Source organism: Aquarana catesbeiana, linkage group LG10 (assembly GCF_042186555.1).
Source record: "Aquarana catesbeiana isolate 2022-GZ linkage group LG10, ASM4218655v1, whole genome shotgun sequence".
Lineage (NCBI taxonomy): Eukaryota > Metazoa > Chordata > Amphibia > Anura > Ranidae > Aquarana > Aquarana catesbeiana.
In genome coordinates this window covers 108,349,333-108,421,421 of record NC_133333.1, presented here as the reverse complement: position 1 = coordinate 108,421,421, position 72,089 = coordinate 108,349,333, and the positions used below count along the sequence as shown (strand labels likewise).

At 41.9% G+C, this 72,089-nt stretch overlaps 1 protein-coding gene across 1 annotated transcript; it reads left to right on the top strand.

The window, feature by feature from the left end:
* Positions 1-12,034: 12,034 nt before the first annotated feature.
* On the top strand, positions 12,035-41,471 carry LOC141109852 (zona pellucida-like domain-containing protein 1). Its single transcript, XM_073601110.1, has 10 exons — positions 12,035-12,146; positions 24,769-24,995; positions 30,026-30,213; positions 31,863-31,935; positions 33,029-33,126; positions 33,781-33,861; positions 36,997-37,168; positions 38,037-38,163; positions 38,953-38,985; positions 41,290-41,471. The coding sequence occupies exons 1-10, from the start codon at positions 12,035-12,037 to the stop codon at positions 41,469-41,471; spliced, it is 1,293 nt and encodes a 430-aa protein (XP_073457211.1).
* Positions 41,472-72,089: the final 30,618 nt, after the last annotated feature.

The window sequence follows — 72,089 nt, the reverse complement described above, 5'->3', positions numbered from 1 at the left end:
GAAACAAAAGCAAAACTTTTATTTTTTTCTAAATTTTCTGTCTTTTTTTATTTGTTTAGCAAAAAATAAAACCGCAGAGGTGAACAAATACCACCAAAAGAAAGCTCTATTTGTGGGAACAAAATTATAAAAATTTAGTTTGGGTACAGTGTTGGATGACCGCGCAATTGTCATTCAAACTGCGACAGCGCTGAAAGCTGAAAATTGGTCTGGGCAGGAAGGTGTATAAGTGCCCTGTATTAAAGTGGTTAATTTCCAAAACAGAACATGTAAACACTTTAAACCAGTGCCAGTCACAGTTGTACTGTGAGCATACTTTAACATTACCTATTCAAATTCTATTCAAGTGCTAAACAGACAGCCTAGTTCCAATTTTCAATCAAGGGCAAAGCCCATTACAGCGACTTTAAATGCTGGCAAAGTCAAAAAACGCTGCTAAAGCTGTGACAGACCATCCAAAAAGGGGCAGGAGGGTGGGCAACTCTTCCAGCCACGTGTTCTTCAAAAGGCCCAGATTTCTCTGAGGGCAGTACTTTTACTGAGCTCTGGCCCAACCCCATAACCCCATCCAATCATATTTGACCGCTTGCATAATGTTTACTCCCAGCTCCTGGTCATGCCCTCATCAGTCAAGGCTCTCTTTCCTAAAGGGGTTCAAGAGGTCTTCATGACTGCTGAGGCGCCCCCCTGTATAAGAAACCACACTTACAACCATTTGGAGTAGGAGTTGGAAGAGGGCAAGGTTACAGCTTTATTTAATTTCCGACACAGAACATGTAAACACTTTAAACCAGTGACAGTCATAGTTGTACTGTGAGCACGCTTTAACATTAACTAGTTGAATTCCAAGGGGGGCCTGTCCTTAGTATAAGTCCAATTTCCAATCAAGGGCATAGCCAATTACAGCAACTTTAAACACTGGCAAAGTAAAAAAAAAATGTTACCCCATGTCATTCCCCTCAGCATGAAGTATCAAAACAATGGGGCCTGAAACATAGGAATGAAATTGTAAACACTCTGGTAGGGCCTGCGACCAGTGTAAACCACACAGCCCAAACCATCTAAAGACTCCCCAACCTATACCTGAGGGCTTTACGATAGCTCATATAGCTCTTATCCCCAAACCGGCTAAAGATCCCACAGATTGTGTTAGCTACAGGCCAATTTCTTTACTTAATCTAGATTTAAAGATCTTGGCAAAAATCTTGGCCACTAGACTGTCGGCCATCCTACTCAATCTCATTGGTCTCAAGCAGGTGAGGTTTATGTCAGGGCGTGAAGCTCATGATAATGTCAAAAGGTCCCCGAACCTGATTCATTGTGCTCACACGGGGGAATTCGAAGGCCTTCTCCTGTCCACTGATGCGGAAAAGGCGTTTGATCGTGTGGCCTGGGACTACCTATTTGCCACCTGCAAACACATAGGCCTGGAGACGCATATGCTGTCTTAACTTGTAGCCTTATACCATAAGCCACAGGCCCAACTTAAAATAAACTATACCCTCTCTGAAGCGGTACATGTAATTAACGGTACAAGGCAAGGCTGTACCCTATCTCCTCTCCTGTTCATACTATCCTTAGAACCCTTTATCCGCACTAATTTATTCTAATCCAGACATAGGGGGTTTCCAGTTAGCTCCCAACACATACAAAATAGCCGCCTATGTGGATGATCTCCTCTTTTTCCTTACCCAGCCACATACTTCCATCCCAAATCTGATTAAAGCTTTTCCGCTTTTTGGATACATATCCAATATGAAAATTAATTACACTAAATCAGAAGCCCTTAACCTCACCCTGTCCCCTAATTCATCATCTAGGGCATGATCCTCTTGCTCGTTTAAATGGGAAACTTTGGCGCATACTTAGTATACTAGGAACTAGACTTACAGCCAAACTTGCAGACATCTACCACCCCAATTTGCAACCCCGGTTACATAATATACAAGACTTGAAAAGATCCACTCCCCCATAAATTTTTCAAACAACTTTGAGCAATCATTTGCACCTTTATTTGGATGGGTCGAAAACCACGTATTAGGCTTAACATTCCTACCAAACCAAAAGAGTGGGGGGGCATCGGCCTTCCAGATTTTAAACTTTACCTCTACGGGTAACACCTAGCTAGATTCCTAGACTGGAACTGTCACAGCAAGCAGAAAGACTGGGTCTCCCTGGAAGGGGTCCTATTGAACCTGCCCCTTAGATCCCTCCTATGGATCCTTTGGAAGAAATTGCCACGCAGTATACAACAGTATCCATTACTGGGAGTGACTCTGGGAGCATTTCATAAGGTGATTACACGTTGTGACCTATCCTCGTCCCCCAGTCCACTCACTCCTATTACCCAAAATCTGGATACTCTCCCCGGTATGGATATCCCCCTTGTTAGGGTTCAGGTGGTCTAGGGATAGGTAGACCCTCGATATATCTGCATAGAGTGTCCTTTCAAACCCAACAGGAATTCCTGGAGACCCCCTTTAAGAAACTTATTTCACCCACAGACCAATGCTCGCCCCTCTTAATGACACACTGTATCGCCAACAACAAGCCGAAATGTTTTGACTCCTTAAAGTTGGACCCGGGTCCTCAGCAACCCCCTTCCTTCTGGACTTACCGCCAGCTGCACAATTATGTGTATACCTCTCTCAATAAACGCAAGTTTTTCAGACCTATGACTCCCTTTGACACCATCTGCCTTTCGGGAACCCCAATAATCAAATCTACTTCATTCCTGGCTTCAGGGGGCAAGATGTGAAGAACCCCACCAAGCCCAAACAAAATGAGGAAAAACACTCCAAACAAGTTTTACCGATGTAGGATGCAAGCTTCAGTCTTTGCTCACAAATGTTCAATCGGTACAAGAATACAGGAAATGTCCTACAAACTTCTAACCCACTGGTACGGCACTCAAGAGATGTGAACAGGTACAGGGTACTATATTGCACATACAGTGGGATTGCCCTCAACTAGTGCCTTTCTGGAACAAAGTGCTCAAACTAATTTTCACATATCACAGAAACAAAAATTTCTCTTACTCCTGCTTGCTGTATCCTGCACATTGCAGATTGTTCCATGAAACACCACAAGAGGTCCCTAACTAGACATCTGCTAAACGCAGCAAAAATTCTGATCCCTAGACACTGGAAATCGAAAAATGCCCCTACAGTCCCTGAATGGTTATGCTCCATAGAGGATAGCTACAATATGGAGGAGACGGTGGCCATTGCTAGGGAATCCTCAGAAAAATTCCATAAACTGTGGTCTCCCTGGATGGTGTTCCGGTGTTCTGACTATTATCTACAATTAGACACAGGGTAAAACCCCATTGCTCTGATTGCCGTTTCTTCCCATTTTCTTCATATATATATATATATATATATATATATATATATATATATATATATATATATATATATATATATACACACACACACACAATATGGTCATTGCTGTGAGCATAATACATCAGGGACAATGTAAGTATGGTGAATAAGTTGGTATAACCAGAGGGCTACCCTGCAGGAGGGTCACCCTCCTTTTTATACCCACACATACACACAGGTATGTAAGCAAAATCCATGGTGCCATTTGGCATTAGATTAGTGGGCATGCTTAGGGGCTAGTGCAGATCCTGTGGCATGAATTTCCAGCTCCTCATTCAAGCCTCCGAGGGACAAAACATCCAAGGCCTATATCCAGTAGGTCTCCCTCTGGCAGAGCTTACGGAATCCCTTGGCCTGAGGGAGGTCCCAAGGAGTGGCCTCAATGACCCAAACTTTTAAATCTTTGGTGGATTTATGGTGGTGTTCCTAGAAATGTCTGGGTAGACTATGATGGTCTTTGCCTTTTGAAATGAAGCAGCGGTGTTCACCGAATCACTCGACCAGAGGGAGGTCCTAAGGGGCGGCCTCAATGACCCAAACTTTTAAATCTTTGGTGGATTTATAGTGGTGTTCCAAGTAATGTTTGGGTACACTATGATGGTCCTTGACTTTTGAAATGAAGCAGCGGTGTTCACCGAAGCACTTGCGCAGTGTTCAAATTTTTCTACCCACACAAAGGAGACCACATGGGCAGGATAAGCAATAGATCACATATTCAGAGGAACAGGTGTAAAATTCCCTAATGGGGTAGGTTTTACCCTTGGCATGGAACTCCTTTTGCCCATGTTGCACAAAGCTGCAAGTTTGGCAAAGAGGCCTGCGGCATTGGTACATCCCAGTGATAGCCATGAAGATTGGTATGGAGTGGCCAAGTGGCTTTGGTTTATTTTTAAGCTTACTGGGGGCCAATGCGCTCTTAATACTATATGCAAACTTGGGTTTATCTGGTAACAGGGACTGGAGATGTTGATCCTGTCTCAGAAGTGGCCAGTGTTTTCTGACGATGTGTTCCATCTGCCTATGATGGGAGTGAAATTGGGTGATAAAACGTATTTCGGAGGTATGAGGATCAGTGGAATGACGTGATTTTGGGACATTGCCCTTGTATAAGTTGCAAGCTGTGTCAATGATGTGCATGGGGTATCCTTTCTCAAGGAATTTGGTTTTAAGGACCTCACTCTGGCTGTCGTAGTCTGAGGCTCTGGTGCAGTTGTTCTTCATTCTGCAGAACTGACTCTTTGGAAAAATTTTTAGCCATTGTGGATGGTGGCAGCTGTCCTAATGAAGCAATGAGTTCCCAGCTGTAGGCTTTGTGTAATTCTTGGAATTAATCTGGTTGTCAATGTGATACATCTCTAGGTCTAGGAATGCAAGTTTATCCTGGTCGATGACCGAGGTGAAGAAGAATCTCATATTGTTATTGTTGCAGAAGGTGACAAATTCATTGAATTGTGTGGTACTACCATCCTAGATGATGATGATTCTATATATCTTCCATAGTATACTATGTGGGAAGAAAAAGGGTTATTGTGCCAGATGTGTTTATGTTCTCAGAAGCCCATAGTGAGGTTCGCATATGAGGGTGCAAAGTTGGCACCCATGGCTGTTCCAGTTACTTGCAAGAAGAACTCTCCATCTGCCAGAAACCATGAAATCAGACTGAGACAGAAGTACAGTTAAATCACACTTGTTTAATAATAAAAGTAAAAAGAACAAAAACATAGTCAAAACATAGCCAAAGTTCAGTTACCTGGAACAGATAGTCAGCCAAGCCAGAAGTCAGGGATTAATGTAGTGGAACAGTAAGTAGGATCTGGAGCCAGAAAGGATGTAAAAAAAAAACAGTCTTAAAACAGGAACGCAGGAGATTCTTGTGATGTTGACCAAGGCGAAGGCAGAGATCCACTGGGCTGAACGGCTTAAGTAGGCAGGACTGATGAGCAGCATATCATCAACAGCTGAGTAACTGTGGAGAGATAGGAGCTGGTTATTAGTTGACAGCTGAGCGGCCAGCTCTGAGAAGGAAGGGCAAAATGAGGTTGCATCCAGGATGAATAAGGCCTGTCTGGGATTGAGCACTGGGTCCTCACACAGAAAAATTTGCAAGGCACAATGAACGACATTGTGTTGAATGGAAGTATATAAGGCTTGAACATGCAACAAGGTGTGATCTGTCTCTAATATAGGATTGCTGAGCCTGTGCCAGTGGTTGGAGGTATTGGTCGACATACTGGGAGAACCCACTGCTTATACTGTCCATTGTGGCAACAATGGGTCGACCTGGGGGCTGGTAAGGCTCTTGTGTACCTTTGGGAGGTGGTAGAAAAAGTCTAGGACCATCATAGTGTACCCAGACATTTCTTGGAGCACCACCATAAATCCACTAAAGATTTAAAAGTTTGGGTCATTGAGCCTGCTGCTTGGGACCTCTCTCTGGCTGAGCGATTCTGTAAGCTCTGCCAGAGGGAGACCCACTGTATATACGCCTTGGATGTTTTTGTCACCCGGAGGCTTTAACGAGGAGCTGGAAATTCATAATCTATTATAGTTTTATAAAGTGGCATCATGCCACTGCATCTGCACTAGCCCCTAAGCATGCCCCACTTATGCCAAATGGCACCATGGATTTTGCGTACGTACCTCTGTGTATGTGTGGGTAAAAAAAGGAGGGAGACCCTCCTGCACACTTACATTGTCCCAGATGTATCATGTTCATATACTCACAGCAATGATCATATTGTATTGCATTTTTTTAAATACTTTTTTATATATTGTTTTCCTTACTTGTGACTTGCTGTCCCCTGCTGCACAGTATTTTATCTGTCCAGTTACCGTCATTATACTTGTTGTCACATTTCCCCCATTTATGGTGTTGCTGACACTTGTAGTCCCATGCTGCACACCTTGCATTCCATATGAGTGCCTACACTCTGTCTAAATATTGGAATTTAATTTATCTATGTTCTACTTGTTGCAATCCTGTCCCAGTCAGTGTTTATGTCTTGTGTATCTTTACCATTACTGCAGTTTTTTTACTTTATTTTACTGTATTTTACTTCATTTTATTCCATTGCATACTGCCATCTAATGATATGGCAGCCGTTATCAATCTTGCCCACCCTCTGCTCATTTGTCCCGCCCCTGACTCTCATAAAAACCCCTTCCCCTTGCATTACTCAATTGGTTTGAAGAAGGAGCGACTAGGCATGCTCCGAAAGATGTACCTATACCCCCTTCCAGTGTTCATGTAATTTTTTTGGGGGAGGAGCGGGCACCCTGTTTTTACGGGCACCCAGCCCCCACTTTCTGCCCTGGCTCTGCGAGGTAGTTCACCTCTCCCCCTCCCTCCCTGTGTCACAGGTCCCAGAAGATTGCCCGGCCATTCACAGCGCGCAGCACGGCTTGCGCATGTGCAGTGCACGCTCAGCTGTGAAGCCACAGCTGGGTGCCCACAGTTAGAATGCCGGCGCCTCAGAGAGAAGGGGGAGAGCAGTGATGCTTCCTGCACCCGCATCGCTGGACCGTGGGACAGGTGAGTGTCTGATTATTAAAAGTCAACAGCTACACTTTTTGTAGCTGCTGTTTTTTTGAAGAATCAAATGTGTCATGAAATGATGTAATGTTATATCTTTAGTTCTTGTCAATCCAAACCTATGAAATAAAAAGTACGTTTTCCTTTTCTTTGTTTCTATTGGTTCTCTTCCCTCCTCTCTTTCCTCTATATCAGTTACACTTCTTTTGTTTTGCCTCCTCTCCATCCTAAAAAACAATCTCCCCTTTATTCTCTCCAACCTAAAAAAACAATCTTGCCTTTATTTTCTTGTGATTGGTATGAAGTTGAGGGTTGTGGTTGACAATAACCACTAGGACCCCTATTATTTTGTCCATAGTGTCACCTTTGGTCCTCCAATCCAACTCTTCTGAAGAAATTCCTCCTCTGTGTTGGTTGTTGTCCTCTTTGTGGGGAGGGGGGGGGGTTATAGTTATTTCTACCTCCAGTTTGGTAATAACCCCATTGAGGGGGAGGGGGTGGGGGTGGTTATAATTATTTCCACCTTAGTATAATAGTTATTGTAATGACCCCGTTGTGGATGCCAATCTATACAGTTGTGCTGATAAGTTTACATACCCTGACAGAATTTATGATTTCTTGGCCATTTTTTCAGAGAATATGATTGATAACACAAAAACTCTTCTTTCACTCATGGTTAGCGTTTAGTGTTTAGTATGGTTAGTGTTGATCAATAGCCATTTAGATTAGACGAAGAAGCAGATGCTTTAAAAGGTTATCTCTATGTCCTGATGTCACTTCCAATGCGACTCCAAGTGTGTTCCATGCTGGTTCTGAGACAACAAGACAGATGTCTGGCCGGTTGTTCCTCTTCTCTCATGTTAACATCTACACACCACCATGCACCTGGGACCCGCTGAGTGACCGCAGTATTATACTGTTGTCTGCCTATTGATCTTTATATTAGTGTGAGTAGCCATTTGACTAATTTTAATTAAATATACCATTTGTTGTATCTTCTGCTGCACTTTGTTTTTTTTTTTGAGCAACTTGTTTTTCTCCCACTTGGTACCACGGCACAGATTAGACATTTGTATTCAGCTAATTGTTGTTCTTTAACTGGCCGAAGCTTCCAAGACTTTATATTCACACCCCATGTTTCTCACCTATCTCCACAAAGATTCACAAATGAAATATCACTTTTGTAGGGATAAAGAGAGTTTACTAAAACAGAAAATACAATGTTCTGTTGTGTTATTCATGTTCTGATTAATAAATGCTCATATTACAGTCTTTTTTGGTATTGTCCTTAAGGGAGAATTAACATTTACTTTGTCATTTCAACTATTTGTTTATAACAATGTCTGTACATAACTGATGCATAAAACAAATGTATAGCGTGGTATATCTGTGTTTTCTTAGTCCATGAAGAAATCCATCCAAGTGCTCAGAGCCATGTTCCCATTTAAATAACATTACATTGCAGCAATGCCTATTGTGATGGCTCCAATATGGAAACTAATCTGTTTTCTTCTTATTGTGCATGTGAAGGTTGAGCTGTTGAGACTGAAATCTCAGAATTCCCACAGCCCCCTAGTTAGAATATGAGCTGATGCTTGAAAAAATCACATTCCCATCTTCACAGTATAAAAAGCTATGAGGACTTATATCCATATCCAACTTAAGATCCACAGCCACCAAAATGTCCCTGGCAGGTAAGGAATATTTTTACGCTACTGGATTTTGCACAGTCTTCTGAGATACTGTAAACAGTTAATAATTAAATTGTATGTTTTTATTATTGCATTCATATATATAGACACAACTGTAAATACTATGGTAAATAAACAGTAAATCTTAAATCTTGGATAAATCTTCCACCTGGCTATTGATTCGATTGTAGCCGTATTAGTGCAATTGTGACAGAGAAAATTGAGTACTGTCCGTGAGACTTTTTTTATTTGCACTAACATACAATTTTTCTGGACAAGCTTTCGGGGTATGTCCCCTTCTTCAAGGTCCAAGCAGTACTGATTCACAAATTTTTAAGCAGAATGTTAAAGAAGAAGAAAAAAAAAAAAAAAACAAACACATACAAATCAATGGTAATAAAGATAGCAGCAGAGTGTCCTGGCTATTGCAAATTTCTATACTCTAACAGCAAGATTATTAAATGTTCAGTCCATCTGCGTTGTCACTTATAGGGAATTTTTACACCCTTTACTGGCTTTTCAGTATTTTACCTTACAGTAAAAAGAGCAGTAAAAGCAAGACTCACCTGTCTGACTTGGTAAAATCTGTAATTATGTGGAACTTGAATGTCTGACAGGAGGATCTTGTTGTTGCTGGTCATAAACTTAGCAATTTTCAAGCTATTTCTATGAACACTGTGAAATAATCAAAACTATTGGTTACAGATCACTTTCTTTTTAATTTTTTTGCAGGTAAAAGGTGGGTGACATTGTTTGAATTCCTTGAATTTGACATGTATATGGGCAGTATTACAGCATAAATTGCTAAGAGCTGTGAGAAGCCAGTAAGGGACTGAACCCACCTGCATACACTTATCACAGATAAAGGAATAGCAGACTTAGGATCTAGCTTTTTTGTTACCATAAACGTCCTTTTAAATAGGAACTCTGATCCCCCCAAAAATATTTTTTTTAGTTTATAATGGTAGCATGTTTTTAATGTCTGTGTGAATACTGGCAGACACTGAAAATATGGTACTTTGACTATTGATTTGCTGCATATCCAAACCTTCATTAAGTGATAGCACGCAGAATGGGGTACATAGATATGTATACTGACAGCTGTATTTGGTTAATTTGCAATTATGTAGTATATACATTCCTTTTGTTATTTTACATGACTTTATTTACATTACAATAAAAAAATGTTTGTTACCCTATCATCACACCTTGAGCTTGTTGGACATCCCATTCTAATGCTATGGACGCTAGTATGGAATTACGCCCCTCTCTTCCCGTTGTTGCTATAACATCCTCCACTTATTTGTAAAGACTTTTCCCAAGATTTTGGAGTTTGTCTTTGCAAATTTGTACCTATTTAGTCAAAAGATCATTTGTGAGGTCAGGTACTGATGTTGGACAAGAAGATCTGTCTCACACGTGTTCTAACTCATCCCAATGGTATTCAATAGAGTTGAGGTCATGGCTCTGTGTAGGCCACAAAATTTTAAGCATAGAATGTTTGTATATGTTGTAGCCTTAACAGTACCCTTCACTGGAAATTCCTGAATTGTCACTTGGTTTAGGAATGGCATGTCCAACAATTTCATATAGATGCAATATCAAGGTGGCCATATATAGTGTATATTATTCTCCACAACTACTTACAGACCAAGCTGATTAGCAAAAGTGATAGTGACAGGAACCTGGAAAAGCAGAAACACTAACATTTGAACTGTATGAAACAGGTATTTAATGTTGTCAAAATTTTCTTTTTTAAATGGGCCCCTTGCAGTGTAATGTTGTAATGTGTTAGTATGCAACTCCTACTAGCACATTAAGGCAGACTTCCTGTTAATCGGAGACCTCCAGCACTGTACTGTCACAGCTTGAGGCACTTCCATCTTTGCCTAGTCTTCTTCCTGGGTTCTGTCTCTTCGCTTGAATGGATTGGCCATGATTACATTAATCACGATTATGTGCACAGGAGTCATATCATTCTGCTACACAGCGGGTTCAGTAAATGGGGTCTGAGCTGCGCATGCATGCAACGATAATGGTAAAAAGGACAAATAGAGAGAGTGAATCTCCTTAATGGGGACACAGACAACAATGAAAACTGACAAGTGTTGAAATCCCTTTTCAAAGCTACAAAGTTTTGCCTTTTGTTATACCATTTGAAAATATTCTCTTAGGCTGGGTTCACACTGCTGCGGTGGCAGACATCGCATGTGATTCGCAGCGCACTGCTGTTCACATCACATGCGATGTCTGTGCTGTGCGATATCAGCCATACAGAAAGTATGGCTGATATCGCACCGCATTCGGTCCAAACTCGCACAGGACCCTTTTTTTTGTTCGGACCAAAATCGGATCGCATGGGTGTTCACACCTATGCGATCCAAAAATGTCCGAATTGTCAGTTCGCATTGCGATATGCGGGCTGAACTGGGGGTGTCATTAACATTGTATGACACTCCCCAGCAGTTCGCATATGGTAGTGTGAACTGCCGTGCGAGTTGGTGCGATGCGGGAACCCGCAGTAAATTCGCTGCGTTCCCGCACCGCAGCAGTGTGAACCCAGCCTGAGGTCCAGCTCCTTGATTATGATTTATATGAGGCTGAACTATAATATGTAACATGGGACTTTACCTGACAATGAATATCATGTGTTAATTGAGATGATGAATATGAGAGCCCTGATAGACATGAAAACAATTCCAGCTGGCTCTTAAACACACAGCTTGTGGCATTGTTTTTTTTTTTAAAGTCAACAGTATACAGTACATAGTTCAACAGTTACCTGATTCTGCCAATTGTTCTGCCCAAAATAAGTTAACTATAGACAGCCAGAGTGTGTACCCCTTACTCATTTACACATTTGATCAAGCAGTCATTCATAATTTGGTGAGTCTGGTGTCCAAAGGTGGTTTTATTATGCCTGAACATCTAGGTGATGTCTATTGTCTATGGCAGTGTTGATCATCTTATGAGGTATAATGGGCCTTACCTGCAGCCTCTGGCATCACTGGCCCCCACATCATAAGGGCCGCTTATAATATTCAGTATAATATATGCTGGAGAGGAATGTCAGAGACTGCAGACATATTAGAGGAAATGATATTCAGAGGCTGGAAAAATGCTACAGGTTTGGTTGGAGAAGACAGACAAAACTATGGCACAATAATCAGCCTCATATACTCAAATAGAGTCGTTCAATGTTACGCTCTGTAAGTGTCACTTCTCTGCACCGACTACGTCTTCTGCTTTTCTGCAGCAATCCCCTACTATCTCTGCCATGGTGCAAGACAGTGGATATGACTGGCATCTGTAGGAAGAAAGATAGACACTAATGAGTGAAGCACACATCTCTTATTTTAATGTTAGCCCTCGACAATCTCCCGACAGAGTTTTGTTTTACCTACACTATACTATTTAAACTAATTATGATTTTTCTTTTAGGGGTAATGAACACAGCTGCTATAATTCTATTGTGTTTAATGACTGGGAGTCTGGGAGTGACATTAAATTGCTCATCCCTCTACGACAGGTATCCAGGTATGTGCTATCTATCTATCTATCTATCTATCTATCTATCTATCTATCTATCTATCTATCTATCTATCTATCTATCTATCTATCTATCTATCTATCTATAATAAGGAAATTATTGATATGTATTACTATTAACCCATATCATGCTGACATCACTAACATATCAGCTGATGACAACAGATTTTTTCATTAAACTAGTGGTGCTGACTTTTAGGCCTTGTATACGCTCCTGGTGGGAATCGGCAATTACATAGTTTACTGAACTCTGCTAGAAGTACAGATGTCACCTGGTAACCTAGAGGTCACTGATCACATGTCTATGGACTCAGACATTGACATTTCTGAATGCAGACATATTTCCTTTAGATAGCTTTTATACATTTTGAAATCTGTATGTTTTATTGGTGGAAAAGAACTAGAAAGGTGAATTAGACCCCCTCAGATAACACAAAAGCTTGTACAGGACAGCTTCAATGGTACAATCATTTTATCCAAAGTCTTAAGGATAGGTTACACGTGTAAGTGACATTGAATTGAACAAGTTATAAGAATAATATGGACATGAAAATAAATTAAATAGATGCACAGGACAGCTTTGAATTGCTTACAAGATCAACAAGTATGTGTTTTGTTTGGCATGTTGTATAAGTATATTTTCAAATATTATGTACTTTTAATTATATGTTTAACTGACCCAAAAAACTTGTGAAATTAAAGCCTAACACTATTTTTAAAAATGTTCCCTCCCCACTCCTCCTACCTATGTCTACCCTTTGATCTGTATATGTACCTTTTTTTCAGTCTGTTTCGGTTCGATCACATGATCCTGCAGCTCTCACTCTCCTGTGTCATGGAACATTTGACAATAGCTGGGAATTCTGGGAGCCGAGATATAAGCTGAAAATGATTTGTGCTGCACTATACCAACCATATATTGTGAAAAAAATTAATAGACAAGGATCACCAAAGACAATAAAAAATTAAAGTCCACGTGTATGTATCACTAGAAAACAGTCCTTTATTTCCCAATCTTAATTTCTTCCATGATCAAAAAAACATCACAAGCTGCACACACCACCACCAAGCCGAAATGTTCCTCATAGACTCCTATGACCTAGCCATTGTCAGCACTCCCTCCTCTGCCCTGTAACTGCTGCTCACTGACACAGGGGAGTTGAAGTTGCAGGGTCATGTGACCAGAGCAGACTAAAAAAAAGGTAAGTATAAAAATCTTTATTACACAAGGTAGTCAGGATGGGCAAGAGGAAGAGAAATTACTTTTGTAAGAGTAGTTAAAGAGTAAGAGAGGAGGTCCAGCCTGGGTGAAAAAATTAAAAGTCAGCAGCTACAAATACTACACCTGCTGACTTTTAATATCAGGGCACTTACCTGTCCAGGGAGCCCGCAGTGTTGGCACCCCAGCTGATCTTCAGATCGACTCCCGGGTGATGCCGCCACCATTCCTGGTAAAGGAACCCACAGTGAAGACTTTCGGCTTCACTCCTGGTTCCCTACTGCGCATGCGCAAAGCGCGCTGCGCTTTCTAATTGTCCGGCGGTGGGGGAAGGAGGAGGGGGCCCGAACTTCTGGGAGACTGGGCAACAGCCTGTCTCCAGAAGTGCCCCCCCGAAAGGTGTCAAATGTGGCACCGGAGGGGGGGTTGAAGCATATAAGCAAGAGTTCCGCTTTTTGGGTGGAACTCCACTTTACTGTTAGGCTTTAGTTTCACTTTAATTGCTAGGGTTTACATAGGAAGCACAGATTAGGGTAATTGTGCAGGCAATACTGACTTTTCTGTTGATCCCATCAGTTTAATTTAATTCCAGCTACCATTTGTCTTGTTGTAGTCCATAATCATGCCATATTACCCACCCAACGTACAGTATACTGTAATAGTACATGCTGAATCATAACATATCTTTTATGATGCCTACATTTGGACAAATATATATTTATAAGAATCACCTTACAAGTCATTATTGCTAGTTCACTATTATTTTATTTCTACTGGATTCAATCTTCACCATAATGACTTAAACCAAACACATACTGCTCCGGACAAAAATGTTCTAGGATTATGTACTGCTGTAATAACCCCCTAAGGGCCCCTTAAAGTTCCAAGATACAAAAATTCTACAGATAAAAGAGTTCAAAAACATATCAAGTAGACTTACCACAAGTGATAATAAAGACTAATAATGAAGTATAATAAAAAAAAAGCTCTATTTAGAGTTCTCTCTACCAATATACTAAGTGTGAAAATGTATCTTTAATTGTGATGGATATCTGAAGGATATAAACAATACATAAATATTAAGTAAGATTGGGTTCACATTTATGTGGGAGCAGGACTGCGTGTAAATCGTACCCTCTCCTGGACCTGCAGCAAAAATATGCTGCCATTAGCAGACGCATGGGGTTCCATTAATTCTTAAAGTGTTTCTAAAGGCTGAAGATTTTTTTTTGCATTCTCTGCATTAAGGTAAAAAACCTTCAGAGTGCAGCTCCCCCCAGTGCCCGTTATACTTAACCTGAGCCCGATCTCGATCCAGCTCTGTGCACAAGAGCAGGGGCTCTCTTTGTTCTCCCCCTCCTCATAGGCTCAGAGACAGCAGTATGTCACATACCTGGTCTTGAGGCCAAAATGATGAGAGGGTTCTCCTTGCGGCTGAGTGCAAAACACCCCTGAGGATGGTGACAGGCAGTGGCGGCGCATCCATAGGGGGCGCATGGGCGCCGCCCCCCCAAAGCCAGTCAAAAAAAAATGTCCCTTTAAATAAAAAAAAGTTCCTTTAACCACTTGCCGACCGCCTAACGCACATATACGGCGGCAGAATGGCACGGGCAGGCAGAATCACGTACCTGTACGTGATCTGCTTCCTGCGGGCGGGGGGTCCGATCGGACCCCCCCCCCCCTTTGCCAGCGGCGGTCGGCATTTGACTGGGAGCGTCGGGAGGCGAGGGGGAGACCATCCGATCGTGGCCCCCCCCTCGCGATCGCTCCCAGCCAATCGGAATCCTCCCCTGCCTGTGTGTAGTTTCACACAGGCAGAGGATGTGATGTCATCTCTCCTCGGCTTGGCAGTTTCCGTTCCAGCGCCGAGGAGAGAAGACATGTAAGTGCACAACACACACACACAGTAGAACATGCCAGGCATACTTTACACCCCCGATCCCCCCCCGATCGCCCCCCGATCCCCCCCCAATCACCCCCCCCGTCACAAACTGACAGCAAGCAGTATTTTTTTTTTCTGATTACTGCATGGTGTCAGTTTGTGACAGTTACAGTGTTAGGGCAGTGAGTGGTAGCCCCCTTTAGGTCTAGAATACCCCCCTAACCCCCCCTAATAAAGTTTTAACCCCTTGATCACCCCCTGTCACCAGTGTCACTAAGCGATCATTTTTCTGATCGCTGTATTAGTGTCGCTGGTGACGCTAGTTAGTGAGGTAAATATTTAGGTTCGCCGTCAGCGTTTTATAGCGACAGGGACCCCCATATACTATCTAATAAATGTTTTAACCCCTTGATTGCCCCCTAGTTAACCCTTTCACCACTGATCACCGTATAACCGTTACGGGTGACGCTGGTTAGTTCGTTTATTTTTTATAGTGTCAGGGCACCCGCCGTTTATTACCGAATAAAGGTTTAGCCCCCTGATCGCCCGGCGGTGATATGCGTCGCCCCAGGCAGCGTCAGATTAGCGCCAGTACCGCTAACACCCACCCACGCAGCATACGCCTCCCTTAGTGGTATAGTATCTGTATGGATCAATATCTGATCCGATCAGATCTATACTAGTGTCCCCAGCAGTTTAGGGTTCCCAAAAACGCAGTGTTAGCGGGATCAGCCCAGATACCTGCTAGCACCTGCGTTTTTCCCCTCTGCCCGGCCCAGCCCACCCAAGTGCAGTATCGATCGATCACTGTCACTTACAAAACACTAAACGCATAACTGCAGCGTTCACAGAGTCAGGCCTGATCCCTGCAATTGCTAACAGTTTTCTTGGTAGCGTTTTGGTGAACTGGCAAGCACCAGCCCCAGGCAGCGTCAGGTTAGCGCCAGTACCGCTAACACCCACGCACGCACCGTACACCTCCCTTAGTGGTATAGTATCTGATCGGATCAATATCTGATCTGATCAGATCTATACTAGCGTCCCCAGCAGTTTAGGGTTCCCACAAACGCAGTGTTAGCGGGATCAGCCCAGATACCTGCTAGCACCTGCGTTTTGCCCCTCCGCCCGGCCCAGCCCAGCCCACCCAAGTGCAGTATCGATCGATCACTGACACTTACAAAACACTAAACGCATAACTGCAGCGTTCGCAGAGTCAGGCCTGATCCCTGCGATCGCTAACAGTTTTTTTTGTAGCGTTTTGGTGAACTGGCAAGCACCAGCGGCCTAGTACACCCCGGTCGTAGTCAAACCAGCACTGCAGTAACACTTGGTGACGTGGCGAGTCCCATAAGTGCAGTTCAAGCTGGTGAGGTGGCAAGCACAAGTAGTGTCCCGCTGCCACCAAAAAGACAAACACAGGCCCGTCGTGCCCATAGTGCCCTTCCTGCTGCATTCGCCAATCCTAATTGGGAACCCACCGCTTCTGCAGCGCCCGTACTTCCCCCATTCACATCCCCAAGCAAATGCAGTCGGCTGCATGAGAGGCATTTTCTTTATGTCCTCCCGAGTACCCCTACCCAGCGAACCCCCCCAAAAAAGATGTCGTGTCTGCAGCAAGCGCGGATATAGGCGTGACACCCGCTATTATTGTCCCTCCTGTCCTGACAATCCTGGTCTTTGCATTGGTGAATGTTTTGAACGCTACCATTCACTAGTTGAGTATTAGCGTAGGGTACAGCATTGCACAGACTAGGCACACTTTCACAGGGTCTCCCAAGATGCCATCGCATTTTGAGAGACCCGAACCTGGAACCGGTTACAGTTATAAAAGTTAGTTACAAAAAAAAGTGTAAAAAAAAAAAAAAAAAACACAAAAATATAAAATAAAAAAAAAATAGTTGTCGTTTTATTGTTCTCTCTCTCTCTATTCTCTCTCTCTTGTTCTGCTCTTTTTTACTGTATTCTATTCTGCAATGTTTTGTTGTTATTATGTTTTATCATGTTTGTTTTTCAGGTATGCAATTTTTTATACCTTACCGTTTACTGTGCTTTATTGTTGACCATTTTTTTGTCTTCAGGTACGCCATTCTTGACTTTGAGTGGTTATACCAGAATGATGCCTGCAGGTTTAGGTATCATCTTGGTATCATTCTTTTCAGCCAGCGATCGGCTTTCATGTAAAAGCAATCCTAGCAGCTAATTAGCCTCTAGACTGCTTTTACAAGCAGTGGGAGGGAATGCCCCCCCCAACGTCTTCCGTGTTTTTCTCTGGCTCTCCTGTCTCAACAGGGAACCTGAGAATGCAGCCGGTGATTCAGCCAGCTGACCATAGAGCTGATCAGAGACCAGAGTGGCTCCAAACATCTCTATGGCCTAAGAAACCGGAAGCTACGAGCATTTTATGACTTAGATTTCGCCGGATGTAAACAGCGCCATTGGGAAATTGGGAAAGCATTTTATCACACCGATCTTGGTGTGGTCAGATGCTTTGAGGGCAGAGGAGAAATCTAGGGTCTAATAGACCCCCATTTTTGCAAAAAAGAGTACCTGTCACTACCTATTGCTATGATAGGGGATATTTACATTCCCTGAGATAACAATAAAAATGATTTAAAAAAAAAAAAAAATGAAAGGAACAGTTTAAAAATAAGATAAAAAAATAATAATAATAATAAAGAAAAAAAAAAAAAAAAAAAAAAAAAAAAAAAAAAGCACCCCTGTCCCCCCTGCTCTCACGCTAAGGCGAACGCAAGCGTCGGTTTGGCGTCAAATGTAAACAGCAATTGCACCATGCATGTGAGGTATCACCGCGAACGTCAGATCGAGGGCAGTAATTTTAGCAGTAGACCTCCTCTGTAAATCTAAAGTGGTAACCTGTAAAGGGTTTTAAAGGCTTTTAAAAATGTATTTAGTTTGTCGCCACTGCACGTTTGTGCGCAATTTTAAAGCATGTCATGTTTGGTATCCATGTACTCGGCCTAAGATCATCTTTTTTATTTCATCAAACATTTGGGCAATATAGTGTGTTTTAGTGCATTAAAATTTAAAAAAGTGTGTTTTTTCCCCAAAAAATGCGTTTGAAAAATCGCTGCGCAAATACTGTGTGAAAAAAAGAAATGAAACACCCACCATTTTAATCTGTAGGGCATTTGCTTTAAAAAAATATATAATGTTTGGGGGTTCAAAGTAATTTTCTTGCAAAAAAAAAATATTTTTTTATGTAATCAAAAAGTGTCAGAAAGGGCTTTGTCTTCAAGTGGTTAGAAGAGTGGGTGATGTGTGACATAAGCTTCTAGATGTTGTGCATAAAATGCCAGGACAGTTCAAAACCCCCCCAAATGACCCCATTTTGGAAAGTAGACACCCCAAGCTATTTGCTGAGAGGCATGTCGAGTCCATGGAATATTTTATATTGTGACACAAGTTGCGGGAAAGAGACAATTTTTTTTTTTTTTTTTGCGCAAAGTTGTCACTAAATGATATATTGCTCAAACATGCCATGGGAATATGTGAAATTACACCCCAAAATACATTCTGTTGCTTCTCCTGAGTACGGGGATACCACATGTGTGAGACTTTTTGGGAGCCTAGCCGCGCACGGGACCCCGAAAACCAAGCACCGCCTTCAGGCTTTCTAAGGCCGTAAATTTTTGATTTCACTCTTCACTGCCTATCACAGTTTCGGAGGCCATGGAATGCCCAGGTGGCAAACCCCCCCCCCCAAATGACCCCATTTTGGAAAGTAGACACCCCAAGCTATTTGATGAGAGGTATAGTGAGTATTTTGCAGACCTCACTTTTTGTCACAAAGTTTTGAAAATTGAAAAAAGAAAAAAAAAAAAATTTTTTTTCTCGTCTTTCTTTATTTTCAAAAACAAATGAGAGCTGCAAAATACTCACCATGCCTCTCAGCAAATAGCTTGGGGTGTCTACTTTCCAAAATGGGGTCATTTGGGGGGGGTTTGTGCCACCTGGGCATTCCATGGCCTCCGAAACTGTGATAGGTAGTGAGGAGTAAAATCAAAAATGTACGCCCTTAGAAATCCTGAAGGCAGTGATTGGTTTTCGGGGCCCCGTACGCAGCTAGGCTCTCAAAAAGTCCCACACATGTGGTATCCCCATACTCAGGAGAAGCAGCTAAATGTATTTTGGGGTGCAATTCCACATATGCCCATGGCCTGTGTGAGCAATATATCATTTAGTGACAACTTTGTGCAAAAAAAAAAAAAATTGTCACTTTCCCGCAACTTGTGTCAAAATATAAAACATTCTATGGACTCAACATGCCTCAAAGCAAATAGCTTGGGGTGTCTACTTTCCAAAATGGGGTCATTTGGGGGGGTTTTATACCATCTGGGCATTTTATGGCCTTCAAAACTGTGATAGGTAGTGAGGAGTAAAATCAAAAATGTACGCCCTTAGAAATCCTGAAGGCAGTGATTGGTTTTTGGGGCCCCGTACGCGGCTAGGCTCCCAAAAAGTCCCACACATGTGGTATCCCCATACTCAGGAGAAGCAGCTAAATGTATTTTGGGGTGCAATTCCACATATGCCCATGGCCTGTGTGAGCAATATATCATTTAGTGACAACTTTTTGTAATTTTTTTTTGTCATTATTCAATCACTTGGGACAATAAAAATGAATATTCAATGGGCTCAACATGCCTCTCAGCAAATTCCTTGGGGTGTCTACTTTCCAAAATGGGGTCATTTGTGGGGGTTTTGTACTGCCCTGCCATTTTAGCACCTCAAGAAACGACATAGGCAGTCATATAAAGGCTGTGTAAATTCCAGAAAATGTACCCTAGTTTGTAGGCACTATAACTTTTGCGCAAACCAATAAATATACACTTATTGACATTTTTTCTACCAAAGACATGTGGCCGAATACATTTTGGCCTAAATGTATGACTAAAAATTGAGTTTATTGGATTTTTTTTAGAACAAAAAGTAGAAAATATCATTTTTTTTCAAAATTTTCGGTCTTTTTCCGCGTATAGCGCAAAAAATAAAAACGGCAGAGGTGATCAAATACCATCAAAAGAAAGCTCTATTTGTGGGAAGAAAAGGACGCAAATTTCGTTTGGGTACAGCAATGCATGACCGCGCAATTAGCAGTTAAAGCGACGCAGTGCCGAATTGTAAAAAGTGCTCTGGTCAGGAAGGGGGTAAAACCTTCCGGGGCTGAAGTGGTTAAGTGCACTGTGTTCCGGGCGGGCGCCGGACACGGTGCACTATGGAAGCGTCATGCCAATGCAATCCCGTGATTGCAGGCAAAACGCTTCATTTGCAGTGTTTTTTGATGCCCTGTGGCGCTGTGCAGTGCGCCTCTAGACGCTGATTGGAGCATTCTCCTTCATGTCTGGGCGGTGCCGTAAGGCCCCTTTCACACTGGGGCGGTTTTCAGGCGGTATTGCGCTAAAAATACCGCCTGCATACCGCCCCTAAACAGCCTCCGCTGTTTGTTCAGTGTGAAAGCCCGACGGCTTTCACACTGAAGCGTTGCGCTGGCAGGACGGTAAAAAAAGTCCTGCCAACCGCTTCTTTGGAGCGGTGAATACACCGCTCCTAAACCGCTCCTGCCCATTGAAATCAATGGGACAGCGCGGATATACCGCGGTAATACCGCGGCTATAGCCACGCTGTACGAGCGGATTTAACCCTTTTTCGGCCGCCAGCAGGGGTTAAAACCGCATCGCTAGCGGCCGAATATAGCTGCAAAAACGACGGTAAAACAGCGCTAAAAATAAAAACAGCCTTTAATTGTCTGTCCACCGTGTTATACTCTTCTTAGTCTGTGATCGGAGGGTGGAGGGAGCCGTGCTTCACCTCTGCCCCTCTGCCCTGCCAGGAATCAACCTCCGCTCCAGCCCTTTACTCTACAATCTGTTGGAGCCTTCATTACACATCTCCTGTATGTGTATATCACGGGGGTCTCCCAGCACTGCGTCCTACAGTCATGCTGTACATTCTATCATCTCCTCTCTCTCTCTCTCTATTCTATCTGTATAACTGCATATCTCTCTCTCTCTAAGTATCTATCTGTATAACTGCATATCTCTCTCTATCTAAGTATCTATCTGTATAACTGCATATCTCTCTCTATCTAAGTATCTATCTGTATAACTGCATATCTCTCTCTATCTAAGTATCTATCTGTATAACTGCATATCTCTCTCTATCTAAGTATCTATCTGTATAACTGCATATCTCTCTCTATCTAAGTATCTATCTATCTATATAACTGGATGTCTGTCTGTCTGTCTGTCTGTCTGTCTGTCTGTCTTTCTATATAACTGGATGTCTGTCTGTCTGTCTGTCTGTCTGTCTGTCTGTCTTTCTATATAACTGGATGTCTGTCTGTCTGTCTGTCTGTCTGTCTGTCTGTCTTTCTATATAACTGGATGTCTGTCTGTCTGTCTGTCTGTCTGTCTGTCTTTCTATATAACTGGATGTCTGTCTGTCTGTCTGTCTGTCTGTCTGTCTGTCTTTCTATATAACTGGATGTCTGTCTGTCTGTCTGTCTGTCTGTCTGTCTGTCTTTCTATATAACTGGATGTCTGTCTGTCTGTCTGTCTGTCTGTCTGTCTGTCTTTCTATATAACTGGATGTCTGTCTGTCTGTCTGTCTGTCTGTCTGTCTGTCTTTCTATATAACTGGATGTCTGTCTGTCTGTCTGTCTGTCTGTCTGTCTGTCTTTCTATATAACTGGATGTCTGTCTGTCTGTCTGTCTGTCTGTCTGTCTGTCTTTCTATATAACTGGATGTCTGTCTGTCTGTCTGTCTGTCTGTCTGTCTGTCTTTCTATATAACTGGATGTCTGTCTGTCTGTCTGTCTGTCTGTCTGTCTGTCTTTCTATATAACTGGATGTCTGTCTGTCTGTCTGTCTGTCTGTCTGTCTGTCTTTCTATATAACTGGATGTCTGTCTGTCTGTCTGTCTGTCTGTCTGTCTGTCTTTCTATATAACTGGATGTCTGTCTGTCTGTCTGTCTGTCTGTCTGTCTGTCTGTCTTTCTATATAACTGGATGTCTGTCTGTCTGTCTGTCTGTCTGTCTGTCTGTCTTTCTATATAACTGGATGTCTGTCTGTCTGTCTGTCTGTCTGTCTGTCTGTCTGTCTTTCTATATAACTGGATGTCTGTCTGTCTGTCTGTCTGTCTGTCTGTCTGTCTTTCTATATAACTGGATGTCTGTCTGTCTGTCTGTCTGTCTGTCTGTCTGTCTTTCTATATAACTGGATGTCTGTCTGTCTGTCTGTCTGTCTGTCTGTCTGTCTTTCTATATAACTGGATGTCTGTCTGTCTGTCTGTCTGTCTGTCTTTCTATATAACTGGATGTCTGTCTGTCTGTCTATATAACTGGATGTCTGTCTGTCTGTCTGTCTGTCTGTCTGTCTGTCTTTCTATATAACTGGATGTCTGTCTGTCTGTCTGTCTGTCTGTCTGTCTGTCTGTCTGTCTGTCTGTCTGTCTGTCTTTCTATATAACTGGATGTCTGTCTGTCTGTCTGTCTGTCTGTCTGTCTGTCTGTCTGTCTGTCTGTCTGTCTGTCTGTCTGTCTGTCTGTCTGTCTGTCTGTCTGTCTGTCTGTCTGTCTGTCTGTCTGTCTAACTGGATATCTATCTAACTGGATATCTATCTATCTATCTATCTATCTATCTGGATATCTATCTATCTATCTGTATAACTAGATATCTATCTAACTGCATATCTGTCTATCTATCTATCTGTCTATCTATCTGCCCCATCACGGGCGAGTGACGTGGGGGTGGGGGTGGGGGTGGGGGGTGGGGGGGGGGTAGTTGAGATTTTGTTTGTGCCCCCCTAAAAAAAATGGAGCACCAGCCGCCACTGGTGACAGGGGATGCTGAGCCCAAAGAAGCAGGGGTTGCCAGCTGTACTGAAGATATGTAGTGTTGTAGCAGTGAGACCTCTGCAGATGGGAACCAGATGTAGAGGGCAGCTGGTCCTGGGGAGGATAGTGGATCATGCAGGCAGAACACAGCATGAGAGTGGCAGTAGGCAGATCATAGCAAGTAGATCATAGCAGGCAGGGCAAGACAAGAGTTGAAGTCAGGAGCAAGTGCCAGGGTAGGAACATGGTAGTTAGAGGAGAGATCAGGAGTGTAGTCAGGGACTAGCCGAGATCATACACAGGAAGCAGACAGGAACAGATCCATGGAGCAAGCTGAGGTCAGAGCTGGAAGAGAAGCAAGGGTAAGTCCAGAAGCAAGCTAGGTAAGTAACAGGAAATCCAGAAGTATAAGCACACAGGTACACAGGTACCAGGTAGCTAAAGTCCAGTCAGCAGAATGGAGAGTATCTGTCATCCTTATATAGGCCAGAGGGTTCCAGAATCTATCGCAAACGGCGTGCACCAGTACGCACAGGTGTGCACTGGCTCATTTCAATTACGTTTGTGCGTATTTCTGCACAAACTGGTGCAAATATTCTGGATTTTGACAAAAGTGCCAGATTTCTGAGCTAATTTTCTCTGGCCTATCCCCTGACATTGGCTCCTATTGCTGTCAATCACAGCCAATGAGGAGGGAGTGGGTCTGAGCCATGCTCTGTGTGACTTGCTATGGTGGGCACTCAGTGGGGTAGGAGCCAGTAGCGCTAGCGGGGGACTCAAAAAGAGGAGGATTGGGGTAGCTCTGAGCAAAGCCATTGCACAGCGCAGGTAAGTATGACATGTTTGTTATTCTAACAAATTGGGTTTACCATCACTTTAATTCTTAATGACAGACCTACGCACTACAGTGTGTTTTCCCATGCTGGGAAATGCATAGCACTATATAGTTTCCCTGTGGCTGCCATTTTAAAAAAGGTGCAGAGACCTTTTCCCTGTGTTTTGCAGGTACAACAGCCCAATAAAAATTAGGGGACAGGGAAACTGTAATAGTGCGAACCTAGCCTAATAATCTTTGTAATAGGAATTTTATTGTAAATCTTTGTAATATGAACTTTCTTGGAAAAGGGGAGATGATCTGTAACACTAAGGCTCGATTCACACCTATGCATGTTGCTTTTGAGCGTTTTTGGAGTTTTTTTTTTCATGCTTGCCATGTTTTTGAGCAGCGTTTTTGTAGCATTTTTACAGCGTTTTGCGTTTTTTTTTTTTTTTTTTGTTTTTTTTTTTACAGTTTTTTTTTGACTGTATACAGTCAAAAAAAACCGGCAAAAAACGCATCAAAAACGGTGCAAAAACGGTGCAAAAACGGTGCACTTGCGTTTTTGATGCTTGTCCATTGAATTCCATTACATGCAAAACGCTGCATTTTGCATGAAAAAAAGTCCCTGACCCTTTCCAAAAACGCAGAGATACAAAAAGGCATTGATGTGAACATGTTCCATAGGAACCCATGTTAAAAAATTCCCATGCATGTCTGCAAAATGCAAAATGCATCAAAAAACGCGCTAGTGTGAATGGAGCCTTACAAGCGACATGTTAAATGTTGTATTTTCAGTACAAATGTATTTTATGTTCTTCTTCTTTCTTCATCAGCAAACAGTGATTTGGCAGTCACTTGTGGTCCATCCAGTATTGTACTGTCTATTAATGCCTGCCCCATTCAGTACGCCGAGTTTGACCCTACGATGCTGACCCTTAATGGAAACCATAGTCTGGGCTATTGTAATGGAACTATTGACAATTCTGTTGAGCCTCCAGTAGTAACTTTTAACTTCCCAATTAATGATACCACACAAAATTCATGTGGAAATGTTATCACGGTAAGCGTTAATATTAGGTTTATTATGAACACATTAAGCTGGTATTTGTCATAGAAGAAAAAAAAGCAAAACTGAATATGATCTTTAAGGTTTTCTTAGTTTAAAAGTAGCATCTTTCCCAAGTATATACAATACAGACATTACAAGTCCTGCCACCTGCCATCCTCTTGTCCAATAATAGTACCTCAATGGACAATAAAGAGACCCTTATTGGATGGAGGGGTGATTTTAAAAGCTTAAAAACTTTTTTTTTCCTTTTGGATAGAGTAAAAATCTGTGTCACATAGGGGAGATTATCCTTTACTTCTTGTCCCAAAGTGGAGGAATCCTGGGGTGTCACCAGAGCTAGTATCCTCATTGAAAGATTTCCCCTCTATTACTGTTCTGGTGTCAACCCTGTATTGATTTGTATTGTAAGTGTACTGTCCGCCCTCATGTTGTAAAGCGCTGCACAAACTGTTGGCTCTATATAAATTCTGTATAATAATAATAATAACCCAAAATGTACTGCTTTCGATGATAGCAGTAAACAGGACAAATAGAGAGGGTGAATCTCCCTAACAGGGGCACAGTCCTAATCCCCCTTCACTCTATCCAAAACGAAAAAAAAAAAAACTATTTGCCTTCAGTTATACTTTAAAATGCTGATATAAGTAAAGAGTGGTAGCGCATTCAATACACTTTATAACATTGCATAAAGTTAATATACCAGGGTACTGAATGTTTCGATTAGATAATATTTTCAACAAAAAAAATACACAATCAAAAGCATTTACAGCCACTAGCTACCATTCAGCATATCCATACCTGTTCAACATACAGTGTACTGTAAAAGCACATACCTAATGATAACACATTCTTCATAACACACCTTCATATTGATAGATTTAGTCGCCTTTTAAATTAGTAATACTGGTTCAGTGATGTTTTTTGCTTTGTTTGCATAACCATTATAAACATATAAAATCACTGGCAGTTTCTCTACTGTTACCTATGTCTATTAAAGCTTTGCATGTTTCCCAATTTTAAGCTGGCCATATACCAGTAGATTTATGAACGAACGCTTTTACAAACAATTGTAAGAAAAGTTTCATCAGTACATTTCTTGACTTGACCAATGTTGTTTGAGAATACTTCAAAAATATGGTTGCTTTTAACATTTGATTTTGGAATGAATATAGTTTCCTGAAGGAAAATCACATTCACTGTTAAATTATTGTTCAAGAAAAACTTTCCATCTTGCTTTTTTTTTAATTTTCTCGTCATTACAGTTAAAATTGAACATTGATTTGACCCCAAAGATTTGAAAATCGAATGAACACGCCTGAAAAGAACATTTTTGAACAAAATTCTTCTAGTGCATGGTCAGCTTAAGGCAGGCTTCCTTTCTTGCTAAACTTGATTTTCTCCACAATCTGCTTCATTTAATTCCTAACCTCTATATTCCTGTGTCTTTTATGGAATCCCTGTACCATAACTGTTTCTATTCTCCGGTCTTCTCTATTGTCTTTATGATCTGTTGTATACTCTTCATACTAACTTCAAGTAAATCTTCATAATCTGTTTCATAGAAATCTCTAAGAGATAAAGGTACACAAAAGCAAACATGATGCAGGACAGTAGTGTTTTATGAAAGCAATGGGCCTGTGTGCAAGAGTATACCTTGGGCCTTTCTGCCAGATAAAAAAAAAAGGGTGGCGCACCCAGCATGCCGTGGCAAAAATTGGGTGTGGTTTTCTGTAGCTTTCAGTGGTTTTAGGTAGTGTATTTTTCTTATATAGTAAAGTTGTTGCCTAGATGATGCCTAGTTGGTTATGTTAAGATGGTTGTTGTGGGGTTCATTGCCTTGTGTGGCCATTTGGCTCCCACTCAGCACCTTCCTGACTGGGTTGCCAACCCCCTCACAACTTTTTTTTCACTGACAAAACATGAAAATTCCACTGACATTGTGTATTTTAAAAAATGTAAACAATATGTGAACATTAACAATGCCCATAATAAGCAATCTGCTTGGCTTTACAATGAAAAGGTCGAAACAGTGTAACAAAATTTGAACATGGCTAGTATTATGAAAGACTTGAGGAAAACTAAAGACTGAACAGATAATAAGTCCAACACGCGCCATAGGAAATGATGGGCATGCTCAGATTGTGCTTAACAGTGGAAGTGGCTTAAAGGGGAGTGATTAAACAGAACCTGAGCTCACTCCCTGTATACACTCCACACATATGATGCAGTCGTGGTACCCACAAAATACTCCAATTTACTGTACTGCAACTGAAAGTCTCACAGATACAAATTAACCTCAGGACAAAAGATCAGAAGAAAACTTAATTAAAACCAACAACTGTTGAGCTAATGAACACTTTGGTCAGGACTATGTGACGTACATCATATATCCAGTAAGGGAGTCAGGATTTTTTAGGGCTTGTAATTTTTGCGCAAATGTTTACCAAAACATTATTTTCACTAAAAATACACTCAAATCATTATTAGTAGACACAAAGACAGCAAAACTTACAAAATTCAGCAAAATTCGGTTATCATTTTTCACTTATAGGTTTTGAGTTTTGTAAAAGACCCCCCAAGTCATCCATTTTCTGAAAGCACGTGACCTGTAGAACAAAAAAATAATTATTAGCAGACACAAAGACAGAAAAACGTAAAACATTCTGCCTAAATTCCTACTAAATATATATATATATATATATATATATATATATATATATATATATATATACACACACACACATATATATATATACTGTATTGAGTTAATAAATAGCAAATATGTGTAAATTTTAAATAGTTCCTCTTTGTGAAACTGTGAAAATTGAAGGTATGAAAAATTGTATCACAACAATTTAGTCTAAAAATCTGAAGGTTATCATTTTTCACTTATAGCTTTCAGAGTTTTGTAAATCATAAATTTTCGGAAAGCACAAGACCTGAACAAAAGAAGTTGATTTTTTAGGCTCCGCAATAGTTCCCAAATGTTTATCAAAACAGTATTTTCACTAAACATACACTAAAATCATAATTAGCACACATAAATACAACATAACTTACAAAATTCCTTCTAGATTCCTCCTACTACTTGTTCACATGGGGCATACAAAAACGTATGCCTGTGTGAGGCCGTGTTTGCCTACATGGGGATATACAGGTGTTCCTTGTGCAGGTAAACACCGTTTCACATGTGTGTACGCTGTAGTATGCCCTGTGTGAATGATACCTTACTATATTTCTTTTTTGTTAATTTTATTTTTTTTTACAATGTTATTTTTAATATTTTTTTATTTTTCTAAACAGACCCCTGATAGCTTTTCTTCGAGACAGAGAAAGGGACTGAGGACATAAAGTCCTCATGCCCTTTCTCTGCAGCCTCAGCTGCACTTCAGATGAATGAATAGAAGTCCATAATATTGGTTAGGGAGTGGGCTAGTACAGGGGGGGGGGGGAAATCTATGTTTAGAGTTATATACCCTGTGACTCCCCTGAATCACCTGAAGCCAGTGGGAGGGAGAGGAGGAGAAGCCAGAAACTGCAGGAGGGCCACAGTTGATGGGTGCTGTGAGGGATCAGTTGCATTACTCCCTATGTGCAGCATGTGACAAGACAGCAGGGGGCCCTTGTCTCTGGGCTTGTGTGTCCCACACACACTTGCACACATGATGATATGCCATTGATGTCTGATCAGTCTTATTTTTGCTGTAATTTTTTTTTGCAAGGAGATAGTAAATTAGCCAGGTCAGATTATGTTTTTGGCATATTATTATTTTTTCCTGTGAAACAAGGCTACTACTGAGCTCCTTTTCCTTCAATACATTAGCAAGCATGCTCAGGTAATACAAGCATGCATAATAATACAGAAGTCATTTGAAGTATTGATTGTTGGACTACTCGGTCATGCCCAGGGCAGGACTTAGGGCCTTTGGGCTTGAGTCACTTTCGGGCCCTACCTTCTATACGTTACTTTAAATAGAACAAAATGTTGACTGGTACCGTAGACAGTGTTACATGTTAAAAAAACGTAATAATCTATTTATATGACCACTGATTGAAGCTTGAAAAACGTGACACTGATGACAAATGACACTAATATGTGGCACTGATGACACGTGGCACTGATGACAGATGGCACTAATATGTGGCACTGATGACAAGTGGCACTGATGACAGATGGCACTAATACCTGGCACTGATGACAGATGGCACTAATACGTGGCACTGATGACACGTGACACTGATAACAGATGGCACGTGACACTGACAGGTGGCACTGATGACAGATGGCACTGTTACGTGGCACTGATGACACATGACACTGACAGGTGGCACTGGGGGCAGGTGGCACTGGAGGCAGGTGGGACTGATAGGTGGCACTGGGGACAGATGGCGATGTGGACATTTGGCACTGATAGGTGGCACTGGAGACAGAGGGCACTATGTTGTGTAGTGTAACTGTAACTAGTGTGAGTGTTCACTCACCGCTGCAGCACGGAAGCTCTCCCTCCTCACACGCTGTCTCTGTGTGAGGAGGGAAAGCCGGCGATGAGAGATGATCTCATATGTTTTCCACTGAGATCACCTCCCATTGGACACTCCGATCGAGTGCTAAATGGCCGCTGTGATTGGCCATTTAGCACAATCTGTGATTGGCTGTGTCCAAGGGACACGGCCAATACAGAACTTCCCTGATGCCTGCCCGCGGCGGTGCGCAGAGGGGAAGTAAACAGGAGGACATCAAGGGATGCCCTCCCGGCAATTGGCCTCCTCCCTGTAGCCCGGGCGCCGTGGGGCCCCCTATTGGGCGGGGCCCATAGGCTTGAGCCCAGTCAAGCCCAATAGTAAGTCTGGCCCTGGTCATGCCTATGTGTGAAAACAATCTACTGTCTATGACTATTTTTAAATACTTTAACATTTCCATAATTAAATTTACAGCACCTGTTATTAAATTAGTTATTTTCTGTTTATCAGAACTGCCTAAATTGTTTAAAATGTAATGAAAAAACATTTTTTTTTCACAGATTGAGAACAATGTTGGAACTGGAGACTTCCACCAATTCTCAAATGTACAGACAGTGGTCATCTCAGGATATGTGAACACTCCAGTGACACCAGATGCAGGTCTAATTTCCTACAGTACTAACCTGAACTACAATTTCTCCTGCTACTACCCCCTGCAGTACTTACTAAGCAACATTGAACTGCTAACGTAAGTATATAAAGTATGGATTTAATAACATTAAAAAACAGATTTCTCCAGGTTTTGTATTTCCTGGATTGGGTTCTGGTGTCCAAAGGCTTCAACGAGTCCTGTGTGAGATGAAGTCTTTGAAATCAGCAGACTGTGCATGAGCAGGTGTGTACACCCTTTATATATAAAGGCCTGACAGCAGTTCAGGACTCCATGTAGGAGACAGGAGGAAACCTGTCCGGGTCAGGGAGTGGGTCCTGTGCTGCAGGGAGCTGTGAGTGATATGAAGAGGATGCGGGAGCGAGATGCATAGAATGCATGTGAACACAGTAGGTACTGTGAATTTGTCTGAGGGACCAAACCAAAAAGGTCTGAGTTTGAGGCCTGAGCAGCAGAGAAAGCTGAAGGAAGCACCTGTGCGTTTTAAAGAATTGGAGGAGGAATGCTGAACACTCTTGTGGGGTAACCTTTCCGTTGTGTTTGTAAATTGGTGATGAAAACCCCTGCAAGAGCAATCGTTTATTTTGTAGAATGTTTTTTTTCGCGTTAAATAAAAGTTGGCCATCAAGCCCTGAAACATAGTTCCTGGCTAGCATGAACTTATTAAAAAACACTACTGCCATGGATCAAACTTACCCTATCCAGACTATAGTGAAAAAAGTATATAAATAAATAGGTAAGATAAGAAGAATGCGTATATATCCACAAAAAGTAGCAATCATAAATCCCCTAAATATGAAACAATTATAAATACCATGCAGTAATTAGCAAAGTACATACAAAACACACTAAAGTGCATAAATAGTCCATCAAAAAGTCCAAGCGTGCATATGTGCTTAAGCTACACAAGTGATGATGCTTTAAATAAAAGTGCTCTTGTGCATATGAACCTCCTCCACAGCAATCCACCATTTGTGCCCCCACCAGTTTTTGCACTCACCCACCGGAGTTGACCCCCTGGGTGTACACATTAGGGCCATTGCAAACGTTCCTTTGTTTACATTTAGCTTGTCTGCATGATGCACTGTACCTGTAGACAAGCAATAAGAAAAAAGGGGGGCTTTTGCTCCACACACCTGTTTGAGTCAGTGCTCTTTTTGCCAAGAGCCATATACTGTATGATTATTTCTGTTTTGCAAAGTACTCCTGTAATCTCAAGAGATCAAAAACTGGTAGAAACAGGCATCCCTGCATGAGTTTAGATATCACATAAGAACAAGGATAATATCATCAATATAAACACCTATAGGGGTTGCCTACTTATAACTGTTTGTTAAAAAAAAAATATAAGAATTTGTATTTGCGAAATGCCATTGTTTCCCTAGATATGTTAAAAGGTAACATGTTTAAATGTATAGTTATCCTTTTAAATACACCCCTGGTAGCATAAATTGACAAGCACAACATATGTGCTGGGACTGCAAATGGGGTTCCACGATATTCTTTGGGGTTTCAAGGATTAGAAAAGATTTCCTCAATGGAGCTCTGTCAAGTAATACAGTTTTAGATCCCCAAAATATAAAAAAATGTACAGGATCCTGAGAAATTCAATTAAAATAAGACAAAATCTGTTATTGTTATATAAAATATGTTAATATTAGTATGTTGTAATTAAAAATATAAGCTAATTTAATTAACTAATTACATCAACATGAATTTACTTTCAGATCTTCAGCAAATGTTGCTGTCAACACAAATAATGGTAGCTTCATCAGCACCTTAAGTATGCAACTATATGCTGTAAGTATTCTTAGAAACAATGCAATTTAAACCCTTCATTGTATATAATGTTTATATTTGTACTTGTAGTTCTGGAATTGGCATTTTCTGTTTTGTAAAATAATGTGCAATTGTGGGCTAATTTATTATTCTACTTGTTTTTGGTCTAATATTCAAGCCTGATAATGGTGTGAGGAGTTCCTCTTGGGTGCCTCTTCTTACTGTCTGCACTTCACAGTCTGAAAAATTCCCATTCTGGAACTGTTAATAGAAGCAATAATACCCAGAAAGGGCAGGGCTTACCACTGCTGCTTCCCATGACACAAAAGAATTAAATTCGCCTGATCCTATCTCTGTATCAGACTAATATAATGGTAGATTTACTAAGGCAAATAGGCTGTTTACTTTGCAAGGGAAGTTGTAGTTTGCACAGGAATTGGCCCCAGAGCGTAGTAAATGTGGTGAAGTTTTCATTGTACAGAATACCCAATCATGTGCAAGGAAAATAAAAATAAACAATAGTTTTGCTTGCACATGATTGGATGATGGAAGTTGGCAGAGCTTCACCCCATTCACTAAGCTCTGGGGCAAATTCCCTTGCAAAGTGCAACATCCCTTGCAACATGAACTACCTATTTTTGTTTAGTAAATCAACCCCATAGTTGCTTCCAATAAAAGCAACTACTCATATTCTTCATGAAAGAAGCACAGAGGCTGCCATTTCTGGACTATTTCTTTTAAAATGCTGGTTGCTTGGCTGTCATTTACGTTTATGTTTTCTGAGTCACCTATCTGGAACAAACATGTAACTAATAAAAAATACAGAGAAAATTCAGAATTCTTTATCTCTATGCTTGTTTCAGTTGAGTAGCTCAGAGATTGGGGAAGTTATCACCAGTATGACAGCGAGGCAACTAGCATTTCATAAGGAAAATTAGCAATGGCAGCCTACAGATTTCTCTTATTTCCATTAAGTTTCCATTACGTTTCAATTAATTATTTAATTAATTCCATTAAGTTTCAATTAAGTGCAACACCATGCTTGTAAAAATAAAAGCAATTCAGTATACAAATTTATATTCCCATGTTGTTTAAAGGAATATGTTTTTTACAGGATGCAAATTTTACCATACCACTGCAAGTTAATGGAACGGCACTTCCACTGAAACAGAATGTATATGTTCAAGTGACAGCCACAAATTTAACAGCAAAGTAAGGTTTTGTTTCAAGGCTTACCCTCAATGTGCTTAGAGTATAATGCCCCCACAGTACAAAAAAAAACAAAAAACGAAACCCCCTGAATAAAGAGATGCTGTATACTTACTTGGTGTGCCATGCCTTTTAAACCCATTGTGTAGCAGATCCTCGGCCAGTGCAGGTATCTGAGACTTCGATTTGTGTCAAATACCTGCTCCTCCTGCTGTAGACTTTCTACTATCTACAGGAAATATGCTCCATCCGGAGGAACCACAGAGGAGCAGCTATTCAACACACTCAGAAGTGTTACATACCTGCAGTGGCCATGGATCTGCTATGTGGTAGATTTTTAAGACAAAGTCTTCCAGAACAGTATGTACAAAGTATCTGCTTTTGGGTGTGTGTGTGGGGGGTTATTTTAATTTGAACCTCATAGTGACAAAGTCACCTCCAGCCACCTATATGTATTAGGATTGTAAGAGGTTACTGAAGCACACCTATGCAAACATTATGCAGATTAGGAGCTCCTAAACATAACTAATTCATAATTTTAGCATAAAATAATTAGAAAATACCAGCATCAAATTCAAATATGTATTTATATCTTCCACACTAAACATATAACTGAAAATCAAGTTCTAATTATGTTTTTTCCCCTTTTTCATCTAGCTTCAACGTTCTCCTGGATGAGTGTTTTGCAACTCCATCACCGCTGTCAACAACTATTGACAAATTTAGCCTTTTGACTGGGTATGTTGTGCTTCAGTGGATTCAGCCAAAAGGCATGCTGTAGAGGTGTATGTTCACAATGAGTTTGCTCCCTTCTTATAGCTTCAACCGTATAGAAGCAATGGCTAGTTGAACTAGGCTTGTTCACTAAAGCAATGTTCATGAGTTCTCTCGTCTGCTGCACTGTTGCCTTCATGAAGGGGTTCTTTCAAGTCCCTGAAACATTGAACATGTTGACTGTAACTGAATATAATCACTGTTTGAATACTCTTAGAGGGTTGGTGACAGTAACATATTCTTTGAATTGTGCATGCCATTTATTATCTAGTCACTAGAGCACCCACTACTTTATAACAGGTATGGGGTGTGATTTGTTACCTTTTAGGTGAAGTGAACAAAAGGCACAGGCTAGGTATAACAATATATTGATAAGGCAAGAGGGTTGGAAGATTCATTTAAATGCTCCGTGGCCTAACCATCAGCTCAGTCCAGCCATTTTGAGAATGTGCTCTACCAGAAACAGCAATTTGGGAGCTTTATGCCCCGTACACACGGTCGGATTTTCCGACGGAAAATGTGTGATAGGACCTTGTTGTCGGAAATTCCGACCGTGTGTAGGCTCCATCACACATTTTCCATCGGATTTTTCGACACACAAAGTTTGAGAGCAGGATATAAAATTTTCTGACAACAAAATCCGTTGTCGGAAATTCCGATAGTGTGTACACAAATCCGACGGACAAAGTGCCACGCATGCTCAGAATAAATAAAGAGATGAAAGCTATTGGCCACTGCCCCGTTTATAGTCCTGACGTACGTGTTTTACGTCACCCGCGTTTAGAACGATCGGATTTTCCGACAACTTTGTGTGACCGTGTGTATGCAAGACAAGTTTGAGCCAACATCCGTCTGAAAAAATCCTAGGATTTTGTTGTCAGAATGTCCGAACAAAGTCCGACCGTGTGTACGGGACATTAGAGGGAGGAAAAGGCTGGTAATAGCCTGAGCTGCAATTTGTTCACTACATAGATTGTGTCTTGTCTGCCCATCCTTCCCAGTCTTTAATGCAAGTTCTGCATTTGCAAAAATTTCTATGTTTCGTTTGTAAGGCCTCGAAACTAGGTGCTAAGTATGGCAGCAATGCTTTGCTAACCACTGTTATTTCTTTTCACTACTATGATAGATGTCATTTAAAGCAACAGGAAAGCTCTTATGCCCCGTACACACGGTCGGACATTGATCGGACATTCCAACAACAAAATCCTAGGATTTTTTCCGACGGATGTTGGCTCAAACTTGTCTTGCATACACACGGTCACACAAAGTTGTCGGAAAATCCGATCATTCTGAATGCGGTGACGTAAAACACATACGACGGGACTATAAATGGGGCAGTAGCCAATAGCTTTCATCTCTTTATTTATTTTGAGCATGCGTGGCACTTTGTGCGTCGGATTTGTGTACACACGATCGGAAATTCCGACAACGGATTTTGTTGACGGAAAATTTTATAACCTGTTCTCAAACTTTGTGTTTCGGAAAATCCGATGGAAAATGTGTGATGGAGTCTACACACGGTCGGAATTTCCGACAACAAGGTCCTATCACACATTTTCCGTCGGAAAATCCGACCGTGTGTACGGGGCATTAGACATAAAATTCCTTCCATCATAGCTATTTCATTATGGCTTTGTACCTCCACCACCAGTTGATTGGGGTGTTTGCTGTGGCACTTACTAAATGTAAGAATAAAATGGTGCACCAATATATTGTTTATGGCAGTGCAGCAAAGTGCACTTCAATACCCCCTGTTTTCTGGATTAAAACTTCTTTTTTTTTTACTTAAGTAGTCAAGCTAGCAGTAGTTATTTAGGTTCAAATGGACTTCTTCTGTATTGTTGAAGATATTTCACAGCTTACTCAAACCTTTTCTTCAGTTCCAATGAGTCTCAGTCATGTAAATCAAAGGATTAACACATATGCAGACTTTCTGACACCAGGGAATGGGGTTGTGTATATATAGCAGGGTGGTCTCGCAGATCTGTATATCTTCCATAATGTTTATGGACAAATAACATCTACCTTGACATTACCATCATGACTGAATAAAGATGACTGAGTTACCCACGTGGCTATAAATGCTGCAGTATGTGCTGAGTCTAATGCACTCATTAGAACTGAAGATACTGCATGGATAAGCTTCAAAATGCCTTCAATGCTATATTATAGGTCCTGTTAAATATGACTTACTACTACTAGCTATACCATACTTAAAAAAAATAGCAAAATTCACAAACTTAAGTAGGAAAGGTTTTTTAGGCCTCATGCACACTGCTGCTCCTAAACTCACGTTTTTGGAGATTTTGCCGTTTTTTGCCAAAGCCCTTGAACACAACTCAATAAAAGCCTCTGGGGCTGATTTACTAAAACTGGAGAGTGCAAAATCTGGTGCAGCTGTGCATGGTAGCCAATCAGTTTCTAGCTTTGGGTTGTCCAATTAAGCTTTGGCAAAAAAAGCTGTTTGGTTTCTATGCAGAGATGCACCAGATTTTGCACTCTCCAGTTTTAGTAAATCAACCCCTATGTGTTCATGCACACATAGGCTTTTACCAGAGTTTAGGAGAAGCTGCGTTTTGAGGCAATAAAGTGCTACTTTTCTAAACACAGAAGAATTGCATTCAGGAGAGGAGAGGTTTGGCAGAAAAACCCTAGACATGGCAAAAACGCATGCAGACGTATCTAAACTCGTGTTAATGCTAGGCGCATTTAGAGCTTAAGCAATAATTAATTTCAATGTCCAGAATAAATTATTTATTCTGGCCAATGAAGTAAATTAACACCCAAGTGCTTGATGCAGCTAAACGTGGGTAAACTAAACTAAAAGTGGTACACACGTTTACTAGCTTCCAGCTTTTTTCTGCTGCCAGGAGAAAGGTGTCTAAGGAGCATACAGTGTACATGAACCCTAGTGACTTACAACGGCATATATAATAATGCAAACAACAAAGCTAAACTGTAAAGTGGATAAGAAACCAATAGGGTTTAATTCAGATAGTCAGCTGGTCCAAAGATGGATTCTGATTGATTACTACACTTTGCCCTAGTACATTTTCGCATGATAAGCGTTTCTAATTTTTTTTCTCATACTCTGTTAAGGTGTTCTTCAGCCAACAAGACCACAGTAATTATAAATGGTGCTGGAAAATCAGCCCAATTCAGTTTTCAGACGTTCCGGTTTTTGCAGCACAGTAGCCAGCCAGTATCAACCATCTACATAAGCTGTATAACAAGGCTGTGCCAACCTCAGACATGTCAGAGCTATTTGCAGGTATGTCTATTCATTTACAACAGACAGAAAACAATCCCAACTACCCCCAAACTGGAAACTTACCATAATGAATGAAATAATGTTTGAATGCATTATTTAGTAGATTTGATAGGAGCCTATATGGCTTTTTAATAGAGAAAACCACTCAAAATGAATTTCTATATTCTTGGTGGGTGGAGCTAGGTTCTTTAACAGCTGGGTCTTCCCTGCTGTCTGTTTATATTTGCATTTACCTCCAGCATGGCTTTAATAGGCTAAGCACAGGTTTTCAGCTGATCTACAAGTGTTACCAGTCTCCAAAAATTTCAACTAGGATATTGAGAAATGCCATACCCTTTCCACTGGACACTAAAATCATATCAAAGACACATAGCAGGTATTTTGGTGTAAAAATGTTCATAGTTAAGATGTGCACAGTTTAACTAAATTGATTAGTACATCACGATTAACCAACAAATATTTATAAAAGTAAACTAAGCACATTCAATGATAATGACAGAAAAAGGATCAGATAACAACCTTCTATCCTTTCTATGTTTCTCATCCTACTAATGCACCAACAGTCAGCTTACACAAATAGATTAGATTTACCAGTGTGTGCATCCCCATGTAATGTTAAAAAGGAAAAATAAGACCATCTATGTGAAATGTAAACTTTGAGCTTTACCTCTCCATTACAATATATACTTGAACTTTGTACTCTTTGTGCTTAAACACCCATGACTATATTCTGGGTAAAAAAGCTAGGATTATGCTTATCATGTGAAAGGAAATGTTTTTATTTTTATCTGCTGCAAACACTTTAAAATATGATAACACTATATAAGTTGGAAGAAAATAACTATATTATATCAATCCGAACATACAGGCTTGCAATAGTGTAAACCAAACAACCCCTGCACCAAGAAGGAGAAGAGCTGCAAGCATGGCAGCAACCGAAGGAACCACAGAACAGGTCACTGTGTCATCTGGACCTATTGCCCTAAGTGATGCAGGTTGGATAAGACAAATATGTATTTATCAATGTTAAAAAATGTTCCGTAGATTTAGAAGTAATTTCTGGACTATTTACTGATGCAATCCCAAAGGGTAATTAAACCTATTTGATAACTTTTATATTATAAAAAAAAAAGATACGTTGATTTTAAATTTTTAGAATATATGAATTACAGTACATATTTATTGCATTATGCTCTAGCTTCTCATCAAGTTTCTACTACACCTAATACATCATAAGTGAATATGCATCATTAAGACGGAAGGCAAGAAATCCTCCTTAATGGGAAGGGACAGTAATAATTTTGTAGATCTAATATCACTTTCCCACCCTGTCTATACAAAAAAATGTTTAGAATGTAGTATTAGTAACTCCAGGAAGATTTAAATGTAAAAACACAATTTAATTTAGCCATGTATTCATAAAAAAATCAAAAAATGTGTTTTTGCTTCAAACTAACATAGGTACATAAATCTGTCTTGATATTAGGCTCTTGTAAACACTACTGCAAACGGGGATAGTAAGGGGCCATTGATAGCTTTCTTGTTGCTGTAAGTCAACTTAAAAATTGAAAATGTGCTGGTCCTCTTTCACTGTCCAATCACAGACTTGGTGAAAGAAGGTGTCTGATAGGAAAACTTGGATAACAAACCATTTGGATAGCGATACAATCCTTATATACTATATGTATCTCAACTTTTCGCTGTTTGCCTGAAGTTCATCAAATATATTGTTTTCATAATTAGTAGCGTATTGCTTACAAAGTTTTCAAATTTTTTTCTTTTAGAATTAACAGACCTAATCTCAAGTCAGTCAAGTAGTGAGTACCTTTATTTGTTTTTTTGCTATTTTTATTGAGGTTAACTGTATACCAACCCCTATTGTAAACATGCATATTTGATCTCATTTAATAAATGGTTCACATTTTAAAAAATTCCTCTTTGCAGAGTGAATTCTAATTCGTTCTTTTTTATTTTGTCAGTACACTTAAAGGAGAAGTCCAGCCTGGGCTTGTTTGGCTGGACTTCTCCTAAGGGTCACAGGAGTGCAATTCGTTTTGCACTCCTGTGACCCATTTTCAGCAGAGAGCGGTCTGAAGTCCGCTCTCTGTTGATGTCACAAATATCAGTCCAGGCGAGCCGCTGAGACACTCAGCGATCCAGTGAGTGTGAAGGAGCAGAACAGGAGAGCTTCTGAATGACAGGCAGCAGCTCTCCTCTTGAGGAGCTGAGAGAACCGAGCCATCAGCGATGTTCGATGGCTCAGTTCTCAGTGCAGAGACACCGGGGGACAGATGCAGCATCAGACTGATGCTGCATCCACCTAGGTGAGTATAAATGGGGAAAAAAAGCCAAACCCATACTTTTCTTTTAAGACTTAGAACTTAAGTATCATAACTCCACATTCAATAAATCAGGAGATCACTAAATAAAGAATGTCTAAAAAAACATACAACTAACAAATACTTCCCACTTTTTGGCAATAATTTTGGACTGTTAGATTATTGAAACATTTTAGAACTACTAGTAAACTCTAAAAACACCAAAAAAGAGAAAGGAGAGATGGTTTCAGTTACTAAACAGTAAAAAGCATTGTGACACATCTCAACATCCACTGTACTCCCTTATACCTACAGTTCTTTTGCTGCACTTAAAGCCACAGATGTCCAGGAGTGGCTAGAAAAGGGAAAAAACTATCACAGATTGTAAATTTGATGCTTGGGGGCACCCATGTATCTCCTAATCTTTTATGCCCCAGACCTTGTCAATGAGTGCTGATATGGTAAATAAAGCTTCATCAATACATTTAAAGTACCCATACAATTCAACACATTTTTACTTGGTCTGAACAATGCAGACATATAATGGAAACATTTTGACTATTCCTGCCTTGGCAGAAAACCATGCAACTTGCACAAGAAGGTTAGTATTAGCTGACCAAAAAATGACATAATGGAGGCAGAAATAGCTGGAAATCTTGTAGCTCTGGAAACCTAAAGTCTATCTAAAATTGAGAACAAAATATAATATTTTACCTGGGTAGTAACTATATTAGTTTTTCCTTTCTTAAGGATTTTTTTCCTTTGTCTTCATGGGGTGATCCTGCTGGTAGCCTATTGGCTCCTGATTTGGGTTTACAGAACACAGAGGGAGGGGTTCTGTTGTCCACAGAGGTGAACTTGGCAAGGCTGATAACACTAACTGAGATTTTACTGCAGAGCACACAGAAAGTTAGGAGCTCACTGGATCAACAAACATTGGGGGTTATTTACTAAAGGAAAATCCACTTTGCACTGAAAGTGCACCTGGAAGTGCAGACGCTGTAGATCCGAGGGGGAGATGCAAGGAAAATAAAAAACAGCATTTTAGCTTGCACATGATTGGATGATAAAATCAGCAGAGCTTCCACTCATTTCAGATCTTCCCCTTAGATTTAGAGCGACTACACTTCCAAGTGCATTTTCAGTGCAAAGTGGATTTGCCTTTCGTAAATAACCCCCATTGTCTGTACTTGCAGCATTTTTAAAGCAGCAAAATATGCATGGATGTGCGCCAGTTAGAGAATGTACTTAATTTTTTTGCCCAGGCATAAACTTTAAATACACTGTTATGTAACATTTATGATTTCATTTCAGTTATCCCTTAATGTCATACGTTTCAGAGGCAAACTGGCTTGAAAATAAAAAAAAATTCAAGCCAAGGGACATAGCAATAAGTTTATTTAGGACAAGCTTAGCATTTAACTACGCACTTTTATGAATGGGATGTAAAACCACAGTGAAAGGGCACCAATCATAATACAAGCAAGCAATTAGATGATTCATGTCAATATCCACTAATTACATATAAAAAAGTCAGCACCACATGTAATCCTCTGCAAAGAACACTTCCGGTATTATCAAGTTGATGCTTACATGAATCAACAAAAAAAAGATAATTTAAATAATTAAACGTTATATATGATTACTAAATCATAAGGGATGTTTAGCAATGTATTATTAATTTCAGATCACATATGTTTTTTGCATCTCTACAATACAAAGCAACGGCATATTTATAGTTATTTGGGTTTTAGGTAAAAATGATAAATGATTATGGTGTTCTGTATTTTTTTTTTTTTTTAGGTGGGTCAGCCATACAGAAGCTTGAGGCAAATTTGATTGGACTCATTGTTGGACTGATTATTGCTGTAATTTTGGTGGCTGTATTGGTGATGGCTGGTTTCATGTTATATAAAATGTCAAGACATCGGGCATCTCAGAATGAGAAGATGGGAGTAGATAACTTCACCTTTAATGGAAAATAAGCACTTTAACAAAACATAGTAATATATTCCTCAGAAATGATCTTCTTAAATCACTTTAAATTGAAGGAAGTGTTGAATTTATCTCTCAGGGTGATACAAATTAACTTTTAAACTTGTAATCTGTATAATATAATTTAGTTCTGATTGTTCATTACATGGAGCATATTAGTCTGAATTATTTTTCTATATTGCAATGATTACTTTTGATTTAGATTGGTTATTTGTTACTTGCCTAATAAAATTTATGATCAACTTTACTTGTTTTTTTAAACTTCTTATTTAAACACTTATTAAAACTCAGCTGAACCCATGCTTTTTTTTGTTCTATTTTTCCAGGCAGATCCAAAACAAGTTAATCTGAATGTGATTGAGATACTTTAAAACTAAAGCCATGTTGTTATTATGCAGTCAGACTGCCTAAAAAGTAAAGGCTATATTAGATTTTTTTCTGTTCTAGTGCTGCAGGAGGCAGCATGCTGGAGATCCAGATCATTGCTTTCACACAGAGTGCAGTTCCCTAGATTTGGGTGGTGGATACACCACCTGCACTGTGCTCCAATCAATAACATCACTTGTAAATATGAGCATTGTTGATTGGAAAACTGTGCAGGGAACATGTAAGACCCCTCGAGATCTGAAGTTTGTATGGCAGCAGCAATTCAGACCTCTAGCACTGACCCTGCTGCCGACCCAGGGATGTTTAGCAATGGCTGCAGTGCTAGGACATAACAATAATAAAAAAAATGTTCAGTTTGGGTTAAAAATAATTAAATCCCACTTAGATTACATTTTTTTATTCTGCCTTGAAATACTTATCTCCATCCCTACATTTATGTAATGTGCACTGTACTGTATGTACGTAATGTAGAAGGATATAATAATTGGGTAGAATTTGTTTTTTAATGTATGGTTCCTAGATGCAAAGGGTGCTTACAGTTTCCAGGGACTTAAACCAAAATTTTAATTACCCTCTTTTCTTTACCCAAACCAAAAACAATTTATGTTTTGTCACAAAAGCAAAGGGCTCTAACGGGCAGCAACTAATCAGCAGCCATCTTTCATTCTTCTAACTGGCATAAATTGATGCAAAGTCATAATTAATTGCTTTGGATTCCTCATCACCTCACGCCCACCCCTATATATTTTTTTCTCCTTTAAGACATAATTGGTCAGAAATATTTCTGAGGTTTCTTTCGCCTCCCTCTAAATCCATGCAACAGTGATTCATAAAGCAGAACTCTGTAAACCTCACATATTGGTGCAAAACAAATACTATGTCTTTACTTGAGTGTAAATGGATATAAGTCAAGTACTTGGCTAAAAAATTCTTCTTATACACATCCAGTTCCAATGATGCCATGGAATCGTTCACATCCTTGCTGCTCTCTGCAGGTGGTAAAAATCTTCAATCAGCACCAAACATACATACAGAAGATATTTTTTTAAATAAGATAAAAATCTACTTACAAAAGTAGTAAATAAAAGGAATGCAACCAATTATCATGTTCTCTGGTGGTCAATAGAAGTTCCTCCAACAACCTTGAGTTGATACAAGTTAACTGACGCATTTTTGAGAGGCAAGCTTTCTTACACAGAGCCCACAGGGGCTAAACCATGAGTAATGTGATTTTTTATTTAATCACTTGAGCTCTGGGAGGTTTTCCCCAGCTTCATCACCAGGGCATTTTTTGCTATTCAGCACCGTGCTACTTTAACTGGCAATTGAGCAGTCATGCGTTACTGTACACCAGCCTTTTTCAACCAGGGTGACCAGGCACCCTGGGGTGCCTTGAGGTTTCTTCAGGGTGCCTTGGCAAAATGCCTAAAAATGTATGAAAATTGTATACAAGCCAGCAGGTAGATTAATTACTTTATAGACACTGGCATCCTACCAACCAATGACATCATCAGTTAATAAGGAGGATGTCTTTTGCCTCCACAACATCCTTGTTTGACCCTTCTGTAACCCTCTCCATCAGAACTGGGGTCACATTAGCTGGCTGATGGAGAAAAATTGAGGGAGAAGAGAAACACTGGAATGCTATTCAGAACCAGTGTGCAAAAGTGAATTTTATTTTGAAGAATAAATCACCTCTAACTTTGGGTATCCTACATGTGTGGATGTTGCTTCATTATATAAAGCTATTAGAATAGGTTTTAGAATCGGGTGCCTTAAGACTGTCTATAATTTGGGAGGGTGCCTTGAGATTCTCTATAATTTTAAAGGGTGCCTTGACTGAAAAAAAGTTGAGAAATACTGCTGTATGCAAATTAAGTTTCTTTTGGTGGTATTTGATCACCACTGGGGTTTTTATTTTTTTGTGATATAAGCAGAAATATTATATAATATATATAATAATAAGAGAAAGAAATACTGAAAATTTTGAAAAGAAAATGATTATTTCTACTTTCTGTCATAAAACATATCCAATAAAATCTAATTTTACCATAAATTAAGGGCCAAAATGTATTCTAATGTAAAGATATATATACAGTAAGTGAGTGTTCTGAGGAAAAAGCAGCTTGCACAAAAAGGTGATTTACAAACCTTGCAAAAAAAATCAAAACAGAGTGCGCTCTAGTGCACAATAAAATAGATGAATACACAAATGCAATAAAAAATGAACTATAAAGTGACACAGATAATTAAACCATTAAAGTACATCAATCAATATGGTGTATTGATATATGCAGAAACCATTTAGTGTGCAAACATAGCAATCCTAAAGTGCTGGTGCTCAATAAATGCCCAATAATTCATTATTAATATAGTACACAAAGTCTCTATAGTAGTTTCCCCAAGTGCACAAAACACCTCCAATCCATCACCAGAAATGCAGTGATTCTCCACCTCTATGCACTCACCAGACAGCTAATGCACATTAGCCTGTAACAATAGCCTTTCCTGTAAGCCCATAGAATCCACCTTTGTACTCTCGCCTCAGGTTGCCAGAACGAGGTCCAGCATGTCCCTCAGGCCATCTAAAATGACTACAACCTGTGAAGTACGACAACCTGTTTAAAAATACACCCGCTGATGTATGCACATAACAAAGGGGGATTCTATGGGCTTACCGGGAAGGCTTTTGTTACAGGAATCCATAGCTAAACCCCCAAATCTACCAGGTACACATGTAAATTAGAAAAAAAGACCTGACTTCCCTTTAAATTGAGCATCTGCTGGGAAGAGAAAAAATCCTCCACTCTTCCCTGTGTCCTGGTCATGTGCTTAATGTGATCACATGACTGGAAGACAAGGTGCTTTCATTTATAGGTGGGCACCCAGAGGAGGTCAGTTCTTTCTCTTCATAATACCAGATATGTGCACCTGTAGCTTTAATGGCTTGGCACTCAGGCTACACAGCATAGAGGGGGGCACCATCAGTCTTTCAATAGGCCACTTCTGGATTAGGGGAACTGTAATTAAGGGAACTAATGTTGGATGGCCATCATTAATAAACATGCAGCTTTGTGAATTTAGCAAGCTATTGACCACCATGTAAATTGTCAGTTACATGAAAAAGTAACATGGGTGGAGAGGGGGGTCGGGATCAACAAGCCAAGGGCTAGACCCATCAATGGGTTCAACAGTTCAAATACTTAGGCATTCTAGTACCAAAGGTCCTAACCCACTACAGTTGATAGCAGTAACCTATATAACCTAAATAATATTTCTTCTAAGATGGTACATTACTCCCGACAAAATCTTGCGATTTAGCCGTCATCTGACAAATCAATGCTTGCAAAATTGTCGTAAAAAAAGAGATATCCTACACATTATATGGGGTTGCCCTAAACTAACATCATACTGGACATCCATCTTTAACATTATTTCTGAAATCTCTCAGGTACACGTCCCCCCAAACTCAGAACTAGCCCTACTATCCCTGGATATGGATGTACTTCCATATAAAACACATCATACAACCATCCATATCCTTCTTGGCGCAAGGTTAAGCATCACTAGAAACTGGAAGAATCCTATTCCCCCCACTATTACAGAAGTGATAGACCTGACTCAATTACACTGCTCTTACGAACAGAAGGTGGCTTCCTGCTTTGGGCAAGCAAATCACTCATCTATTCAGTGGTTACCATGGAGTATTCAAAACTTCTGTAATCATCCCTCAATAAATATGGAATCTCACTCTACCTGTACATTGATTGATACATCACCTCTGATTTTGTATGTTTGTTGACATTGGTCATGTATTCCGTTGTAAAAGTATGGTGTTCATTATTTGTGCTGTTGTAAACTACAATCCCACATTTCTTTATAACTAAATAAAAATCTATTGAAACAAAAGAAAATAATATTTCTTCCAAAGTTTTTCAAGAAACTCCTGTAATGAGGCATGAAACATACCTTAAGAAAGAGTACTAAGCACATTCACCCCCCCCACCTCCCTCTGCACAACCCTACAATTAGCAGCCACCAAAACAGGTTTAGCTTAATTTTCATTTTTGCACATATTGTTATGGACTCAGAGTGGATTTTATTTTAAAGGCACAGTGATCCAATTGTGTTATTAATTTGTTGTTTATTTATTGTTATCACCTTATGATCACATGACTGAGGTAAATTTGTTGATACAGCACAACATATTTTTTATAATACAAAAAGCTACACGATTTTGACACTCTGAAGGCAACAGACAACTTACCTATATATAGTATATGCAAGTTACATGTTCCCAATTCCAAATTCCAAGAGTGTTCAATCAGGGCTGGTGCAAGAACTTTTGACACCCTAGGCAAAATCTAATTTTGCCGCCCCCATTGGCTCCACCCCTGACTGCACCCCCTTTGCCCTGCTCATGTGAAAGGAGGTGGCACTATACAGGTAACATCGGCTCTGCTTCATCTAGCGCTGGCTCCAGTGCTGCACTGCTCCTCTAATTACACTACCTGTCTGCCTGAGACTGAGCTAGTTACATGCTGCAGCAAACCAGTGTCCGGGCGCCCCTAGGCAGCAGTGCACCCTAGGCGGTTGCCTAGTTTGCCTAGTGGTAGCACCAGCCCTGTGTCCAATTCTACAACCACACCCTACTGAATAACTGATGCTAGAGGAACATCTCCCTTAAACCACTTTGTAGCCTCTACTCATGCCTAGCACTTTGTGCTTACTTGGCATGAAACAACTTGGAAATTTGGTATCCCAGCCAGGGCCGCCATGAGGGGGGGTGGGGAGGAAGCCCATACACAAGTAGGAGGTCTGGGCATCCCAAGGGGCATGAACGCCCCCTGCTGCATTCTTTTCATGTGAGTGCAGGGGCACCACGTGGCTGCACTGACTTTCTATATAGGTGCACTTCAGAAGGAGAGTCGGCGGCTGCTGCTGTTCTGTGTCATTGAGCTCCCATAAGGTTCATTACTGTCACCTCTGGCTACTTCCTGCATGTGCACTCCTAGTGTGTGCTGCCTATACTGTATTCTGGACTGTGCTTGGCTCCAGCTCCTCTCTGTGCCTCAGTGACATGTGTTAGCTTTATGTAAACAAGAGCTGAGACTATGGAATCCCCTTTACAAGTAGGATCTGTGTGTACAAGTGAAGGGAGAGAGCTATTTGTGTACGGGGGGGGGGGGGGGCAGAGCTGTGTGTGTGTGTTTACAGATGTCTTTGTTTGGGGGCTAAGTGTGTACAGGTGTGGAGGGGCTGTCACGTACCTGGTTCATGAGCCTGATGTGTAGAGGAGAGCCTCTCGTACCACACTGGCTTGTGGATCACTGAAGGTGAGACAGCAACCACAGAAGCACGGTAATGTAGGAGTGCCTGAGATCAGTCCAGTAGGCAGTAAAGCTGGTTGTTTGTGGCTGGATGTGCAGAAAGCTGGCTGGTGAGGGTTAGGTAAACCAGAGTCGTGGCAGGCTGGAATCGCAGCAGGAGCAGGAACTGTATGTGATTGGGAGGGCTGAGCCGTGGCAGGCTGGATGAGCAGGCGCAGGGTCAGGCAGGCTGGGTCGGTAATGTTCAAGCAGATAAGCAGTGCAGCAGGCAGAAGAGAAGTTCAAAACAAGCTGGGGTCAGGGTATCAAGCAGATAGCATTAGTGGGAACAAGCCGGATCAAGATCAGAGGTCAGCATAGGTAACAGGTCAGAACACACAGAAGATGCAGACCAAACAGCAAAAAGTCCTTGGTGCACTCAGTTTAAATAGCCCCTTTGGCAGCAGTGTTAGTGACAGGCGCGCGTGCACATGCGTTTGTGCACGTGTGCGTCGGCGTGTGGCGAGCGTGCGTGTCAGTCATGCAATTCCTGCTGCACGGACATGACTTTCCTGACAGGGGCTGAGTGTGTACAGGTGTGAGGGGGCTGAGTGTGTAAAGATGTAAGGGGAGCTGATTGTGTACAGGTGTGAGGGGAGCTTAGTGCCTACAAATGTGAGTGGGGCTAAGTGTGTACAGGTGTGAGGAAGCTGATTGTGTACAGGTGCAGGGGGGATGTGTGTGTATAGGTGTGAGGGGGGCTGAGTGTGTACAGGTGTTAGGGGGGCTGAGTGTGTACATGTGTGAGGGGGCTGTGTGTGTACAGGTGTAAGGGGAGCTGAATGTGTACTGGTGTGAGGGGGCTTAGTGCATAAAGGTGTGAGGGGGCTGAGTGTGTACAGGTGCGAGGGGGCTGAGAGTGTGCAGGTGTGGGGTGGGCTGTGTGTGTGTAGGTGTGAGGGAAGATGAGTGTGTACTGGTATGAGGGGGGGCTGAGTGCATACAGATGTGGGGGGGGCTCAGTGTGTACAAGTGTGAGGGGGCTGAGTACGTACAGGTGTGAGGGGGAAGCTGAATGTGTACAAGTGTGGCGGGGGGGCTCAGTATGTATAGGTGCTGGATTGGGCCATCTTTTTACTGGATTGGGATGTCTCTTTGCTATATGGAGATGTCTCTTTGCTGGATTGAGCTGTGCCTTTGCTGAATATACTGTATGTGTGCTCTTCTTTATCTGGGTATAGTGTAAGCCTGGCATCTTACATTTTTTGAATGCAATTGTGTTCGAAGTAAAACATTTTTTCTTCTTTTGTTTTTATGTTTTTCTTATATAAACATAATCGTTAGGGGAGTGTGGCTTGGCGCATGGAGCAGTGAGACATGTCTCAGCACAGCTCCCGGTCCCTGAGACACCCACAGGATTACCACATGGCTCGAACCTCCTCAAAGACACACAGATGGGCAACCCAAAGCCCAAGGATCCTAAAAAGAATGGAGGAGGATGTTCAGACAGAGACCTGGGGCATTTTTTCACCCGTTTTTTCGGCCGCAGCACAGAGCAAGCAGGCTTCCAAGATGGTGTCTGCGCCATCTTCCCCCACCCAGACTGACTCCATGACTGACATGCAGGTGAGCTCCCGCGGTCGTTCCCCCTCCCAGGAGGCTCTGAGCAGCTCGCAAGGTGATTCCATAGCCTCTCTCAAGCCTCCCTTTGCTCGGGGGATGGCTGGGACTTAGAGACACAGATATGAGCCCTGCATTCCTATATTAGATCCCTGCCCACGAAGTCTGATTTTGAACAATGTGTAACATGTATTAAAAAGACCTATAGGCAGGAGATCAATGAGCTCAAGAAGGATCTGGGTGTCCACATGGAGGATATTGAGAACAGCACAGATGGCCTCTGCAATGCTTTGCAATCCCATGAAGAGACCTTAAACTCCCGCACTGTCATGAGCCAACAGATTTTGTACCAGCAAAATGACATTGAAAATAGGAACCGCCGCAATAACATCCGCATACGGGGTATTCCAGAATCAGTCAATCATAAAGATCTTGCTTCGGCAGTGATGGACATTTTTAACCAGCTGCTGCAGAAACCTAGGGATGCACCTTTGGAGCTTGACAGAGTACACAGGACCTCGGGCCTGAGGAATCCAGATTCTTTCTTTGTGCGTGGCACCTTTTTCAGGGTGCATTTCTACAAAATCAAGGAAGAAATTATGCAAATTGCCAGCACGCAAGACTCCATTCTCTTCAACGATGTTTTCCGTTCATGCTCCTACCAGATCCGACTCACCAGTCTCTGGTCCTGCAACGTGCCCTGAAACCGCTCACGCAGTTGCTCCAGGAACTTCATATAAAATATCAGTGGAGATTCCCCTTCCAACCCCGGGTACATTATGAGTGTAAGGCGGCTATATTCCGCATGATATGGGGGACGTACCGAAATTTCTCAGTACACTGGAACTGCCTCAAGTATCTCTGCTAGACATGTGCTCGCTGAAATTTTTCGTTTCGGAATTTCGTTTTCGTCCAAAAAATAAATGTATTTAGTTACTCCCGAAATTCATTTTTATTTATTTAGTTTTTCGTTAAAAATTGCATTTGTCCGAAAATCCAAATGAATTAAGGTCGAATCTGTCATTGAAGGCTTACGTGTACATTTCCGGTCTAATTTTCCGCCTACAAGCTAGCTGTAGTAGAATTCTAATGTTGTATGACTAGTAATAATTATATTTTTTAATTATTTTACTAGTCAACCAACATTATAATTTTTCTATAGCCTATGGGCGGATGCATTTGACCTGAAATGTACGATTGCAGCGTCGTTCAGTTTAGCTGCTCCGTCGAATCTTCTTAGAACTTTCAACAGACACCATAAGCCAAAGATTTGACATTTGTATGTTTTTCGTTGCTTTGTCGAATCTTCATCGTTCATGTTGAATGGTCTACTCTACCCCAACAGTCAGCCAACTTTCACATTCATTTCTCAATCACCAAGTGCAATGGCTGGCGCGGCATCCGACGTTGTGTCAGATATTGATATGGCATTATAATATAGAATCTATAATGATAAATCCCCCCCCCCACAACACGAACAGCCTCTGAGGCTATCACAACACTAGCAACACTAGTATCACTATCAAGTTCACAACACTAACACAATAGCAGCTGATTATTATGAAAAAGTTTGATAGACACAGATTGTTATTGTCAGCATCATGTCGAATCTCCTATCTATATTGAACTGTTGTCGCAACGAAAATAAAGCATTTGTTTATGTCGGATCTTTCGGTTTTTGTATTCTGCACTTTCGTTATCATTTGTTAAAACGATAACTAAAATACCTGAAATTCGGATGAAAATGCATTCGGACGAAAACGAATGCACATGTCTAATCTCTGCCAGATTGGCCATTTTCCACTGCAACCCTGGGCCTTCCCTTCCTTCCTCAATGGCAACGGCAAGGCAAGCAGAAGCGCACCAGATCATCCTTCCGAAGGTCCCCTGATGACTGCCACCCCTGGAACTCGTGTTTATTTCCACTTACTCTGGGTGCCTTTTCAGGTTTGGAACTTCTCCTACCCTGGGGCTGAGCTTATGCTCTCCACATGCGACCCTGCTGGATTTTTGTCCTGGGTCTCCTTGGATGCCAATAATGGTTATTTTTCTTTAATAGTTTAGTCCTGTTGTTCCTTTATCTATGCTTCTTACTGTATTTGATGATGTGCGTAGTCCTTATTTTTTCCTGCCATGATATCACAGCGGTCTTGCAAGACACTACTTCAGGAAAGTATAGTTTTATACAGTTCTATTTTGTATATATATGTGTATATTCTCCCCAAAATGTTGCACTAACCCATTATTCCTAAATGTTTGAGGATCTCTAATTTTTTTTTCCCTTTGTTTATTATTATCCCGTGGATGGCTGGGATTGGGGGCTGTTTTGTGTACCTTCCACGACCCCCCCCCCTTACAGGGCCTTGTGATGCACTGTTTACTGATTAGACAGTGTTGTTATTTTTGGATGTATTTACCTTTGATTTTGAATGCTATTATGCCACCTAGTGGTCTATTTTATCTAAATTACTGGTGGTCTCCCTTTCTCATACGTTTACATCTTCTCTTACCCAGTCAATGGCATAAGGGACACCACCTATCTGCTCGATGTCTTTCTCCTCTTTTCTCTATCTTGTTTCTGTTCTGCTTTCTCTCTCTATTTCCTCTAGCACTTTCTGTCTTAAGCTCCCCCGTGACCCGACATTGTGTTTTTTTTTAGGGACTTCTCATATTGGTTTGTCCCCTCAACCCTTTACAATAGTAATGGCAGTACATAGCCCTGTTTCTTTCACTTCTTACAACTGTAGAGGTTTTAACACTTCAGAGAAGCAAAGCCAAATACTCTATCATTTTTATAAGACACGTACTAAAATCTTGTTTCTGCAGGAAACTAATTTCTGCTCTGATAGTATCACATCTGTGGTCCTCGACAGAATGATCTCTTTTGGTGGTCCCTGTTTCATATTGGGAGGAGATTTTAAAGTGGCTCTTTCCCCTAAAATGGATACTTCATCTGGTAAGTCTTCTGTTGCCCATTCTGCATTGACGCACATTAAATCACTTCTACACGACGCACACCTAGTGTCATGGTTATGCAATAGAGTTTGTTTGTCAGCTTACCTGTCTCCATGTGTTCATCTCCAAAGACCAGCTGTCTCTCACCTGACTGCTTTTATTAACTCTCCTCTAGCATGGCTCCACCCCAGCTCCTATCAGAGAACTCTATATTAACCTCTGCACTGCAGGTCAGCCCTGCTGATCAACCTTTGTGTGTTTGGCTTCCTGTTCCTGCCTGCCGTGTGCTGTACGTTTATTTCTGTTACCGACCTTGGCGTGTTCTATACTATTCCTTTCTGCTTGTGACCCTGACCTTTTGGCGTGTCCCCGACTATCCCTGTTTGCCTGTGACCCTGAACCTTGGCGTGTACTCTGTTGTCCTTGTCTGCTTGTGGCCCTGACCTTGGCTTATTCCTTTACTATCCCTATCCTTCTGTTGCCTACTGTGGGTGTGAGCTGGGGGACCCTGGGGGTCGCAACCTTGAGCCAGTTGCAGCCCAGTCCATCCTCACCACTAGAGGCTCTGGTGAACACCTGCTGGCTCTTAGACTTAGTGACCCAGGGAATTCTACGCTCTAACCCCAGTGGGTTCCGTGTTGGTGTTCCAGCGGCCCTGCCTTCCTTATACCCAGATTCGCATCCGCAGCAGTCAGCCGTAGGGTCCACTGCCTTGCGGTGCACTCCTGATCCCAACGGTGTGCATCTGTCACCTAGCCTCAAGGTGACCTGACAGCTTGATCAGCCATGGACCCGGCTGACGTGCCGCTTCCTGCAGCCGATCCATTGCAGGGCATAGTTCGCAGACTCAAGACCCAGGAATCTAATCAGACTCAGGTGATGCTATACCTTAAGGATCTGGCTTCCTGCTTCGAGCAGCTCCAGGCCTCCTTGGGAAGCCCGAACCTGCAGCCTCAAGTACAATTAGCAGCTGCACCTATCGCACCAGTCGCAGCCACACATTCATATTTACTGCCAGCTCCGTCCCGTTTCTCTGGGGACTCCAAGGCCTGCAGAGGCTTCCTCAGCCAATGCACCATTCATTTTGAGCTCCAGCCTCAAAACTTTCTGTCTGATCGGGCTAAGGTAGCCTATATCATTTCCCTCCTCTCTGGTGAAGCTTTAGCCTGGGCTGCCCCCCTGTGGGAGAAGAATGACCTGGTGGTTTCCAGCCTGTCGGACTTCTTGAAGCTTTTTCGTAATATCTTCGAGGAGTCAGCTCAGGTTTTTTCAGCAGCTAGTGCCCTTTTATGCCTTTGCCGAGAATCTTGTTCAGTGGGACAATATGCGCTTCAGTTCCGTATCCTCACAGCTGAATTAAGCTGGAATAATGAGGCCCTGGTCGCAACCTTTTTACATGGCCTCTCTGACCGAGTGAAGGACGAATTAGCAGAAAGTGCCATCCCCGCCGGTCGGGACGATGTAATTTCCTTGTGCAATCAGATTGACATTCGTTTCCAGGAGAGGTCCCTAGAAAAAAAAGACGCCAGCACCCTCTAGGTCCTAGTCAGCCAGAACTCTTCCCCCGTCGCTCTGTGGAGCATCCTCTGCCTGCTGAGGAAACGATGCAGCTGGGCCGGACTAGACTAACCCCCGAAGAACGTGCTAGACGCAGAACTCTAGGCTTGTGTCTTTATTGTGGGGGCAAGGGTCATTTTTGTGACTCCTGCTCGCTTCGTCCGGGAAATGCTCGGGTCTAATACATTTGGAAGGTGACGAATAGAAGACTGTGTTTAAAACTAGGGAGGGGCATTACAAATACCTGGTTATGCCTTTTGGTTTGTGTAATGCTCCAGCTGTGTTCCAGAACTTTGTCAATGAAATCTTCAGGGATCTACTGTACCAGTTTGTTGTCATCTATCTGGATGACATTATCATCTTTTCTGAAAATCTGCTTGCTCACAGAAACCATGTCCGCACCGTTCTTCAGCGCCTTAGAGAGAATAATCTCTATGCCAAGCTGGAGAAATGTTCCTTTGAATGTCCTGAGGTCCTGTTTCTGGGATGTTTTGTTTCTAGTTTGGATCTTCGCATAGATCCCGGAAAGGTCTCGGCCATTACCAACTGGCCCCTTCCTGCTAGCCTCAAGGCCACACAGCACTTTCTTGGCTTCACAAATTATTATAGGCAGTTCATAAGGAATTACTCTTCCATTGCCGCGCCTATTATCGCTTTAACCAAGAAGGGTGCGAATGCCAAAGACTGGCCTCCCGAGGCTGTCTCTGCGTTTCACGATCTGAAACAGGCCTTTGTTTCTGGACCTCTCTTGAGGAGACCAAATCCTGGGGACCCATTTTTTATTGAAGTAGACGCTTCTTCGAAGGGGGTGGGAGATGTGCTTCTTCAGTTCTTTGAGAAGAGACGTCAACCATGCGCGTTCTTCTCCAAAAAATTTTCTCAGGCAGAGAGAAATTATGCCATTGGTGATCGGGAACTTCTCACAATTAAATTGGCGTTGGAAGAGTGGCGTCATCTCTTGGAGGGTTCCCCTCACTCCATTACGATCTTTACTGATCACAAGGATCTACAATACCTACAGAATGCTAAACGTCTGAACCCCAGACAGGCCAGGTGGAGTCTCTTCTTTTCTCGTTTTAAATTCACGATTACGTACAAACCTGGTTCCTGCAATGGTCGGGCTGATGCGCTCTCTAGGTCATTTGACACTTTGGACGAGGAGTCCACCCCTGATCCTGAGCCGATCATTCCGACCTCATGCATTGTTGCCCATTCTACCACCCTGGAATCAAAAATTCCTCCTGGCAAGACCTTTGTTCCCACGGAGCTAAGAGCTAAGATCCTCCGTTGGGGACATGATTCCAAGGTGACAGGTCATGCTGGGTTCCTCCGATCCTTCCTGCTCATCAGTCGTCTCTACTGGTGGCCTAACCTCCGCTCGGATGTTAAAGAGTACGCTAAGGCTTGTCATGTCTGTGCACAGTCTAAATCTTCCACACTAGCCCTTGCTGGTCTTCTCATGCCCTTGCCCATTCCTAAGGAGCCCTGGTCTCACATCGCCATGGATTTTATCACCGATCTTTCACTGTCGGAGAATAAGACAGCCATTTGGGTGGTAATCGATCGGTTCTCCAAGATGGCTCATTTTGTTCCTCTTCCTGGTCTCCCCTCTGCCTCTGCCTTGGTTCCCATTTTCGTACGAGAGATTTTCCGCCTTCATGGTGTTCCTTCCCATGTCATTTCGGACAGGGGTGTTCAGTTTTCCCGTTTTTGGAGAGCCTTTTGCAAATCCCTCAACATTACCTTGGATTTTACCTCTTCTTACCATCCCCAATCCAATGGCCAGACTGAGAGGGTTAATCAGGAGTTGGAGGTCTTTCTCCGTACCTTGGTCTCGGCTCATCACGATGATTGGGCATCACTACTTCCGTGGGCAGAGTTCTCCCACAATAATCATGTCAATGTCAGTTCTCAGAAAACACCCTTTATCACTGTTTATGGAAGACATCCTCAACTCCCTCTTCCTATGACCTGTTCTTCCGACATTCCAGCCTTGGCTACTGTTCAGGAATCATTCAATTCCATGTGGGCTGACGTTCATGATTCCCTCCAGAAAGCTGCCAACAAATTCAAGAGTTTTGCTGACCGTTGCAGGCGTAAGCCGCCTTCTCTTCAGCCAGGAGACAAAGTCTGGCTCTCCACCAGGAACATCAAACTCCGGGTTCCTTCTCTCATATTTGCCCCAAGATTCATTGGTCCGTACACCATAACTTCTAAACTGAATCCGGTTTGTTTCAAGCTCCAGATTCCCAAAAGCCTCAAAATCTCTAACTCCTTCCATGTTGCCCTTCTGAAGCCTCTAGTCCTCAATAAGTTCTCTCGTCCTCTCTCTACCACAGCGCCGGTCTCTGAGGATAATCAGGAGTACGAGGTTAGCCAAATTTTGGATTCCCGACTCTGTAGAGGCATTCTCCAGTACCTCGTGCATTGGAAGGGGTTTGGTCCTGAGGAGAGGTCGTGGATCAAGGCTTCTGAGGTCTTTGCACCTCGTCTGTTGAGGAAGTTTCATTTGAAGTTCCCCTCTAAACCTGGTCCCAGGAGGGGAAGGGGTAGGGCTCGTAAGAGGGGGGTACTGTCATGGTTATGCAATAGAGTTTGTTTGTCAGCTTACCTGTCTCCATGTGTTCATCTCCAAAGACCAGCTGTCTCTCACCTGACTGCTTTTAATAACTCTCCTCTAGCATGGCTACACCCCAGCTACTATCAGAGAACTCTATATTAACCTCTGCACTGCAGGTCAGCCCTGCTGATCAACTTTTGTGTGTTTGGCTTCCTGTTCCTGCCTGCCGTGTGCTGTACGTTTATTTCTGTTACTGACCTTGGCGTGTTCTATACTATTCCTGTCTGCTCGTGACCCTGACCTTTTGGCATGTCCCCGACTGTCCCTGTTTACCTGTGACCCTGAACCTTGGCGTGTACTCTGTTGTCCTTGTCTGCTTGTAGCCCTGACCTTGGCTTATTCCTTTACTATTATTATTCCCTATCCTTCTGTTGCCTACTGTGGGTGTGAGCTGGGGGACCCTGGGGGTTGCGACCTGGAGCCAGTTGCAGCCCAGTCCATCCTCACCACTAGAGGCTCTGGTAAACACCTGCTGGCTCTTAGACTCCACGCCCCAGGGAATCCTACGCTCTAACCCCGGTGGGATCTGTGTTGGTGTTCCAGTGGCACTGCCTTCCTTATACCCAGATTCCCATCCTCAGCAGTCAGCCGTAGGGTCCACTGCCTTGCGGTGCACTCCTGATCCCAACGGTGTGCATCTGTCACCTAGCCTCAAGGCGACCTGACACCTAGGAGATGTCTGGCACACTCAACCTTCCTTGGAGAGGGACTACAGTTACTATTCGGTCGCTCACAACTCATATAGTCGCATTTTTTTTTTTTGTGTTCCAATCTCTTTTAGATGTTCCCGTACGAACATCTCTCGGTAATCTTCTTTGGTCGGACCAAGCCCCTGTACACCTTGCTCTAGATCATTTACCCGAATCCTGTATGGGTTTTTCTTGGTGTTTGAATGACAATCTGCTCAAGGACTCCCCCTGTGTTGCTGACATTAAATTAACCATCCGGAACTTTGTTTTGGACCATAGGTCTGACACGAATCCCCTGACACAGTGGGAAAGCTTGAAACATGTTATTCAGGGTGTCTTTATTCAGCATGGTTCCCGACTAAAGATTGCCCGTAAGATGGAGATGCTCTTGGTCTCTACTATTGCTTCACTGGAGACTACACATAAGCAGAATCTGAATTCTGCTGTCTATGTGGATCTCTCCAATGCACCCTGTGACTTACTCCAATTGCTTGACTCTCATTCCCTCATTGCGCATCACAAAGCTCGCAACTATCATTATCCCATAGCTAATAAATGCCAACATTTAGCAAGGGTACTCCACCCACGCCCACCGCGCCGCCCCTTAGAACTTATTCATAACTTTGCCCAACAGAGGGTATGTAACACTCAAGGCATCTCAGACGCCTTTAGCCAGTATTGCTCTTAATTATATAATATATCCCAACGTCCAGAGCGGAAGTAACCTACCTCCCCACTCTCTGATATGTCATCCTGTATTTTGGAAACTGCTCTGCCCACCATAGATCCCGTAAAACAGATTTGGAGAAACCCCTGTCAGACTCAGAGTTTTTGGGTGCCATCAAGGGTCTGAAAGCGGGCAAATGTCCTGGATGTTTTTTCGCCCAGATCCTATAAACTTTTTATTCCGCGTCTAGCCCTTTTGTTGGCTCGGACTCTTATTGCCATCGATGGCTCTCACTTCCCATCCACAGAGTTGTAATCTGCTAATATTTCTATTCTCCCCAACCCTTCTCAATTTAGCAGTTATAGGCCTATCTCTCTCCTAAACCTAGACATAAAACTTTTTGCGAAAGTTTTGGTCAACCGATTGTCCCACCTCTCCCATCATCGGTAATTCATAAAGATCAAGCCGGTTTTGTCCCTGGCCAGAAGGCTAGAGACAACACCACAAAAACTATTCATCTAATCTCGTATATACAACAGCACAAACCAAAGGCTTGTTTATTGTCTTTTGACTGCGAAAAAGCGTTCTACTGGGTTAATTGGCAATTTCTACGCTTATCTGTGGTCCAGATTGGACTCAGTGTGACTTTTGTTGACAAGGTCATGTCCTTATACTCTCGGCCGTCAGCGTCGGTACTGGTCAATGGTACCTCCTCCACATGAACCTTTCCATATATCAAACAAGATACGACAAGGATGCCCTTTGTCCCTGTTGCTTTTTGTCATTGTGATAGAACACCTAGCCCATGCCATTCGCCAGAATGACTCCATTGTTGGTATCCAAACTCCTTCCTTTCACCACAAGCTTTATCTTAATGCTGACAACTTATTAGTGTAGTTACAACAACCCCACGTATCCCTACCGTCGCCCTTGCATGAATTCCGCCACTTCGGGGAGTTTAGCAATTTCAAACTAAATATGTCCAAAACATAGGCCCTTAATATCTCGCTCCTTGTGGCCACTATCTCTCAACTACGCTCAATTTTTTCTTTTCAGTGGTCGCCTAAGGGTATATCTTATCTAGGTGTCATTATCCCTGCCAACCTTTCCAACTTATATTCTCTGAATTACCCTCTGCTGTTAACATGTATTCAAAAGGATTTAGCCTCTTAAAATCCATCTTCTCTACCCTGGTTTGGACGTATTAATGCGTTAAAAATGGACACTCTACCAAAATTGCTTTACCTCTTCCAGGCGGTCCCTATCCTAGTGCCCAAGCAGTTTTTTTTCTTTGCGTTCATTGTTCATACGCTTTATTTGGAATAGAGGCTTATCGTGCATTCGCTATACACTGCTCACTTTCCCAAAGCTTCAGGGCGGGTTAGGACTTCCGGACTTTGAATTATACCATAGAGCTACTGTCCTGGCATGGTTGTTGGAATGGTTCCCCCAACCTTTTCCAAGGCCTTTCTCCTGTTGACCTTAGGGCTCTTCACTGGGGCTACAAGCGAGACCTTCATAGGCTTCAATACTTGTCCCCTCTGACTCTTGTCGCCATATATTTGTGGTATAAAAAGGTCTTCAGGGTCTCTTATCCTCGGACCAATCCCCTTTAACATCATTATTTGACAACCCTATGTTCCCTCAGGGAGTGGGAACTCCCACAATGGGGGGGTTGACACAATTGGCTTGGCCAGCAGCGCAGTCTTTTGTTCATATCAATACTGGGCAACCAGTTGTTCCCCCCTGAGTGGCAGTGACTGGCTCACTGCCATCCACCTGTCTTCTTTCTGTACAGGACTATTCGTTTCCACTCAAATACACCCCTCCCTGACCAAGTATGAACAACTGTGTTCCCTCTCTGAGATGCCCAGACATCTACTCTCTTAAATTTATAAATTACTTCATGCGTTGATGCATGATGGACTTCCTCTGTATACCAGAACATGGTCCGCGGCCTTGGGGAAGGAGCTTACGACTGCTGATTGTCAGACTTCCTTTCCTTTTACTCACAAATCCACGATTCCTTGTTATGCACAGGAAAATAATTATATACTCCTCTCCCAATGGTACAGGGACCCTCTCTCATTGCATAGCATATTCCCTTCTGTACTGGCCACTTGTTGTTTTGCTTTCGTCTATCTAGCAAGTTTACTCTGTGGTATAAGCAAGGAAGCTGAGATTTCTGCAGTGTGTAACTTGTGCTTTTACTATACAAAGATACTGTACATACAAAACTATTACAATCTTAGGAATACAATACAAGACTGACAGATCTCTATAACAAGCAAAATGCCTATAAAATGAACAGCCTATAGTCTATATCAGTACAAATACACTTAAAAGTTACCATATTTATCGGCGTAAAACACGCACATTCATTTTAAGAGGGAAGTTTCAGGAAAAAACTTAAATTTTAAATAAGAAACTTTGAAGCAAAATAAGAGTCAGTGTCCATCTGCAGCCTCGCCATTGCCATAAATGCAGCCTGATCAATGCCCATCTGCAGCCTCAAGTGGCATCAATACAGTACCATCAATGCAGCAGCCTCACAAGTGCCATCAATGCAGCAGCCTCACCAGTGCCATCAATGCAGAAGCCTCACTATTGCCATCAATGCAGCAGCCTCACCATTGCCATCAATGCAGCAGCCTCACCAGTGCCATCAATGCAGCAGCCTCACCACTGCCTTCAATGCAGCAGCCTCACCATTGCCTTCAATGCAGCAGCCTCACCATTGCCATCAGTGCAGCCTGATCGATGCCCATCTGCAGCCTAGAGGGGACAGGGTGGGGAACGAGCGCCGACAGAATAGATACAGTGAGAATCTCCTATGATAGACAGAACAGTGGTCCAATGGCGGCCCAGGAGACGGGACTTCCTATTACAGAGGCCGCCAAGTAAACAGGAGATTTTCACTATATGTAATCTGACAGTGCTTGTCCCGCCCCCCTCCCTGTCCCCTCTGAGATAGCTAAAATTGAAGTATTGGCGTATAACACGCACACGTTATTTGCACCTGATTTTCAGGGTCAAAAAGTGCGTGTTATACGCCAATAAATACAGTACTTATCTTCTGTTACTGTATGTTCGTGATCTCCATTGGCAACGATTTTTCGGGAGCATCAGGCACTGTTCTTCTATTATGGGTGGCTTGCTTCTGGTGTTACAGCATGAGGATGTGTGTGTGTGTCTCCCTACTCACCCCTTTTATGTGTCAGGCTGTTTGCCATAGTTATCAAACAGCAGAAAACATGCCTGTTTACTGTAGCTGTAGAAACAATGGACTGTTGAAAACTGTATCTACGTACAAAAATGCTATCTACGTACCATTGTCTACTCAAACCAAGACAGTAATTTAACAGCCATTCTTTCAGTTTGAAAGCTGAAATAATCCCAAACAAGTAATATCTTACTTGTTTACTGTAGCTATAGAGTCAATAGCCTGTTAATTGAACACTAAATTGAATACAACAATGATATCTACCCCCATTGTATAAAACAGCATTTGTTTGAGAAATCTACTCAAGCCAAAAACTGACAATATCTCTATGACCAACCACTATTGTGTAATGTTATGTCCCATGTATCAAGTCTGATTAATAAAAAAAATCATATTGTAACAAACGCAACATATTCCGCCCTATTTTTTTTTTCCTTTCAGACTCACTTCATTACTATGAAAACTAATTTTCCTTGTCAAAAGAAGTTTATTGAGTATACAATATTATAAAGATACATAAAGTAAGTTTACAAGGATCTATAAAGTAAGCTCATTGTTTTACAGTAGGGTTTATATAGGTAAATATCATGAAATTTCAAATATTAAACATTGGGTTCACGTAAACCTAAATTAAAAGATATATAACATTTCCTTAGTTACTTTTGTAGGTATTTAAATGATTTATACCTACTATACATATTGTTTACAGGTAGAGTGTATATAGGTCAAATAAATTCTGATAATGAGCTTTAATCGTAAGGTGGAGAAAAGGAAAGAGAAAGAAGAAAAAGGGTAGAAAGGTAGAGGTATGGTCCACAAGGTTGTCCCGCTCGTCAGTTTATTATTCTTTTTAGTTCTCTTTGAAGCCTTAGAATGGGTATCTCTGTAAGTCATTTAATCTGTTACCATGGCAACAGGACAGAGTCATTGAAATTTGACAGGAACTGTTGTTTTATCCAAGGATGCCAAAGTTTTTCAAATTTTGGAATTTGATTTTGATCGATGGCTACCATCTTAGCATGGGACATTGTATTATTCATTCTGTGAATTGTTTCTGCTAGTACCAATGTAGGAGATTTCCATGCCTTGGCCACTGTTTGTTTTGCAGCCGTTATTAGTTGGATCATATGTTTGAATTGAGAGAGTGTTAACCATTCCGGTTTTAGATTAAGTAAAGTTATATATGGATCTGGTTGTATTATTTTTTTAAATATTTTAGATGCAATCACGAAGACTTCCTTCCAGAAGGTTTGGATTACTGGGCACGTCCACCATATGTGTAAATGTGTGCCTATTTCTGGGCATCCTCGAACACAAAGAGCTGAGGTATTAGGTGAATATTTTGCCACTCTAGCGGGTACAAGGTACCAGCGAGTTAGGACTTTATAATTTGTCTCCAGTGCTAAGATGTTGGGTGAAGATGACTTAGATGTGAGCCAAATGTTAGACCAGTCCGTGTCTTCTAAAGTTCGTCCCAGGTCCTCCTCCCACCTCTGAACGTAAGAGGGTCTATTAAGATTTACTACTCCATAAAATCGATTATAAAGTGATGAAATTGTACCTTTAGCAAATGGATCTTTTGTACAGATTGATTCAAAAATGGATAATTGGAATAATGGTGTATCCTCCTTTAGGAATGGTGTATAGAAATTTTTAATTTGGAGATATCTAAATATCTCAGAGTTTGGTAGATCATATTTTTCTCTAAGCGGTGGGAATGAAAGGAATGATTTAGATGCTATGAAGTCATTTAGTGTCTGAATGCCTGATGTTGTCCAAGCTTTAAAAGAATTTGGGTAGATCCATGCCGGATAAAAGGCCGGATTTCTGATAAAAGAAAGGAGAGGATTGTGTGGAGATTGTAACTGATATTTGGTTTTTAGTTTATCCCAGAGAGATAAGAAGTGTTTAGTTATGGGATTATGAATTTTAAAGCGGTCTTTAGGATCAAGCCATAACAAGTTTGATATTAATAGAGGGTCATTTTCTGAAGCCTCTATAAATACCCATAATGGGATTTCCTGTTTTGCATGGTATTTGGACAGACTGGCCAAATGTGCTGCTCTGTAGTAGTTAGTAAAATTAGGGTATCCCAGGCCTCCTTTATTTTTGGGAAGATGTAGTGTGTGTATAGGTATACGTGGTTTAGAAGAGCCCCATATAAACGAAGTTGCTCTTTTTTGTACTATTCTCAAAAAATAGGAAGGAATTGGAATAGGGAGGACTCTGAATAGATAAAGCAATTTGGGTAGAATAGTCATTTTGATTGCATTAATCTTCCCTATCCAGGATAAAGGAAGTTGCGACCATTGTTTTATTAGATTTGTGATCTGTCTTAATACAGGAGAATAATTGGTTGAGAATAAGTCAGAATGAGATGCTGTTAAATGAATTTCAAGATATGGGATTGATTTTTCTGCCCATGTGAATGGGAGTGCAGCCCTAGCCGGGATCAATTCCATGTTTGTGGGCGAAATATTAAGCACTAGGCATTTCTTAGGATTAATCATAAGGCCGGATAGGGCTGCAAATCCATCAAGAGCTGGTATTAAGTTAGGACCAGAGACCTGTGGTGATGATAGAAAAAGTAATATATCGTCTGCAAATATACATAATTTGTGTGTAATACCTCCTACTTCAATGCCAGTTATAGTTTGGTTTGTTCTGATGTATTGGGCCATGGGTTCGAGTATAAGGGCAAATAATAAGGGAGATAATGGGCAACCCTGTCGGGTACCTCTTTCAATATTAAAGGCATCAGATTTGTATCCAGCATATTTTATATAGGCTTTGGGTTTATTATATAATGCTTTGATCCATGTTAAAAAGTGGGGTCCAAAACCCCATTTTTGTAATGAATATTGCATATATTGCCAGGATACTGTATCAAATGCCCTCTTAATATCGAGAGATAGAAAACATAAAGGGATTTTCCGTTTTTTTAGCAATATGTGCCAATAACACTGCCCTGCGTATATTATCGCCTGCCTGTCTATTTGGCATGAAGCCTACTTGATCTCTATGTATTGATTTTCCTATAATGCTATTGAGGCGTTTTGCTATTATTTTTGCTAATAATTTAATATCAAGGTTTAACAGAGAGATAGGCCGATAATTCACACAGGAAGTATCATCAGAAAGGGGTTTTGGGATCATACAAACAATTGCCATTAATGTTTCTTGCCGAAAAGAATGTCCTTCTAGAAGTTTGTTAAAAGTTTCAGTGAGAATGGGAGAGAGTATTTCTGAGAATGTTTTATAGTATAAAGCCGAGTAGCCGTCTGGGCCTGGTCTTTTGTTAAGTTTTAGGTCTTTTATGGCGTTAGCAACTTCATCTATAGTTATAGGCTCATCCGAACTGCTTTTTTGATTCTGAGACAACTCAGGTAAGGTTATTTTTGAGAAGAAGGATTCAGCCTCTGTAGGATTAAATTCATTGTTTGTCTTGTATAAAGTTGCGAGGTGTGCGTGAAATTTATGGACTATTTTAACTGGTTTACAAGTATAAACATTTTTTGATAATTTCAAACGTATTGGTTTGAAAGATTTGTTAGTTGAATTTAACGCCCGTGCCAAATATGAGCCTGGTTTGTTTGTATTCATGTAGAAATTGTGTTTGGAGCGTTTGAGGGATTTATCAACTGACTCAGTGAGAAATAGATCGTATTCCAATCTAGATTTTTCCAGATGAGATTTTGTACTCTGAGATGGATTATCTTGGAATGATATGTAGGCTGCATTAAAATTGAGTTCTAGTTTTTTTGCTAGATTTTTGCGTTCCCGTTTAAATAGTGCCATTTGTCTTTGTATTGTACCACGCAAGACAGGCTTATGAGCTTCCCACAGTGTTATTGGGGAAATGTCTGTTGTATTATTAATTGTTATGTATTCCTTTAAAGCTTGTTCAATGGCCATCTGATGTAGTGGGTGTTTGAGCATTATGTCCGGTAAGTACCACGTTGGGTCATGCGCTTTTGGTATGGCTGAGGCTATAGTAGTGTATACTGCATTATGGTCAGACCACGGAATCGGAATTATATCTGATGCAATAATTTCTGGTATCATTCCTATTGTTAGAAAAATATGATCTATTCTGGTGAAGGTTTGATGAGGGTGCGAGAAATAAGTGAATTTCTTTTTCATTGGGTTACTTTCTCTCCACGAATCTACCAGATTGTATTTGGAAAGAAGTTGAGGAAAAGGTAATCTAGAGGTTATTTTAGATGGTGTAAAAGGTGATTTATCTAAAAATGGGAGGAGGACCTGGTTCGAATCCCCACACATTATCACTGTTCCTATTTTGTGTGTATTAATCACTTGTAATATATGTGAGAGGAATGGTGTAGGTTGTTTGTTAGGAGCGTAGTAGGAAATCACCGTGATTGCTGTATCCATTATATAACCCATGAGTATCAGGTATCTACCTTCTGGGTCTTTATTTCTGATGATAAGGTGAATGGTGTGGATCGGTGAAATGCAATTAGAGTACTCCTTTGTTTGGTACAGGCAGAAGCCGTGTAAATTTGTTGATAAAAAGGAGAAATATATTTTGGAGTAGAATCTTTGGTGAAGTGTGTTTCTTAGAGGCATACTATGTGAGCCTTCTTGTTATGGAAAGTACGGAAGGCTTTGGTCCTTTTTTGAGGGACATTTATTCCCTGAACATTCAGGGAAAGTATATTCAGTGGTGCCATGGTAACAGATCAAATAGTTTTGACTTACTTTTTGTTATGCAGAGCTGACTGCGCAGATCAACCTGTGTGGACTGAAGAGATGAAAAGATAGGAAAGAAACCAGTGAATTCTGGAGTAAAGAGTAAACAAAAAACATATGAGATTAGATGATACATTGTATAAATTATTTTTTGCAAGTAATCACAATTTACCCATGAAAGAGAATAAATATCTCTCTCAGGGGAATAAGTGCCTTTGTCACACTCCCACATAATATGGTTGGGAGAATGAGGAGGGCTAATGGGGGTACACGGATCTTCCGCTTACAGGAGAGAAGTGCTATGTCAAAAGACATCAAAATGATGATTCTTTAATTGGAGTGCAGAATATAGTTTTTGTTGAAATTATTTATTCCAGGGTGGTTGTATAGGGTTAGTTTTGCCCTAGGCTAAATAATTCAGTTAGAAAGGTACTGTTAATAACTTTGGTATTGATGAAGATGGTTTGAATTATTTTGGGATTTTAACCCTTTTAGAGTAAACAATTACATATTTTATTCATATGTAACTGTTTAGATATGTTAACTCCTAAAATTGAGGTTGTATTGCTTCAGATTAGAATAAACAAAAACATAGTTCTAGGAACTAGTTAGGTAATAATATATTTGTTTTAAGAAAAGAAAGAAAAAGCTTCCATTACTTCTGGATTATTGAACATATTTGTCCTAAAAAGTAATAAATCTATTGTTATCACCTGAAAATATATAACTGAACAAGAATTTCCTTGTTTCACTTATATATTCTAAGGCTATATGAATCAGAAGTAATAAGAAATATAACTGGAATGTAACATGATCCCACACAGTGTGTGACTATCAGAATGCAGTTACATTCAGTTATAAATACAGGTTTTTTTTATAGAGAACCATCTCTTAGTATAATAAATGAAGAGATATCAGGAATTAGGATGTCAGTCCATTGAATCTTCTTGGTCCATGGATGATGTGGCATAACGGCCTCTTTTGTGAGAATGATGATTCCCATTTTGTTCTGATATTTTCTGGGTGCTGCCTGAAGGTGAAGATGATGCCATTCTTCTGCATGTGGGAGAGTTGCTGCTTGTGGGTTCTGTCAGATTTAATTTTAAAAGGGTTTGTTGTAGTTCATCTGCTGATCTGCTTCTGTAAATTGTACCTTGGTAGTTAAATCTGACTGAAAAGGGGAAACCCCATTGATACATAATGTTGTGGCGTTGCAGTTCCATTAGTTGGGGTTTCATGAATCGTCTTTTAGTAATAGTAAGTTGGGATAGGTCAGCAAAAATTTGATAATTGTGTCCTTGAAAATTAAGTTCCTTTTTTTCTCTTGCAGCAATTAGTATTTGTTCTTTCGTTCTGTAGTAATGAAATTTTGTGATTATATCACGTGGGGGTCCATCTTTCTTTTTGGCTGTGAGGGCTCTGTGTACTCTGTCCAGTTCTAAACGTTCAATAGGGATATCTGGCTTTAGTTCTTGTAATAGAGCAGTAATAGTAGATTGCAGGTCTGTCACAGTTTCAGGTATTCCCCTTATGCGCAAGTTTGAACATCTGGCTCTATTTTCATAATCTTCGAGCTTAGTTTGAAGTATTAAATTCTCTTCTTTTAATTGTTCCAATTCTGTTATATTTTCTTGGGTTGTAATTTCAATTTCATCCATTTTTATTTCTAAGGCTGCGGTGCGGTTTCCCAGCTCTCTTATTTCTTTGGTTAGGCTGTTTGTTATTTGGTCTGAGGTTTGTTTTAAAGCCTTATGAAGCATCTTTTCAAATTGTAATAATATTACTGGGGATGCTGAGGAGGCTTGTGGAGAAGTTTGTGAGAGGATTTGTTCTGTATCTGACTCAAATGGAGAGTCTTGCTGTGACATTTTCTGTCTGTGAGAGCGCCCTGGTGCTGTATATTGTGAGGTGACTGGAGCTGCTTTAGTTGCAGTGAGTGCCTGTGAGCTCTTTGTGAGGTGATTTTTATTTCTGCCACGGTTTCCTCCCAGTACCATTTTTCCTGCCCAAACTTTCACAGTTTGTTCCCTGGGGCAAAAAGGTTCAAATGGATACCTTTTGAGCCTGCAGGCTCCGCTTTGTCCTTCTCTTCTCTCCTCAGCGGTGTGGAGCTCTAACAATGCATGTCTGCCCTGCTAGACTCCGCGCATGCACCCCCATGAAAACTCATTTTAAACATTAATTTTCCTTGAAAGCAACACCTCCCATTTCTGTCACTGAGAAGGTGTTTCAGTCTTTAACTAAAAAAGTTCATTAGAAAGTCCATTCTAAAGTTCTTTAGAAACAAGTCCAGGCTTGTAATACGTCAAAGGCCTTGCTCTCCACAGCTCTTGCGATCTTCCGTAATTCCTTCCATCATGTAACCACTTTTCTCTGGTCTTCCTATGGATCAAATCCGAGACAGCCTGTGGAGTGGAAAACAAAGCGGATTATCTGTTCCTTCTAATAATACATAAACAGTAGATCCAGGCCCTTCAGCTAAAATCTCTCCTCTAAGTGGCAGGGGCGGATCCAGAGTCTAGTCTCGGGAGGAGCACTGCCAGAAAATATTTTTTTTGGGGTACATCTATCGGGGAAATGGCTGGTGTTGGCGCTTCAATCATCATGGCACCATGGTTGTTATGGTGTCAGGATGATTGAAGCGCATTATTACTATAATTACATTGTTATAAAAAATTAAATAGTTTAACTCACCATAATGCAGAATCAGTGGGAGCCCCGAGTGTGTCACTTGCCACGTCACCTGTCACCAGATGCAGATTGTCACTTGCCACGTCACCTGCCACATGTTGCGGATTGTCCCTTTCCACGTCGCCTGTCACCAGATGCAGATTGTCACTTGCCACGTTGCCTGCCACGTTGCGGATTGTCACTTGCCATGTCACTTGCCACGTCGCCTGCCACATGTTGCGGATTGTCACTTGCCACGTCACCTGTTACCAGATGCAGATTGTCACTTGCCACGTCGCTTGCCACATGTTGCGGATTGTCACTTGCCACGTCGCCTGTCACCAGATGCAGATTGTCACTTGCCACGTCGCCTGCCACGTTGCAGATTGTCACTTGCCATGTCACTTGCCACGTCGCCTGCCATATGTTGCGGATTGTCACTTGCCACGTCACCTGTCACCAGATGCAGATTGTCACTTGCCACGTCGCCTGTCACCATATGCAGATTGTCACTTGCCACGTCGCCTGCCACTTTGCGGATTGTCACTTGCCATGTCACTTGCCACGTCGCCTGCCACATGTTGCAGATTGTCACTTGCCACGTCACCTGTCACCAGATGAAGATTGTCACTTGCCACCTGCTAAGGTGGTCTCTTGTGTCCCAGAGACAGGCAGCAGAGAGATGATGTAATCTCTCTGCTGCTGCAGCTGCCTGCATGGTGGGGGGGAACTGCAGGGATGCAGGGCGGGTGCCGGGTGGTGAGAGATGATGTCATCTCTCTGCTCCCCCGCGCGCCGGCTCCCTGATCGGCCAGCAGGCAGCAGCCCGCCCACAAACACATTGAGCGGCACATGTTAGCGGCGGCTCTCTCTCTCTCTCTCACCTATGGATCCCTCACTCACAGAGCCGCCCAGCGGCTCTCTCACTCACGGAGCTGCCCGTATCCTCTTTCACTCACGGAGCCGCCTAGCGGCTCTCTCACTCACGGAGCCGCCCGGCTCCTCTTTCACTCACGGAACCGCCCAGCGGCTCTCTCACTCACGGAGCCGCCCGGCTCCTCTTTCAGTCACAGAGCCGCCCAACGGCTCTCTCACTCACGGAGCCGCCCGGCGGCTCTCTCACTTACGGAGCCGCCCGCCGGCGGGCTCTCTCTCACACCCTGCTCTCACAGTCACCCGCATTTCTCGGAGGGGGCAATTGCCCCCTTGCCCCCCCTGGATCCGCCCCTGCTAAGTGGCTCTTGCCTGGATATCTGGCTAACACTTTGCCCCCTGCCTGTACCCACTTCTGACCCTCCCAAAGAACATCAATAGGGAGGAGAGGAAATATATTGATATTTCCCAGAAGATCACTGCTGTTTATTTTGGAAGATTTGCTGTTATGTAGCCTCACTTTCCCCTCTTGCTAAGAAGTATCCACTAACCAGTCAGAGTCCCAACCACTGTCTTGAAGCTCATCTGTCAATGCAAATGTAACTTCAAACCTTCCTGCCAGATTCCCTCTCATTCCTAGATAGGCTTCAGCTTCAGATACGTCACTCTTGGTTTCTATGTCATGGGAAGCAGTAACAAGGTATCTGCTAAGCCTTGTTCTTTCAGGAACCTTACATAAATACTGAACTCTGCACTCCAGCTGTGGAATCTGTGCCCCAGCCCCTACCATCCTCTCATATGGTGTGCTTTTGGCTATTGGCATAGAATTTAACAACATGACTGCCTGTGCGAGGACCCGATCCCACCCCCTTAGTGTATATGTGGGTGTAAGTTTGCGTATCTGGTCCTTCAATAGCCCGTTGTATCTCTCAATCAAACCAGCTGCCTTTGGATGGTATGGGATGTGGCACAACCAGTACACTCCAGAAGCTTTGGCCCACTGCTGTACTGTTGATCCGGTGAAGTGTGAGCCGTTATCACTTTGCACTTGTTTGGGACAACCATAAACAACGACAAGTTTCTGGAGCAGTTGAAGCGTTGCGGCTTGATCTGCACGTTTGCAAGGATGAACAAGCATAAGTCCTGAATAGGTGTCCACTGCAGTGCAACAATATCTCAGTCCATTGTTTTTCCGGGGCAGGGGACCAATGAAGTCAATCTGCCAGATCTCTGCAGGCCTCTCACCCCTCTTAATCGAAGTGGAGTACTTATGCAATGGCCATTGTTGCACTTCTCCACACACTGTACAGTTCCCTATTACAGTCTTTATCATGTCCATGGATATAGGCAATCCTCTCTGCTGTGACCATTCATATGTTTCTTTCTGCCCCAAATGTCCAGATTGTTTGTGGGCCCAGTTGGCCAAGTTCATCAAGACAGGATCAATTGGCACAACTGCCTTCACTTTGGCGATTTCATCTGCAACTCTGTTATAATTCTCAAAGTCTGGGACTAGGGGCACATGTGCATCAACATGCCCCACTTTTATGGTGCGGGAGTGAGCTTCCTTCCAGATGTAGTCCCATACTTCCTTGCCTCCCCACACCACCTTTCCATGAATCATCCATTCATTGGACTTCCACGTGGGCATCGAAGTTGTCAGTCCTTTAAAAACTGCCCAGCTGTCAGTGTAGATAGTGACATGGGAAGAAGGATCCTCCTGAAGAGTCATAACCACAGCTTTTAACTCTGCATACTGACTGGACCCTCCAATTCCGGTCTCCTGCAGGACTGTGTCTGTACTTGGGTTGTAGGCTGCTGCTGTCCATTTACGTCCAGACGAGGTGACTATGGCTGAACCATCAGTGAACCACGCTGACTCTTTCATGTCTTCTGACAGAGACTCAAAGGGTGGAGCCTCTTGAATGGGGGATGACTGCAGCACAGGAATTTCTTCTTCTGGCCGGGTGCTGGTAAAAGTGACAAGCCCTGCCAACTGTTTTGAAATGTCTCTAACATCCCCAGCTGCAATACCCCCTCTTTCTTGAAGGTACCACTTCCATTTCATCAGTGTCTGGTTCTGGGCTACAGCTGCCCTAGTGGTCAGTCCAATATCTCTCACCCATCCTGCTATTGGCAATGCAGTATGGATGGTGACTGTGTCCTTTCCTGTAATGGTCTCTACATGTTGAAGTGCTGTGTAGGCCCCAAACAGGTACTTCTCTACGGACCTGTATCTCTTCTGTGCCCCTGTCAGTTGTTTGGACCAAAATCCAATGGGTATTGCTCTCAGTCCTTTCTTTTCATTTGGCTGCCATAGACTCCAAGATATGGTACCATTCTGCTCTACTACATCTAGCTGAAATGGTACTCCTTGTCTCACGGGTCCTAATCCCTGATGCTGCAAAATAGCTTCTTTAGCAGCAAGGAATGCAGTCCGCTGCTCTGAACCCCATGAGAACTCAGTCTTTTTTCTGGTGATATTATATATAGGCCTCAGAATCAGTCCAAGATGTGGGATGAACGATCTCCAGAACCCCACAACTCCAATGAACTTCTGTGCCTCCTCTTTGGTAGTAGGGGGCAACAGAGCCTGGATAGTTTGCACAACTGTTTTTGGAATTTTCCTCTGCGGCCCAGTCCACATCATTCCCAGGAATTTCACTTCTGTGGCAGGTCCTTGGACTTTGTCTCTGTTGACAGCCCACCCTCTGTTCTCCAAGTGCTCTATCAGCAGGTGCAGTGCTTCAGTTACATCTGCTTTTGTTCCAGAGATCATGATTTCATCAATGTAGTGGAACACAGCGACTTTCAAACTCAGGGTACTTAAATCTCGGGCAATCAGTCCATGACAAATCGTTGGAGAATGAACATAATCTTCAGGAAGCACGGTGAAAGTGTACTGGTGGCCGTCCCACACTATAGCAAACTGGTCTTGACACTCTGGGTCTATTAAAATTGAAAAGAAAGCTTTAGCCAGGTCTATCACAGCATGATATTCTCCTGCATTTTTAGCAATTTTCTCAACAATTGAGATCATATCTGGTACAGCTGACTTCAATGGAGGTGCCACTTTGTTTAGACCTCTGTAATCCACAGTCATTCTATATGTCCCATCAGGTTTTTTTACTGGGAACACCGGAGAAAGCACTTACAGCAGGTCTAGGGATCCCTACGGCTATTACAGGAGACTCACCTTCCCTTCATAAAGGTTAGGGAACCTCCCAATCCCCTTTTCTGATTCTCTTTAATTCCTCCCCAGGATAGAGGGATTTGGGTTCATGTTCAGTTTTGGGAATTGGTTTGGGGCTAACAGGAGGGGTCT

What these genes read in the sequence shown, in the direction of transcription:
- LOC141109852 (XM_073601110.1), top strand. Translation starts at nt 12,035, where the DNA reads ATGATTTTTCTTTTAGGGGTAATGAACACAGCTGCTATAATTCTATTG. An exon ending in GCCACAAATTTAACAGCAAA is followed by an intron (nt 33,127 to 33,780) that starts GTAAGGTTTTGT and finishes TTTTTCATCTAG; the next exon opens with CTTCAACGTTCTCCTGGATG. An exon ending in TATTGCCCTAAGTGATGCAG is followed by an intron (nt 38,164 to 38,952) that starts GTTGGATAAGAC and finishes TTTTTCTTTTAG; the next exon opens with AATTAACAGACCTAATCTCA.